Raw genomic sequence first — 56,327 nt, 5'->3', positions numbered from 1 at the left:
TTGATTTGGAATTATTGGCAGTGAGCAATTAAGCTTGCATCATGCTTACAGCTATCATTATTAATTACCAAATTGGGTGAAGTTTATTTTACTTTTCCCATACTAAGTGAGATTAAATTACTATTATTTTTAATAAAGGTGTTGCTTAGGCTCAAATACAATTTTAGTTCTCTTGCTCTGTATTATTCACTTTAGTTGTTTGTATATATATATATATATATATTCAATATGCCTCTAAATTTTATTTATTTTTTGTTTGTTATTTTTGTCCCTCATAATGGCATGTGGCTAACACTTGTCAATTTACCACAAGGGAATATTTCATGAGTTATTTTAATTAAATAAAAAAATAATTATATTTTGGATTGTACATCCAAAATTAATCCCACAGAATCAGTTAAAAATAAAACATATAACAAAATACTGGGTTAAAAAAATACACTTAAACCAAAAAAACTGGGATAGTTTTGTCACCAAAGTTAATTTTTTTATGTCTCAATTGCTTGAATTTTTATTGAAGTTGATATAAATTTGTTGTGAATTGAACATCAAAGAAATATTTAATAGGTGTAATACAATTAAATCTTCAGTGTAAGTTATCCATCTTATCCCTTAAATTCTTCTATTCTAATTTAAATGAAATGAATCCTTCTATTAATTGAAACTAGCAAAAGTAGCCTAGAAACTAACGCTTGTTGGGTTTTCGGTCCATCGCTGATGTGGCTTTCCTCCATTAAAAAATTATTAAAAATTAAAAAAATTATCAAACCGATACTTCACCTGGTGGCTTTTTTTTTTAAATATTACAAAAAAAAAATATTTACTAAATTACGTATGTTTGGATTATTTACCAAAATACGCAGGTTGGTGGATAACGGTAAAATTTTCTCCGTTTTCAGTTTTTTTTATATTTTTTTTATTTTAAAATATAGAAAACGGGAGAGTTTCTCCAGTTTTCATTTTTTTTCTCCCGTTTTCATAATTTTTTAAATTTTTTTAATAAAAGAAAAAGGAAAACGGGAGTTCCCGTTTTTTAAAAAAAAACTGTGTAGTTGCTAGTTGTTAGGTCTTAAAAGAATTATTTTTATATAATTAATTTTTTAATTAAAAAATAATGGTTGATATATATATATATATATGTATATATATATTAACATTTTATTTTTGTTTCTCTGTTTTCTTGTTTGGCTTTTCAGCTTTTTCCAAAAACAACAATCAAGGACAAGAGAGCTTTATCTGTTTTAGGCTTTTAATAAAAAAAAAAGGCTCCTGTTTTCCTTTTTTTATTAAAAAAATTTTAAAAATTTTGAAAACGGGAGAGTTTCTCCCATTTTCATAATTTTTTAATTAAAAAAAATGAAAACGGGAGAAACTCTCCCATTTTCTATATTTTAAAATAAAAAAAAATTAAAAAAAAGCTGAAAACGGGGAAAATTTTACCGTTTTCCACCCACCTGCGTATTTTGGTAAATAATCCCAAACATGCGTAATTTTGTAAATATTTTTTTTTTGTAATATTTTTTAAAAAAAGCCTCACCTGGTGGCAAGGTGCAAGCATCGCATATCATCTGTTTTGGGGATGGTGCCTCAACGGATGTGTAGCTGTCATGCCCCAACTTGCAGGCCTTGGGCCGCAATAACCATCGCGACAACTTAAGGATGGACATCCAAGCCACTCAACCCTCGAGTCGACACAAGGCTGACCAACACCTGAAATTTTACAATCTTGAATAGAGTCCATACATAGAAGTATCCAATGCTACGGAGTACAAATATACACAAGGAAAGCTATGCACTCAACAACAAAGTAAAAAGGAATTCAAAAGTTAAATAAGACATCGCACCACCAACTTGATTTATGAAGTAGAACAACTGAGAACAACACAAATTTTCAAGCCCAACTTTGTTAATGGATTTATGAATATTATACAATGCAAGTATGCTCAGAGATACAAATACACAAGTCCAAAGATGAAACCAATACCACCAGCTATGCCCAACACTTCACCAAGCCGCATCGCCAATAGAACCTGAAATCTAAAAAAGGGGAAAGAGTGAGGGTGAGCAACCTAGGTTACTCAATGAGTGGTTTAGCACATAACTGAATAGAATAGACCAAAATAATCTAAGAATGATATAAAACTAAGCTTTTCCAATGATATAAAATGATTAGAATAGCATAAAACTGAATAGACATATGCAATAATACCAATGATAGCATAAGAAAGTCTTTTCCTCAACTAGGGTTTTCAACAATAAATTCTCGAAATACAAAACACAGATTTTCAACCCTAAAACAAGTTGAACATCTAGCCGAGCTTTTACAATAATACAAATAGATCAGAACATTTTAGTATATAGAACAACATATATAATACGAGTTTCAAAATTTATAAAACATAATATTCATCGCTAAATCAAATTTGTGAGAGACTGCCTTTCTAAGAGTGATAGCTGGGCTTCACCCCCTCATCACAAATCTAAAATAGCAATAAAAATAATACAAAACATAATACTCATCATCAAATCAATTTTCCAATGAATGAAGTTTTGTGAGAGACTACCATCTCAAGAGCGAAAACTGGGCTTCACTTCCTCATGAGAGACTACCCTCTCAAGATAGACAGCTGGGTTTCGCCCTCTTATCACAATCCAAGATAACAAGGATCTTTTACAACAAAAACCGGATTTAAGTCCCAATCAATTGATCAATGGTCTTGAAAACTTTGAAAACTCTAGCCATGGCCGCGGCTAAGTTCAAAGCCATCAAGGTTCTCGTACCCTTGATGTTGACCCATCGATCCACTGCATGGTGACCCCGGCTTCCCAATTAATATCCAATCAAGGGTTTACACTCCCAACTGAACTAGACCAATAACTTAGCCGGTCCTTCACGCCACCTCAACAGGCTGGTCGTGAAGTTGCCTATTACAGTAGGATATCACCAACCAAAGCAATGCAATACATGCATACCTTATCAAAGAGTCCATAATCAGGACAACCTTCAAATATCCAGAATAAAATGCCATTTCAACATTTGCCAATGTTAGAAGCATGATATAATATCCAAAGTCTTATAAACCAATCCAAATCCAAATAAAGGCACAATCAATAACATTTTCATTCAAACATCAAGAATTCCAATATGAATAAATAAGATAGAAGTTCATGTTCGAGTTGTTCAATAAGCATGAATAATTTCATCAACAACAAGGGCTCTCCGATATAAATCCACCGAAATAAAAATCTTTCCAAATTGATCAACATCTCACATTAAGTAAGATGAAACCACGAATAAATCTCAATCGCATAAAACGGACATTGGAATCATATTCTATTTAGAAATATGCAATAAGAAAACCCACTCACAACTTTGGTAAAACAAAATTCCCTAAAGTTCTAATCCTTCGCCAGCTTCTCGTCTTGAGGTGAGCTCTCACCTCCTAGCCGTAGCACCAATACAAACAACAAACAAGAGTTAAACCAAACAAACCACAACGAATGAAACCCTAGGTTTCACTAATGACAAGCAACCCTAAATCGACTCTAGGGTTAACTCAAAACTAGGTTTCAAGGTTACCAATGAATTCCTAAAAATTGGGGCTTCACTCTAGCCCAAGGAACTCAGCAAATCAATCAAAATCAACTAGTGCTACAATAATTCTGAAAACAAGTAAGAAGAAGATCCTAGGATTCCACTAGATTGAAGGAATACAAATCAAAGAAAACACTCCTTTCAAGATCCACTGACAATAACCAAGAAGAAGAACAAGGATCAAGCTCCAAAATGAACCCACAATTCAACCCTAGCTTCAACTATCCACTGAGAGGAAAGAGGGAGAGGAAGAGCTTACCTGGAGCAAAGAGGAGATTGAAGTCTAAGATCTACAATCAAGCCCAAGAAATCCTCCAAAACTAGTCCTTAAAATCCAAAGAAAGGTAGAAGATGAGAGGTGAAGAGAATGAGGGAGTTAGGGAGAAGAAAACACAAGAAAAGGCATCAAAACTGGCTTAAAAAGACCCAACTCACGCATGTACAGCTTGGTGTGCTACCCACACACTAGGATGCACACCCCATTGCCTAGGGTGTGGCCTCCTGTGCGGCCGCACAGCCCCCGAGAGGGGCTGTGTGGCCTGTGCAAAGCCCGCACACACTCTGTACGACCTGTAAACAGCCCACACAACACTTAAATTTTTGAAATACGGCCCGAAATACTCGACAAAAGGCATCAGACTCAAAACAAGAAGAATTCAACCAAGACATCAAACCAACACACAAGAAAAGACCGAAATCTCTCACTCTACACAAGATCGGGAAATGTAAAGAGGATAACGAAGCAACGGTGAATGCTATTGAGGGGGTGTATGCAAATGTAAAGATAGAGTAAGAGCGTGATGAGGATTGCTGTGAAAAGGGTTGTGATAAAGCTTAACATGATCTTGATGCTCAGCATGATTTCTTTTATATTTTAAAAATTTTTAAATAATATTTTAATGAAAAAAGCCACGCTAGCTGTAGTAGACCGAAAAATAACATTTACTTTCTGTGCTGGTTTTACCAATTTCAAATAATAAAAAAATTTAATCAATTCAAATTAGAATAAAAGGACTCAAAAAAAAAAGATTGATAAATTAAATAGACCACTTGGAATATTACACATTAAGAAATAGACCGAAGATATATAAATCATAGTATGTGACATTAAGATGACGTAACATCACATCACTAGGTAGAGTCTTACACATCTTTTAATCAATTTTGATGTGATAAAACTAATAAAAACCTTGTGTCTTTTTAGTACTTCCATGGCTGATCTGAAAAATAGCATCTGCTTCTTTCAGCAAAACAACCATTTCAATCAAGTACTACAAACCACACATTAGATTAAATGGAAGAATAAAAAAATAATTAAAAATAACACTCTTGAGATAAGTCAAAACTACACATAAAGAGGACACAATCTTAGAGGTACTTATAAAGGAAAATGAACTAAAGGTCCCTGAAAGTTTCAAAATTTCTAAAACAGACCCTCTGACATTTGAATTTCTTAGTCAGACCATTCTTTTTTGACATCTCACTTTTCAGTTACTGCCGTTCACTCTGTCAATTTATTCATCTTACAATATGTACTTCCAGCTTAATATGCATAGTTTTCGTTTAACATTGCGTGTTTACGTGTAACCACATAAGATTGCACTTAATATATAGCACCTTTTCATTCAATATTTGTTCTTGCTGTTTAATGTTTGACCCTTTTGTTTAATATTATGAGTTTTTGCTTAAAAATCTGAGGGGCATTTCAATGAATGTTAGTTACCTTTATAACAGAACGACTGAAAAGTAAGCTGTAAAAAAAAGATTTTTTGGGAATACCCAAATTTGGATGGACGATCTGTGAATAAGTGAAACTTGAAGTGACTTCGAAGGTTTTCCTAGTACTTATAATTGCACGCTGATGGCAAAGCAAGCCAAATAGCTGTACGAACATGAGAGGGAAGTAGAAAAATCCTTCTTTGAGAACTAGTTTAATAAATTTGGAAGAAATTTCTAACTTTTTAATTTTGTTATAATCTAAATATCAAAAATACTCTTTTATTAGTAAACACAATTCACCAAACCACCTACACATTAGTGATGGATAATATCACAAAATATACAACACAATCTAATGCAAGCGTAAGTAGGGAAAAATTGCGACATCGATTAACCAGTTTGATGAACACCTAGTTTTATAAATTTAATTAATAATAGATCTGAAAATTAGCCCTCTTGATGTGCCAAATTTGTTCCTTGAATCGTTCTTGATCTTGTAGTGTCGAACAAAAATCTCACACCTCTAGATCGCATGCCAGAATCCAAAATGAAGCTTTCCTTCCTTTCTATAGTGGCTGGTAAGGTTAGAAAGGAAGAGAGAGATTGAGGAATTAATCTTAGTAAGGGAAGTTATATTTACATATAAACTTTAAAAAGCATAATTACCATTATGTCATTATGAAGATTTACACATGACTCCAAAATCAACTTTTTTCTACAAGCCCCTATAATTTAGTTAATTATCTGATTCCATTGAACTTTAATCAAAATTAAAATATAATACAAAACCTAGCCCAATTAACAATTTTATTTCATCCTTTGAAGTAAAATTTTCAATTGACAATTTTACCCCTACATTCAAAAGAGAATGATTCTCAGTTCCTTTAAGCCTGACTCGTTCTGAATGGTATTGGACGTTATTAAAGGACATAGATGACATCTAGCCAGCTTTGTGACCCCACGTCGTAATCCAACCAAACATGAATGAATAGATCATTATAAACATTTATGATTATGATTACTATCTATGTATAAACCCTTTGTACTTGCATGCCAATCGAGTGATAGCCATAAAAAATGTCAAACTCATTAAACTCAATCATATGTAAATAATCATAGTAAAGTAAGATTCAAATTACCTTTTGTATCTCACATGATTAGTTTGTCTGACTTAGCCAAGGTCCTCTTACTTTACTTACTCATGATTGTTCAGGTACTTGTTTCCTTCCTAGAAAATGAATTCTTTTTTGATGATCACTAGCAATAACTACTTGGCTAACATAGCTACATTTCGAGGTTGGCCATACCAAAGGGTAAATTAAGCCTAACTATTCTAGTAATAGACTAGATGTGACAAGCACATCATGATCATGATACCTCGGGTTTAAGATCCACCCATATTGATGAGTGTATAATATTCTATTATTTCATATCATTTTGTACACTTATTAGGCTTGTATTAGGATCATATTGTGGAATTCGGTGCTAAACATAGAGTGTCTTACATTCTCATGCTTCGAGCAGTATTTAAAGATGAGAAAGAACCAAAATAAGCACTATAGACCCAAAGCGAAGAAGATGGAGCTGTCTCGCCATCAACTGAATAAGAATAAGATAACGAGGATGGCTTGAGGACAGCTTAAGGTTTGACTTACGGCCGTAAGCATCTTTCAGAGAACCTTGTGGGCATGCTTATGCCCATAAGGGAGAGTTTAGAGCCAAACCAAAGGACCGTACAAGCAGGACTTATGCCAGTAAGGATGCCTGTAAGGACCATCGAGAGGAGTTTATGACTAGAGCTTATGCCCGTAAGGGCGGCTGTAAGGGTAGTATAGTGAATCTTATGGTCCAGTGCTTACTGAAACACTTATGGCCATAAGTCCTATCCGTAAGGTATTTTGTTTGTATTATGGTCCAGCTTACGGCCGTAAGCTAGACTGTAACACAAATATAATAACTTACGGATGGGACTTATGACCATAAGTGTTCCAGTAAGGCTCACAACCCATCTTCTCCAGTTCTTTATAGCCACGATCTTGTGCCATAAACAACTGAGTATAAATAGACATAATGAGGATTTATGGCATCTTTTGCTTAATCTTCAATCCCTTTTGGAGGTGAGGTAAGTTAAGAAATGAGATGGATCTCCATGGCTTATTGCATGACTTTTGGAGGAGATTTGGATCTATCACCAAGGTGAGGAAGATTGTAGTGGTCAAGCATCACCTTTGGGGGAATTTGTGGAAATGTTTTGGGAGTTTTTTGACGATCTACTTCTGGCATGATTGAGATGGGGGTTTCTATATTTATTTCTATCCTTTGGGGTAGTTACTGCATTAACAACCCCGTTGCCCTCAAAGTTACTATAGTAACTGGTGAAGTCACTATTGTTGACAACCCCGGTGTTATTCCCATGCCTCGTCAAAGAATGGCACATGATAGAATTAATATCCCTGAGGGTGGGAGATCTGAGAGAAGAAGCCTTTAACCGGCAAGCATAATTGGTTGAGTTAGTGCCAAATCAAAGTTAACATGACTCTTGGTACTCGAGGAGAGGCCGGGAGATGTCAAGCTCTTGGTACCCCTAGGTCTACACAAAGTCCACATCATAGAGGTCAATATGTATGTAGCGCAAACTTCTTAACAACGAGACTACAGAGCATGCCATATAGTTGGAACTGGATTTGCTTGGTGCAACTCCAACTCACTCACCCTCTAGCGAGTATGAATGGCACCAGAACTTCAAGCATGAGCTCACGATAAGCAAGCTCGTTGATCGTAAATAACTGGTGCCATGCTCTCATGCTAAGCAGGCATTGCACCATTGAGACGAGACCCATTTCCTTAAGGACCTCCCAATCAATGTTCTAGTTTTATCAAACTGTCATCTGCTCAATCAAATGTACCACTCCTAGTGAGCAGGTACATCAAACTTGAGCTCCTGAAGTGGGGGTCTGGAGCTCGCCTCAACCCTTTGCTACATATTCAGTGGTCATGGTGTACGAGGATTTTCCTAGGCATGATCGTATGCTTGAGGAAGTTAAAACTGAGAACCATGAGAAAATTGAAGGAAGAATTATGTAAATTAGCAAAAAAAAAAAGAGAAAAAAGAAAAAGAGAAACATGTAAAAACCACTCAAAATTGTGAAAACAAGAAGAATGAATAGGAGAAGACCAAAATTCATGTGAAGAAGGGCTGGCGGGTAGCGTTCGGCGAGAAGAAACCCTAGGATTTCGGATGGTCTCACCCAAGGATGGCCATGATTTGCCAAGGTTTGAACACTTATATGGAAGATGAATAGTCTCCTTGGCCTCATGCTCCAGAGAAGAGCACGAGCGTGCTTTTACTCGTGCTAAGCTCATGATGACCTCGGGTTTTTCTAGTTGTTGTTTAGAAGAGGAAGCGCAATCCACCTCTTAGCTCTTTGCCCGTACTTTGCTAAAGCACGCCCTAAGCGGAGCTAAGTATGCCCGTGCATTAAAAGAAATCCTTGTATGTCTCCTCATTCCTACAATTTGCATAGCCAGAAGAAGGCTTTACTTAACTCGTACAATTCTTGGGAACTTCTCTTGTTCTATGTTCTACTCTATTTACACCTGTGCATGTATGTTACTTGCTCCAAATATATAAAAAATGACAATTAAGCTCTCAAAAAATACCATTACATTAAGAAACTACAATGAACAATATCACAATCACTAGCTAAACAAGAAAGCTCAAGATTAAGAGAAACGAAAATAAAAATATGAAAACTAACACTATAGACTTGGGTTGCCTCCTAGAAGTGCTTGTTTAACATCATTTGCTTGACATACCTGTTTACTTAATTATGGAAGCTCAAATAGGTATAGCCTCTTGCCCCCATGTTAGAGGGATCACTCTTCCAAGAACATAAGGTTTGACACATTGACCATTGACCTTATAGTTCCCCTTGATTTGGTGTGAAATTTCAACTGTCCATGGGAGAAAACTTCTATAATAGTAAAAGGTCTGGACCATCTCGATTTGAGCTTACCCCAAAACATCTAAAGTTCAGAATTGAAGATTAACACTTGATCTCCCACTTGAATTTTCTATTTTTTCTTGATATGTTCATCATGAAATTGTTTAGTGCGCTCTTTGTATATTCTTGAGTAATCATATTCATTGTGCAGCCATTCCTCCAACTTATCAAGTTAGAGTTTCGGCTTCTTCTTCGCTTCTTCCAAATCAAAGTTCAAAAATTTTGTAGCCCAGTATGCGTGGTGCTCCAATTTGACGGGGAAATGACTATAAACTAACCAATATGGCATGCTCCTGATTGCCGTTTTGAAAGCCATTCTGTAAGCCTATAGTGCACCTCTCGTACCAATTTTCCATATGTGTGACTCTGTACTTCTTCAATATGTGCTCAAATTGGGTATTACAGAAATGTTTTTCTCGATCGCTAATGATCATCCTTGGTGCTCCAAAATGAGAGAACAATTTCTTCAGAAATTTCACCACAACTCGAGCATCATTGGTGGTATAATTTTCCTATGTGTCTGTTAAAGTCTTACAGTAGACTAGTTGAAATTGCTTATCCTTTCATTGGCCTAGGATTGCACCCACAACAAAGTAACTGGCGTTGCACATGAGCTCCAAAGGTGGATTTCAATCCGGTGGTACAATTATCGGGCTGTTTGTCAATTTGTCCTTTAACACATTAAATGCCTTCATAAAACCTTCATTGAAATCAAAGGGCATATCTTTCTTCAATAGCTTAGTTAAAGGCAGTGCGATCTCAAAGAAATCTTTAATAAACCGCTATAGAAGGTGGTGTGCCCTAAAAAGCTTCTAATAGTTTTGTGCCCTTCTCCGAGATTTTGTGTTATACTACTATACATTCTTCTACCATAAAATGGCACTTCTCCCAACTCAACACCAACTTGGTTTCCTCCCAACGTGAAAGAACCATCTCTAAGTTGTGAAGGTATGCATTGAAGGAGTCATTGAATATGCAAAATCGTCCATGAAGACTTCCATAATATCTTTAATCAACTCATCGAAAATGGACACATGCACCTTTGGAAGGTAGCCGGTGCATTGTATTACCCGAAAAGCATCTGGCAGTAGGTAAATGTTCTATATGTACATGTGAATGTCATTTTCTCTTGGTCCTTAGGAACAATAAGGATCTTTAGATATCCTGAAATCTTGTACAAGAAACAATAATACATATGGATAGAGAGATGTTCATGCATCTGATCTATGAATGGTAGGGGAAACTGGTCCTCTTTGTAGTGTCATTGAGTTTCCGATAATCAATGCACACTCTCCATCTATTAACTATTCTGGTTGGGATCAATTTATTTCTTTTATTTTAAACCACAATCATGCCCTTGTCTCAGGCACCAATTAAATAAAACTCACCCAAAAGCTATTGGTGATGGTGGTATGATAAGTGTATAATTGAGCACAATTTTAAATTAATTTATATACTTAATTAGCATGTATTAGGGCATTTATTTGAAAAACAATGCTTAACATGGTGTAAAATTTGATTTTAGGTCATGGGACAATGCATAAGGAATTGGAGGTAGCCATAAGAAGCAATGTTGAACCAAAACATAGAAGATAGAGCTCTCTCAACATCAAGAACTAGGAAATAGTCCAAACAGAACACCTTACGGCCATAACTTATGGTCGAAAGCCTCATCCATAGAAACTTACAGCAGGCTTATGCTTGTAAACAGGGGCATAACTGTGAGACAGAGGGATTTACTAGTAAGACTTATGCACGTAAGCCGAATATATACACCCATAATGGAGGTTGCAGGCCCCATCTAGAGATGTTTAATTAAGGTCTAGCACTTAAGGCCATAAGCTGGATCGTAACACCACGACTGAATACCTTACAGGCGGGGCTTACGACTGTAAGATGCCTGTAACCCATCACCTCCATCTCCTTACAACCTTATTCTTACTCCTATAAGTCACTTTTAAGGGGTTAGGTATAAAATATTTTATAGAAGGTTTTGGACGAATCTTTTGGCAGTCGAGAAAAGGGAAGAAAAGAGAAAGACCACCCAAGCTTTTCTCCATCAATACAGTGACTTGGAGGGCCTCATCCATGACCTAGGACATCATTAGAAAAGTCGAGGAGAGTTTTCAGAGGTGTTTGTGGAAGATAGATTGAAGAATTACTAGCACTCCAAGGCGGCGAAGAGAGGAAGGAGTTTTCAGTGATTTCATCTACTTTTCCCACATTGATTAGATTGTATAATTGTTCTCTTCTAATGGAGAACTAAATTTCTTGTTGTTTGGGCATGAATAGAACCATGGGTTTTTATTTTTATTGACGTTGGTTGTAGACTTTGGGGCTTTTATATTAATTGATTGATTGCAATGTGTTATTGTTGAATTCAGTTGTGTGTTTTAATTGTCTTGAGTTCTATTATAGCGAAAGCCAAGAGTTCATGATTACTGCACTTGTGTGATGAAATGAAAGATCCACCTAGTATAGACATACCTCAGCCTAGAAATAGAGTACTTAAGGATTGAGATTTCTCTTACTATGATTCTCCCGAGCGAGTTGACACAGGATTCTTAGTGTAATGTAATCATAGAGAGCAAGCATTAGGAAGAGATTCCAAGAGAGCTTTGTGTGGGATTAGGGGCAATTGCTTCAAGAGATGGATTGGATACTCATTGAATCCATGGTTTCTTCAAATAGAGTTCACCAAGTGTAATACAATTAAAGGGTAGTCTATAAAAACATCGTATGGGAGTAGTTATTATTTATCTTGAGAAAGGGGACAATATGAGTAAGGAACTCTCTCAGTTCAACTGTATTGTAAAACCTTGTATAACCTCGTCCTGGATTTAATAAAACCATAGTAGAAGTCTATGCTCGAACACCCTTCTCACATGCTTGATTTGCTATAATTTTACTTTTGCTCTCGTTCTTAGTTTTTGTTTCATCTTTATTACCCGCAACTTCGATTAGGTTACTCGATGGCTTTAAACCTAGTACTAGTATTCTCTAGTTCCTCGTGGATCAATAACCATGCTTTCTAGCACTTTATACTACTTTATCGGTACGTTCACTTTCATTTCCATTGGTGGCATTAGCCCTATCAGGGTAAATCACCTGGCATCCAAAAGTTTTCTACTTTAGTACTAGAATCTTTTGCTTGAAATCATCTTTCATGAGGATCTTGTGGGTGCAAAATGATGGACTCACTACAAAAAAGTATAGTTTTGCAATAGATATTTGCAACGACATTGAAAATTTGTAACTGATTTTACGATCTGACAAAAAATTTGTTGCAAAAATAGTGGGAGTGATTTTGAAACGGATTTGCAACCTATTTTGTGACAGATTTACAACAAATTGAAAATGACATAAATTTCCGTTACAAAAATATGGACAGAAGTGCGCGGGAGAAATTTTGTGATAACTTTGCAATGGACTGGCAACGCAGACAAAGGCATTACAATTTTATAACAGGAATTTGCAACAGAATGATTCCATTGCAAATTTGCAACAAAAACTTGCAATGGAATTATGATATTGCAAAGTTGCAAGAGAATTGTAACAGAGTTGCAATAGAATTTTAAGTTTATTTATTTAAAAAAAATTATATAAGTTCTAAATATTTTTGTTTATATTATATAATTTTAGAGTTATTAAATGTACTTTATGTCAATATTTGGATATAATGATGATGCCATACAATGCTATATCTTTTGATATATATATATATATATATATATATATATACCTTCTAAGTTTAATTAATGATAATATGTGAATAGACTATATCTTTGGATTTATATAAATATGTTTATGTGTTGTCATATGAGAATAGAGCTTTGTTATTAATGATGATATAGAATACTAAGTTATTTCATTTTTCTAATAAAAAATTGGTAAATTTAAGATATATATATATATATTAAAATAGTAATCATATGAGTATTTTCATAATTAAGTATTAAATTTGGTTATTAGTCCCATAACTATTTCCATATTACCTCAATATTTTCATATTAAATTTAAAAATGAAGTTATGCTTATTTAGCATCAGTCATACTTTCATTGGCCTCCGTTTTTTAACAAGTGGTTTTCTTCTTTTATTTTTTTTCTTGAGTGTCAATGCCGATATGTTCAAGCGTTATTGAATTATTGAAAAGAGAAACCGTATTTTGTCGTATTCCCCTACAATTCACTATTAATTGTATATATTCCAAAAACTACTTTATGTTTTTAAAATTATTAAAAAAAATTAAATCTCATTTTACTCTTAGAAAAATATCCATTTTTAATTTTGACAAATTTAAATTTTAGTATATATATATTCTTTAAGCGGTTTACTTGCAATTTTCCACATGACTCTTATAACTTATAATAATAATAATAATAATAATAATAATAATAATAATAATAATGATAATAATATAATTATACTTATTTTTATCCAACTTGTATAAGCAATCTCAACCCCACATTAGAACCCCAAATCCCTAGATCAAATCCAAGCCTTCCATCTCAGATCTCTCAACTTCTCTTGCTCGGTTCCTTGAGCATATTAGCAAAGTTTAACTTTTTCCCGTTTTACCAAAGTTCTTTTCACTTTTACCAAAATTTAGGGCTGGGAAAAGTTTGTCACCAGCCGACATCCGCCGGTTCTCCGATCGTCCCTTCCCTCGTCGTTGCCGACCCAACAAACCCATAGTCACCAACAACAACACCACCATCACCTTACTTATCGAGCATCAAGACCATTGACTTGCCAGTTGGAAGTCAGTCATCACCACTTGCTGTAGAAAATGAAGCCTCAAGTCCTCCCATTTCAGATGATTATGAGAAGTTGCTGAGTCAACATCTGAAGACGTAGAAAGGAGACAAAAAGCATTATTTGCAGAGCTAGTCATTGTTTCTCAACAAAAGCATTGCATTAAAACTTCAAGCTATTAGACAAAAGAAAAGGGGAGCTTCAAGCAACACTTCAGCAACCTAGGGGGAGTCTTAAATACAAACTCTTACGGGTATTTCTGCCGCCACTTTGCCATCATTTGCCACAAAAGGGGAGAAAATTTTCTCTACTACTCGTTCTCTCAGTTGTTTGAACAATGAACAATTTCTTTTACTTGCTTTATTTTTTATTCTGTTTGGTTAGACTGTTTTCTGATTCTGGTTACATATTATGTTAATCTCTAGTTGTTTATTATGTATTTATGTGATGCCCATTACAACAACTAGATGATGCGTTGTTCACCAAATAGTCTTGTAATAGCCATAAGGTCATGTCCCGTTGTTAGTACATGTTGTAACAGGGTGTTGTAACATGCACCAGACTGACAGAAGCAGAGATAAGAAGGTTGTGTCAAATAATGCCAAAAAGGGAGATTGTTAAGTCTGAAGACTTGAGTTGGCATTATATGACAAGTCAAGAGATGACATGGCAAAGGAAGATGATGTGGCAATGATGACTTGGCAAAAAATGAGAAGTGACAAGGATGATGATGTATGACATGGCACTTAAGGAAGAAGCAGGCTAGAGGATCATGATGGAAAATGACCTCTCATAGGTTTAGTTGAAAAGAATTATTTTTGGAATGAAGATCAAGCTTAAAGGATCTCATCAAAAAGGGTAAGTTTTATCTTAGGTATAATTTTATCTATCCTTGGTAAGATCTGGGATGATAAATCATATATTTGGTAGACTCCTTTTATGGAAGATCTATTTTAAGAGAGGAATTATTCTTTGTGGAGTAAAAGACAGTAAGAAGGCTACTTATGGGCAGATCTATTCAAGGAGACTAATCATATATGGTGAGATTGATTGAAGACTAATTGAAGATTTAAAGATCCAAGCATGGATGATTGGAGATCATGCTTGAAGATATTGAAGGCTAAACTTGGATGAAAGAAGATCAAGTTTAGTAACAATATATCCATGATTCAAACGAAGATCATATGGGAAGACCAAACTTGGACCAAGTTTGGAAAGAATATCAGGAGATCTTCGGTGACCATCTTTGGTGAGATGGTTGTGTGTGCCTTGGTAGGTGCGACCCTCGGGAGAGGGGCTTGTTGAAATAATGTGAGGAAGGAAGCAGTTGTAGGCAGGAGGAGCTCGGGACCAGTCAATTGCTACGAAGCGAACTAAAGGAACAGGGAAGGTTGAAAGTGCCGCAAGTTTGGTTGCAACTGGCTAGAACTCAATCATATTCAGTAAGGTGGGCAATGTTGCAACTGGGTGTTGCAACATCTAACTTTGAAAGGTGTCCAAGTTAGGAAGCCGTGGAGAAGTCTAAAAGAGAAAGATCTATTAGGACATAGGCGCGTCTATATAAGATATCCTGCTTGAAGATTTAGGATGAGCCACGAGTGAGAGACCCTTCGGTGAGGGTTGAGGAGAGTGGGCATCGGGTAATCTCAAGAGGACATTCTTTGTATTGAGTGAGTAAGGGAGTGTTGTATAATTTATTCTATCACTTCTTTTAGTAGATTGTTTCTCCCGGCTTGCCCCCAACACCACCACCACCACCGATGTAGGCAAAGTTGTGCCGAACTAGGTAACGAACTTGTGTGTCTTCTTTCTCTTGCTTGATTGTGTGTATGTGTTTTAATTTCTTGTGAGATTGAGAGCTTACTCTATACACATCTACCCCTCTGGAACTAACAGTTTCTAATAAGAATCTTAATGACCTTCCACCAAGTCTTATACTAATTTGAAATATAAAAAAAACAATGTGGAAGATATATAATTTGCATTAAAAATAATATAAATAAATTATTTTTAAATAAAAAGAGAATATATAATTTATTTAAGTTTATCTATGCCTATCATAACTATAATGAGAACCTTTAAAAAATTTAACTATAAAAAAGTATGGAATGTAAAACTTTAAGTTCAACAAAGCTATGTGTGTGTTATAACTATAATGAGAGCCCTATCAAAAAATATAAAATTTTTAAAAAGGGACAAATTGTAAAGCTTCACCAAAGTTATGTGTGTTTCATTAAGTATAGCAAGAACCTTATAAAAAATAGAAATTAAAAAAAGGATAAAATATAAAACTTCAACAAAAATAGGGTTAAATAAACAAACTAAAAGACAATTGATAGCAACCCCTTGCTATCCGCAAATGCGCAGGTCGTACAAGTTGTAAAGTGTATCGAATTAGATCGGATTGACGAATTCGTAGGGACCAGAAAGCTTTTAGTACTAATTATTCTTCTAATATATAGTCAGATTGGGTAAACTAGAGAGGGGCACGGGCCGTCTTTTGGCTCGGCTTGGCCCAACCAAAACCAATGTTTTAAAAACCGAATTGGTCACCGAACCAGTGGAACGACCGGGTCACGGTTTGACCGGTACAATCTCCGGTTTAATCGGATTTCCTTTTTTAAATAAATAAATTTTCAAAAATAAGAAAAATTTGGGGGAAAAAAGAAAAAAAATGGTCAATAACAATAGGGCAAAACCTCCTTTTTCATCTCCATCTTTAGAATGAAGCTTCCCTTCTCCTCATCTTCTCCATCTCCAAAACCAAATCAAAGAGTTCATTGATTCCAATCCATTCGAGCTTCCATCCATGGCTGAGTGAGTCTTCTCTCTCTCTCTCTCTCTCTCTCTCTCTCTCTCTTCTTCTTTTTCTTCTTCTTAGATTTATGCTCTCATTCCTCCATTTATGCTCTCATTCCTCCAATCTCATCATAGCTCATCAGATCTGGATGACAAGGATGTCGGTGCCGAACTCTCCACAGTTGGGATCCATCCTCAATCAACCATAAGCATACAAGTCACAACTTTGGACGTCCTGGTCAATATCGACTCCCTCTTCACGATGGTCATCTTTGTCGGCCTCTCGCTCACCACACCGGGCTAGAGAAGCCTTGAAGGGATCTCGGCCTGCGACGCCGACCCCGACGTTATCCGTAGCCTGCTGGTCTTCGAAGTGGTGGCCTTCAGCTTTTTCCTATTCTTAGGATCGCATACAGTAATAAACTATTAAACTATAGGCTAAAAAGTCCCAATTCAAATATAAAATATTCAATTATTTAAATGTCATTCGGTCCAGTATAACCTGTTCGCCGGTTCCTGGTCCAACGGTGGTTCAATTGCAGTTTAATAAATGACCGATTCCATGTATATTATTGGACTGGACTGATACCCAGTTCCCGATTGAACCTGCAGTTCCGATCCGGCTTTTAAAACCATGGCTGAAACCGCCAGGTCACGTGATCCGATAGGCCGTGTAGCCAACCCATAACTGGCCCCATTACAGGTTGGTCATCGTTAGGTTGAAGTGAACTGACCAACCCAGTTGGTTTTTTTATTTCAATTATTCTAAAATTTTATTATAAAAAGAGGAATCGAACTCACCACCGCTTATTGAAAATCAATCCCATAGCTCTACCCAACTCAACTGCATGTGGTTGTTACTTTATTGCTACCAAATATTATTAAAAACAAGCTTGTCTTATTTTATATTTATTATTCACCTTGATATTATATGAAATGAATAAAACTTAAACCAAATTATTTTAAAAAAAATAATATTATAAAAAACACCATAATTTCAACTGTGTGCAATAATATAAATATCTTAATTTAAAATCATAATTCTTTCTATAGTATTGTTGTGTATTTTTTAGGTGGAATTTCTAAAATTTTGTGTATTTTTTAAACATGTTATTAACGTAAACATATAATAGTTTTTTGAAATATTTATTAATAAATAATTAACTTAAATTTTTATTAAATTGATAAGAAAGTTTTTACTCCAACGTAATTTGCAAAAAAAAAAAATATATTTTAGCTTTAATTTTTTATCTATCTTCATTTAACAATTTATTTGAAAGAAAAAAAATTTTAAATTAAAATAAAAATATTCATTATGAGATAATTGCAGCAATTGTCTCATTTACTATATATATCATTTCATATTTAATTTTTTTATGGAAAATAAATTATTATTTAGTAAGATCTGTTCAATTTGGTGAGTGATTCATTTTAATCAAATCAATTATTTCAAAGAAATTTTAATTAAATCATATATCAACAAATATATAGGTTTGAAAACATTGTTAAAAAATTAAATAATGAGTATTTTAAAAAGAATTAAATTATAAGTATAAAACTTTTAGTTATTACAACTTATTTCAAATTATGTTGAATATTTTTTATTTAAAAAAATTATATATATTTTTTTGGGGGCAAAAAAGGTAACAGACAAAATTAGAACCTATGGCCAGAGATGAGTTATGACAACACTAATCTAGCCAACCTAACCATAACTTAGTTATTGATATTTACTCTTTAATTAATAATATAAATGATAATAAATAAGGCATGTCATCCATATTTAGTCCCACATGTGCATGAAAGAGAACATGGTAGCTACCTATAAAATAACCATAATCAACCCATTTCTTTTGTTAAATTGTTTTTAAGATTTTCAGTTAATTTTTAAATCAACATTTATTATTTATTATTTAAAAATAATAATATTAAAAAAAAATAAAACTTGGCCGGCTGGCCTGTGGACCTGCGGGTTTTGGCCTGGCCTGCTCGTTTGGATCATGGACCGGGTTAAATTTGGGTCATTCTAGGGTGACCTGTGAATTAGCGGATTTACTAGGCCAAATTGGCTTGACGAGGAGGCATTATTGGCTAGTTACGGGTTCACTTTTGGCCGACATGGACCCTGCAGGTCGAGCCAGATTAACCGGTGTGTGCCCATCTCCAGAGTAAAACTAAAGAATTTAAACTAAGAATCTAAAAGAATAAAGAGAAGTGGGGGAAGGAATTGGAAAGAAATAGGATGATAAGATAATATTACCATTGCATTGGAATAGTTTAATTTTATTGATGCACACTTTCTCTTTAAATAAACTTCATTAAATAAAACAATACAATTGGAAAAATCATAATCAATATAGAAATTTTAAAAGTGAGAACTAGCTTAGAACAAAAAGAAAATCTCTAAAGTGACCGATAATTTGAATCGGAGGGAGTAAGTTGGAGCTTGTTTTTCTTTCTATTTCTCTCTATGGTTATCTTCCGTTACTCACCTCAAGTAATATTGTGAGAAAAAGTTAATTACTTAACCTAGATAACAAACATTAATTTTGATATGTAATTAAAAAAAATTTATCCAACAAGGAAGCAAGAAGTTGAAGTGAACATACAAGAGTCATAATATTTTAAATGTTGGACATGACATTGTAACTAACTGCACTTATGCAGCGGTTACTTTGCAGCGGTTATAAAACTGGTGCAATAGGCTATTTATTGCAGCGGTTTTGTAGCGATTTCAAATCGTTGCAAACAATTTTTCAAGAAAGTATTACATCTTGTTCAATCCGTTGAAAAAACCCTGCATAATAAGGTAGATATGCAACGATTTACACAACCGTTGCAAATGTTAAAAAAGCAGCGATTCATAACCGATGCAAATGCATTATAATGTAGAGGTTTTCAATAATCGCTGCATATGTGTTATAATATGCAGTGGTTTTTGTAATCGCTGCGTATGTGCTATGATATGCAGCGGTTTGAAAAGAACTGCTACATATGCGAAAATAATGCTAAATTTTCATAAAAATTATACTTACAATGACAAAATCAATAAATATAATAAATAAGTAAAAAAAATTATTTTTTTAAATAAATGATTGAAATAAATAAATTAGAAAATGTATTTTTACTATTGAAAATAATTTTTTTTGGGTGTATCTTACACATCTCCTTTTGATTAAAATAGGGCATAACACAACTTTTTTGTTTAAAGTTACAAATATGCCCTTGTCTAATGCGCGAGGTGGCAACGTTAAAAAAAAAAAGCTTCTTTTTAATTTGTGAATTTGTGCTAAATGGATGAAATTACCTTTCAACTTGGTATTAAGTTTATGGTTACAGCTAGTTAATATGAGAAAATAATTGGTCATGTAACTAAATTTATTTTCAAATAAAATTAGCATTTTTTTATTGAATGCAATAAGTGCATGCACAGTCAGGGACATGCTTACTGCCAGAAAAAAAAAATGTCTAGCTTATACGTCTTTACTTGGCTAATATGGACTATGGAGTCTTCACTGTAACTCTACACGTATCATTAAATCAAAAAAATATATCATTTGTTTAAAATAAATGATATAAATAAATAAATTTGAAGTAGTATTGTTACTTGTTCGAGTATAATTAAATCCGTAACTATAGACTATCTATACCATTGGAAGTTCATAAGGATTAAAATAAATTAGATATGTGACTATCGAATTTTGCAGATGGTTTATACTAATGCAATTTATGACACATTTTTATTTTGCTCAAATAATTAATTTTTAATAATAATTTATTACCATTTTTAATAATATAATTAGTAATTTATAAAAAAGATTGCAATTTTTATTTTAATTTGATATAATATTAGTATATATTACTTGATAACACCTACATTTATCAATATTTGTAATTTTTGAATTGATTAAAAAAATAAATATTTAGCATTTATTAACTACATTTTTAATAAATATTATAATTTATTAACAATGTTTTATAAGGTGTTATATATATATATAATTAATTATAATTTAATATCTATAAATATATGTATTAAATATATTAGAGCACTCTTATGTTTGGATCATTATTTTTAGAGTAATGTTTTTGTTTTCTATACCTGGTACCTGGTAGCCTTATTTATTTATTTATTTATTTTGGACTGCAAATAGTGCCATTGAGGTCTAGGTTTAGGGTTTTAATTGTCTGATCCTTAATTTTAAAACATATTATTATTATTATTATTATTATTATTATTATTATTATTATAAACAATGAGATTCAGATACTTGCAGAGGGACCCCTTGCTTTATTTGAAATTTCTCTTCATCACCGTCATCAACCAAACAGTCTAAAACCTCCACCTTCGTTTGTGTGCCCTAATTTCTCCTATCTTCTCTCTTTCTCCGTTTATGGCCGCCGACTCCGATGAGGACGATCAAGAGAATGCTCCCCATCTCCTCCCACTCCTCCAAGATCAACACCAAGACCAATCTCCTCTATCGGAGCACCAGCAGGAGCACTACCTCAACTCAATCTCTGCCTTACTATCCATCCGCCAGCTCAAATCACAAGGTCTTTCGTTCCAGCTCTGGCCCGCCGCCCACTCTCTCGTCTCCCTTCTCGATTCCAACCCCCAAGCCCTCCTCCCTCTCAGACAAGGCCGAGGAGGCCAGTGCTCGACTCCGGCACTGGCCTCCTCGGCCTTGCTGCCGCCGCCATTCTCCTCGCCAACGTCACCCTCACTGACCTCCCCCACGTCCTCCCCAATCTCCGTTTCAACGCCGACTCCAACGCCAGTACCATCACAACTCCGCCTCATCTTCATCACCTTAAATCCTAATACCCAACTCCCATTGAAGCCTAGGGGTTTGCATCACCGTCGAAAAACGCGGATTGGGTGGCCTCCACCTTGACCCACCGCTTCGGCCTCAGCACCGTGCTTACTTGAGATGCTTTCCCCGCCACTTCTTCGAGGGTCACCGCATCTCGTTGGAGTTGAAGGGCCTGGTCATCGAAAGTGTGAGAGTTTGGCATTCTCCGATCTTTCCATTTTGTTTTTTTGATGCTTTCATGCCGGTTCTGAGCCTGGTTCTCTCTCCTGCATTTATTTTGTTTTTCCAATTTGGTTTTTGATGATCCTTTGATTTGTTTTTTAGTTTGCTCTCTTGATGAAACCCTCTTATGTTTTGATTTTGCTCTCTTGATGAAACCCTCTTATGTTTTGATTTTGCTCCTCTTGCAAATTAAAAAAAAAAATAGATAGTATTGGTTTTGTCGAAAATATAGTATATCAATGAGGGAGTACATGATTTGGAATTGTTTTGATTCTTTGTGTTTCCTTCTCTCTCTTTTTTTCATCCATTAAGCAGCAACATGATCAAATGCTCAACTTCTACGAATTTATGGAATGCCACCATGTCATTGTAAGGTAGGCAAAAGTGACAACCAAATGTGAATTTTGGTGTATATATATATCTGCATATCTAGACATGTATTAACAAAGAGAAAAATTCATGCATGTATATTCAGTATTTGATGAACGATCAATTTTTTTAATGTTTTTTTTTTAAATCTGAATATGAGGATCTTTGTTTCGGTCCAGTAGTGACAATGTCCTTGGGCATTTTATCGGTGTAAATTTATCCCAATACAGTCCTGATTTACTTGATACAATGTAGAGGTTTGGTTGAAAAGGAAATTCTGTGACAATGATTGTCTTATTGAGTTCTATTACGAATATCAATCTCTATCTAGGAGAGGTACTGAGTGGTCATAGACTAAATAATTTTCAATGTTCTGTACAAGTTAAGCGATATTCTGTGAAACTTCGCTCAGCATTTCCTTTGGCAACTAAAGAAAATCAATGACAACCTGAAAGGTTTAGAAATAAATTTTAAAGTATTTGAATTAAATATTTCAATTGGAAGTAGATGGATTGTAACTATGTTTTTGAACTGACTTTGTTTATATGATCATTTGGATTTAACTTAATACTTGGACTAAGACTCAATAGAGAACACTATGCAACCACAGGTAACATAGAGTTAGTGGGAATACTTGATAAAGTTGGCAAAACAAAAGATTTGACCTTCATATTTAATATTTCTGAACATAAGTTTGTAGCACTAGCACTTAGATTTTATTAAGACCTACAAAATTGAAGAAAAGAAGATTTACGGTCTCGAAAATTAGTTGGTTTATCCTTCAGGAATACCCACTTAATCAATCATGCAGATTCTTATTCTTGCCTTTATCTTAACAAAAATTGCTTGTTTACTGTTAATGCCTTCATCAGAGATGATATACTTGATAAGAATATCTATAAAAGGAACACTGCTCTAATCATGACAGTTCCTTGTTCTATTCATATAGTGAATCTTGAATTATTGTTTGAATTGCTCTGTTATCAAAACCATTCATGCCTTAATTGTTTCTCATTCAAAAATGAAAATTCCTTGAATAGGTTTCATTTCATGGATGACCAAAGATGATAAGTGTAGACAACAATGACAAGTACAGATGAGCAATCTTGTCTGGCTTCTATTTAAAAGGACATGAATGGATAAAGAAATTTTAGATTTCTATGATTGTTTCGTTTATGGTAGGACATGCAGTTTGTGCTGTTTAAAGAAAATTTTAATACAAACATATATGTGTGTGTGTGTATATTTGTTTGTGCATCATTGAGAATAACCATGGAGATGTGTATATTTGTTTGTGCATGATTCAATGTATGAACTTCTGGTTATTCTACTAGTTTAATTCTTGATAATTACTTTCTTAGTTTAACCAATGATTAATTGATGCATATGGTTCTTGGTTCTTGGTTCTTGTTATTGAGAAATTACTGTCTTAGTGTCTTCTATTTCAGATATTGTTTCACAACATAATCATTTGAGTGCAAGGGAGCCTCTGGCTATGCTATCAAAATCCCTGGGCTCAAGATGGCCATCAAGGTATTTGTTGAGTTTTAGATCTTCTGCCATTTCAGTTAGACTCCTTTAAAATGGTTTATCGTCTATGCGATTTCAGCTTGCATAACTTATATCAGCATTGCATAACTTGAGTTAAACTTCCTTGATTTGATATTCTTAAAAATGATTATGTATTTATCATCATTTTTTGTAGGGATGCAATCTTCAATGATCTTGTCAAGCTTATAGCATGTCTTGACCTCTCTGTGTGTGCAACTTAAATCTAATCCATAGCTTCAATTATTATCCACTTCCAATGAACTTTTTCAGATGATTCAGAATCAATTACCTTTTTCTGGTTTGGTGCAGATGAATAAAAAATTAGATACTACTAGAGGCTGTGTTGTTTTCTCTGTTTGGGACTCTATACAGAACTTAATTATTTCTTTGTTCTTCTGATGAGACTTTGACCTCCCTGACCTAATGCTGCATTTCAAGTGAACATATATCTGTCAGTCATTTTTCCATGCCTCACTGATTTTACATATATTTATTGCTCTTCTTTTCTGTAACTCATTGATTCTCCTCTATTGCTCTAAACAGTGTTCGAGTCTCGAATGAGCTAGGAGTTGGGAATCTAAAAGTGGCGAAGTTCTCAGTATTTGTTGTCACAGTCATATCACTGAACATACAGACTACTTCTGTGATTATAATCATAGTAACAAAAGAGGATTTTCCCAAACTTTTCACGGAGAACGAATTTGTTAGGGAGAGAGTGAGCAAAGTTGCTTACTACCTTTGTGCTTCAATTTTTTCTTGGAAGCATACAACCTGTTATATCATGTGTTTATAATCTCTACTTCCCTTCTCCACTGTTAGTTGAATTGGATTAAGGAGAGAATGAATTGGATTGCTCCCTTTTTTTATTTTATTATTAATTTTTTTTATGTTATACTTTCAATTGGTTTCATTCAAAAATATTGAAGATGATTTGTTTTGTATTAACTTGAAAATTGTTTTGTATTAACTAGTTTTCTTATTGAATTCTTATGTTATTGAATATTTTTATCAATTTTAATGTGATGTTGTTGGCTATAAGTGTTTATTACATTTTAGGATGGTGTTTGATAATATTATCATTTTATTGAATTGGATTATTAAAATTATTATTTGTAAAATGGTATAGATTACAAAACCACTACAATTGATTCTATTAACTGTTACAGGTGCAATAGATCAAATGAAACTATTGCAGTAATTTGTACATAATCGTTGCTATAGCTATTTCCTAACCGCTGCAACATATACTACCAAACCGCTACAATAGATATTACAAAACCGCTGCAATATAAATTACGAACCTGATACAATAGATATTAATAAACCGTTGCAATAGGTGTTGTGAAACTGTTGCATTAGATAAAATAACCATTGCAAAATAAACTGCTGCAGTATATAAAGAAACCACTGCATAATTAAAAACCGCTACAAAAGTCAATGCCAATTGGAATTGTTTAGGCAACGGTGTAAAACCACTGCAATAGGATGTATAGAAACGCTGCAATAACCTATTGCAACGGGAGCAGATGCAGCGGCTGCCAATTCGTTGCAATAGATCTTATGCAGCAATTTTAAGGCATTTTGCAACGGTTTATAACCGCTACATAGAGCTAGTCATATCATTCTTTTTTGGTGATGTCAATGGAGGTAAATAATATGTTTTTTTTAAATAAAAAATTTATTAATAGTGGTGTGCATCCAGTCAATTCGATTAATCAAAACTTATTATTTTTCAAAAAAAAAAATCAAATAATTGAATCTTCATAGAACATCTCTAACGCTCATAGCGTTTAATGGTTAAATACCCCATAAAAATTATATGATGGTCACCAAACATTTGGTGGCTGCCATACCGTTAATCATGTGATCCACTCATATTTTTAAAATAGAACCCATGAGTTCATTCATAGTTTTAATAGTTTTTAAATATTTTAATAACATTTAAATATTTCAGTGATGTACTTGTTTAAAAATATTTTTTAGATATATTAACTAATTATTTTTAATTATATAATAAAATAATTTTTAAATAAATGTATTTATTGTGAATTATTAAAATAATAAATAATATATAACTATGGTCCCATATTAGATAGTATAATTATTATAAAAATAGTCTATAAATAAGAGTATGGTCCATATTATATAGTATAATTATTATAAAAATAATCTATAGATAAGAGTTTAATGAGTTGATAAATTGATTTGGGGTCAAGCAATTGGATGATATAACCATTAAAGATGTCTTAAACTTGATTTAATTTGTTATTTATATAATACTCACTCTCTAGCTTATTAAAATTTTATAAAACTCACTCTTTAGAAAACCTAATATTTTGAAATTAAATAAAAACAAATCAATTTTTTGCATCGTTTCATTCGGTCGTTCACAAGTCAACAAACATTAAAAAAACATTTATTTGACTAGTCAGACAAATTGAGGGGAAAAAACAACCAACACTAAAATAAAAAAAAAAAAATACTTATATGTTTTTATAAAAGATATTTACTTAAATACCCTTCCAAATGACTTTTAGGGGGCAAAATTACTTATTATATTTTTTATAAAATTTTTTTTGGTCAAATGGTCAACAAAATGGGGTTGCCTTCTCCTTCAAAAACAAGAAGCTTTGAACCTTCTGCACCACTTTTCACCTTCACCTTCACCTTCACCTCATCGTCTTCCTCGGCCATGGCTTCATCATCCACACAAAAACCCCTAAAAATTCTTGAACAATCTCATGTATCTCCACCACCGGACTCAGTCCCATCCACCACCATCCCCTTAACCTTCTTCGACATCATTTGGCTCTTCTCCGGCCCTGTTCAACGCCTCTTCTTCTACAGCTTCCCTCACTCCACCTCCCATTTCATCAACTATCATCTCCCAACCCTCAAAACCTCCCTCTCCCTCACTCTCCAATCCTTTTTCCCTTTATCCGGCCATGTCCGTCAACTCGGCAACGAGTTTGAGCTCTTCTACATTGATGGTGACTCAGTCTCCTTCACTGTCGCTGAATCCAACTCCGACTTCAAAACCCTCTCAGGCCACCAACCTCGAAGTTTCAAAACTCTACTCTCTTTATCCCCAGCTTTGAAACCCATCCCCGGCGAGCTCATCGGTGGTCCTCTAATGGCGATTCAAGTCACAGTGTTCCCAAACCAAGGCCTTTGTTTGGGCATCAGTATAAATCATGTGGCATGCGATGGCACAAGCTCCATGAACTTCATGAAATCATGGGCTGCTACTTGCCGTGCCGGCGCCGGCTCGCCGGTGCTCGCCGTTCCTCCGGTGTATGACCGGAGCATGGTTGTGGATCCGGCCAACTTAAGTTCAATATACTACAAAGCATCCATGGAGGCAGCTAAAGCAGCAGAAGCAGCAGCAGCAGCTGAAACCCTAACTCTGGCGTGCTCCAAATCCACCTCCGGCGATCATGAAGAAAACATGGGCTTAGTTAGTGCTACGTTCACGTTGAGAAAAGATCAACTGGAGAAATTGAAGAAGATGATGGGATCTAAGAGCTCAACGTTCGTGGTTGCATGCGCGCATGCGTGGACGTGTCTAATGAGGTCAAGAAGGCAGCCGGAAGAGAGAACAGCGTACGCGGCGTTCGCCGTGGACTGTCGACATAGGCTGGAACCGCCGCTGCCAGAAGGGTATTTTGGGAACTGTGTGGGGGCTGCCTTTGCTGAGGCAAACGCCGGGGAAATGATCGGAGAGGAAGGGGTTAAGGTTGCCGGTGAAGTGTTAAAGAAGGCAGTGGAGGAGTTGGGTGGAGGAGTGCTGAGAGGGGCGGAGAAGTGGCTGGAGAAGGTGATTGAGGTGCTGCCGAAGAGGCCGTTGTCGGTGGCAGGGTCTCCGAAGTTTAAGGTTTATGAGACGGATTTTGGGTGGGGGTCGCCGGAGAAGGTGGAGGTGGTGTCTTTGGAGAAGAATGGATCTTTGTCAATGGCGGAGAGTGGGAAAGAAGAAGGTGGGGTTGAGATAGGGTTGGTGTTGACCAAAGAGGAGATGGAGGAGTTTAGTTTGGCTTTTCATGCATGATGCTCTTTAGGTTCTTTCTTTTCATAAATATTCGGGTTTCATGTCATTAGGATTTGAGTCTTGTTATAATTTAGGCGTTGTTGATGTTTGTAATAAAATATATTAATGAATAAAAAATGAAAAACTTATTTATGTATTAATCTAAACAATTAGCTTAAGGTTTTGATGCTTGTGTTGAGCTGTTCAATTCTTAAAAAATTAGGGTTTTATTTTGTATTTTGTCTTGAAACAAAGAACAGTTTTATAATGTAAGGTTGTGAATGAAACATTAGCTGGCTACTAACAGACATTTTGATGTTTTTAATTAATTAAAAAATGAACTACAAAGAAAATATAATTAAGTTATTTAATAAACTAAATTAATGATTAGAGTTTTGATGCTTATGTTGAGCTGTTCTATTCTAGAAGTTTTAGGGTTTTGTTTTGCATCCTTTGTCTTAAAAATTTCTAGAATATATGTATATATATCTATATCTATTTATACTATATATTAATTCTATCCCTTGATGATGTTAGTTTGGCCCACTATATATATATTTTTTAAATAGAGTTAAAATTTATATTAATTCTATACTTGATGGTCTTCACAGGCTTGATTGTTTTTTTTCCTTTATTTATTATTGTTCTTTTCTTAAATGCAAGTAAGGACTTGCATTCCAATCAATGACTTTATTTATTACATAACCAAATAAAAATATTTAAATATATTAAAGGAAAGTACCAATGCTTAATTTTTTTTTGGCTAATAAACTAATTGTTTCATTTTCTTTAAATCACAAGAATCAATATTTAGCTATTAAAAATATTAATTTTGATTATTAATAATTTAGTTTTGATTATGACCAAAATATCCTATAATTTTTTCCCCTTATTTTTTTAAAAATAGAATGGACGGTGGATAATTTTATCAAATGAAATGCACATGAAGAACAATTTAAACATATATGATACTAGCAGGATACATAAGATGCGGGTATCTGTAAACATATAAATAATTGTTTTTTTTACAAATTAAATGAGCTAAAGATATATAAATAGGGTCTAATCTATACATAAGGGTTAAATTTTCAGGAGATCACCCAACTTTACTTCGTTTTCAATTTGGTCACCCAAGTTCAAAACGCATAAAAACGATCACCCAACTATGATTTCTTTTCACCGGTCAGTCACCTGACCAATTCCAGCCCTCATAAACCTACGTGGCAGCCGGAGCGGCTCTGTCAGCAGGGCTATGCTGACTCAAAATCCTGATGTGTCAGCAGGGCTATGCACATATCAGCTTCAAACCCTCCACGTCATCATCAAGCTTATTTCTTCATCTTCTTCCTTAATTCAGAAGAAACGAGGCGACGATGTCTTGCGAAGACAGGGTAATAGGCGAGATCGGTCTGAAGAGTCTCACCGGCACGACGCCATTCATTATCCCTCCATCCAACCCTTTACCGGAACGGAGCCTCTTGGCCACTGCCACCGATCTCGAGCTCCTCCTCTCCAACCTCTTCCTCTTCGCTTCCAACCTCTTCAGGCTCTACATCTTCTTCTTCTTCCTCTGCTCCTCTTGCGCCTCCGTCGGCATGAGCTAGCCCTCTTGATCGGCCGCATCACCATGAACTCCTGCTCCCTCTGATACATCAACACTATCGCCACAAACGACGAACGAACAAGCTTCTCCTTCTTCACCTTAACGCCAAGACACCCATAGAGAGAAAAGCCCAAGGCTGAGCGCAATCTCAAACTCTCCTCGAGTCATCTCCGGCGGCTCTTCGAAGCACAGACCGCTCCTATACCGCTGCAAGAGATCTCTAGAATAGCCATGGCTTCTCGACAACGCCCTCTCTATCTCCTTCGCCTCCATTGCTCCAAAAACACCGCAAAGACTTGATTTTTAATCTAAAAGACGTAATATTTTTCATGAATTATTCACAAAAATGAGAATTTTTTTTTATCAAGAAACTTCCTCGGAATTGGATTGAAAATGCGAAACAAAGAAACGAGGCCATGGAGAAGAGGAAGATAATAGGTTATCAGGTTGAGGCGAAGGATCCAAGAACCCGCTAAGAGATCGCCCGAGAAGCCGGGGTAGGGGAATCAACACGAGATCTTGATGATGGCGTGGAGGGTTTATTTTGAGTCAGCATAGCCCTGCTGACAGAGCCGCTCCGGCTGCCACGTAGGTTTATGAGGGCTGGAATTGGTCGGGTGACTGACTGGTGAAAAGAAATCATAGTTGGGTGATCGTTTTTATGCGTTTTGAACTTGGGTGACCGAATTGAAAACGAAGTAAAGTTGGGTGACCTCCTGAAAATTTAACCCCTATACATAATGTTAATTTGTATTAATTGACACGTGGTGCATTCTTAACAAAAGGTATAGTGTTCCGCAAGTTCATTCAATAACTCTCTAACTTTTCTTTTTCTTTCATTAGAAAAATATATAAGTCGTTTTCATTATCTCTCTTGTTATGATAATTATCATTAAATATTATTAAAAGAGGCAAATGTGACTTTGCTATTGGTTTTGCTTTGACTTTTTTTTTTCACTGGGCTCCACACCCTTTTAATTATCATTGTTTTATTATATAGGTATTGCAATCATACATTATATTGTTATGTTATATTACCAATCACTAACTCTGAAATGTCTCTTTCATTTTCATAAAAAAAATATATAGGTCTTTGTCACTGTCACTATTGTTATAATAATTGTCATTAAATATTATTAAGAGGAGGCAAGTGTCACTTTGAATTGAGTTTTGCTTTGACTTTTTTTTTTCGCGGTCTCCACATTCTTTTAATTATTAGTCTTATTATATTGGCAGTCTAATCATACATTATATTGTTATATTATATGATAATTATCGAAGCATCTCTTCCACCTCAAACAAGCATTTCTGTAACCTGGACTTGCTTCTGATCAAAACTTTCAACATTCCTAGGTTCAATGGTCTTAAGAGATTTCATTGTTCCTCGATCAACATATTGAAGCTGGAATCATGTCCTTAATCTGAGATCCAACATGTTTAGGTTCTCCATAGCAAAGTATCTCGGCGTAGTTCATCCAAAACCGATTTTTGTCTTATTTTTATTTTATTTTTTGTATTCATTATGGAAAATTTATTTCATAAGAGATATAAGAATAGGGAGAAAGAAAGATCAAGAAAGGTATTATTTTTCATCATTAATTTTTCTTTAATTTTGATTAAAATTTTGAATTTTTTTTTTATTTGGTTTTGTTCACAAGGGGTATAAGATTAGACAAAAGAGATCAAGAACGGTACCACTTTTAATTCAATTTTTAGGTCTTTTTATTTTATTTTTTGTCATTAAATTTTGATTCAACATTTGATTTTGATTGTTTTATTTTTGTTGACAAGTATTAGATTGGAGAGAACAAGAGCTTAAGTACCATTTTTTTATATTTAAATATCTTTGCTTGAATTTTAATTCAAGCTTTGAGTTTTCTGGTTTTTGGTTTTTGTTTTAGATGCAAAGGAGAAGAAAATGGAACGGTATGTGTTTAAAGGGATTCATAATTATTTTTTTTATTAGAAATTAATTTTGTAGTAATTTTTTGTTTAATTTGTCAAAGGAAAATGTAAATTTTGGTTTTTTTACATCAATATTTTGTCAAATATTGCAATGTTTAAGATCTCTCCTTTAATGCAAGTTTAGAACTTTCACAACTTGCAATAAAATATTTCTTATGCGCCTTTTGTTTTTGTACTTAAATAAATAACGGAAAATTATTTATTAGTCCTTGTAACTTTGTAAATATCCCCTGCAATCCCTCTGACATTTCAATTCCTTCTGCAGTCCCTCTTTTTTCAGTTCCTGCATTAGTTTATTTTATTTAAAAATCCAATTTTTCCCCGCTTACAAAATGCACTTTCTTTTTATTAATTATATTTTTTATTTAACATTGTGTGTTTGTGTGTAACTTCACAAGTTTTCATTTAAAATATAATGTTTTTGTTTAATATTTGTTGTTAATATTTAATATCTTAGTTTGTTATTTACTATTTTGTGTTTCAATTTAAAATTGCTGAGGGGCATTTCTGACAAAAATACTGAAAAATAATCTATCATATGGTGTCAAAAAAAGTAAGGACATTTTGGGGATATGAAATAGTCTAGAGATTTTTGATCAAGTAACAAAGTTAGAGGGATGATATGAATAATTTCTCAATAAATAATAAAATCATAATTATGTAAAAAATTAAAATTTATCTTATTGTTCTTTCAATAAAGTTCATTTGGATCATGAGTTACTTTATTATCATAATAGGTAAATGTATAAATATTAATATAAGTTATCTATAATAGGCACCTATAAAACACAGTAACATATTATAAATATTTAATAAATTTATAACCTAACACAAGATCTATGATTTGGATGGTTGTAAGTGGAGAAAAGATATTTATTTGTCCCACTTGAAAAAAATGTTGGTATAAATAACATTTTTTTTCCATGGTGAGGACAATCATTATAAACAAATTAATACTCATAAAAGTTGTCTTACATATGTAATAACAGTTACATTATTTCTCGAACTTTCCTTCAGCACCGTGATGTTATAATATAATGTCAATTTTTTTAATTTATTATGCTATAATTTAATAAGATTTTTTTAAAATATTTAAATAACTTTTTAAAACAAATAGTTAAGAATCACATATTCATCAAGCACGCACAACTACATCTCTTCCACTTTATGATTTTTCTATTATTACTATGATTATTGATGAATGATAATACATGCGATGATGGCGACCATATCATTCGTAATTCCAAATAAAAGCAGACCTGGATAAAAACTCAAATATGAGAACAAATGCAAGAACTCCACTGGAACATCATCCTCCCCCTGTGCGTCGGCTTTTGTCATCGCAGATAGTGTTTGTACATTCAATGCCTTCGATATCTTCTCCTCGAACCCCGGCTTCTTCTGATCGTCTCCCCACCTCGTCATGACCACTCTCTCCGCTTTCAACATTATCATCATCACAAGTGATCCCGTAGGCTGTATTGACTTCATGCAAGAATTAGTACATCAATCAGAGCTAGAATCGGCTCCTAAGTTAGAGCTTCAATATATCTAGGCTCACCAGTTAGTTTTTAGTTTGTACTATTTAAATACAAAGAAGAAAAATATTGAAAGCTATGTGTGAATAAGAATTCAAGATATATATATATATATATATCTTTTTTGATGATCTTCATGGAAAATGCAAATATAATTATTTATGTAATATTTTGTCAATTATTACAATGTTTGAATTTTCTTCTCCAATATTTTTTTAAAACCTACTTATGTAAAAACTTTATATGTAAATTTATTTTAAAATAAAATCAATGCCAAATTTAATTATCATTAGATGTTATTTATCTTTATTGGCCCTAATTTATGGAAAAAATTATTTATATATTTAAAGATACCTGCAGCGTTAGATTTTATATATTTATATATTTAAGTTTATTTGTCATATTGTTCTTAATTGTTAAATTTTAATATACTCGTTCATAAAAATTGTATCTATATGTATATATAAACAAATCTATCAATAATTGTGCATGTATACATTTGTTAAACGTATATGATATACATATATGTAGGTATACGATGTGTACAGAGTATACTTATATCTTGTATAGTCTCTCTTCCTATATGTAGATCCAAAGGGTCATTCATGTTCTTTGTTCAATCAATGAGGATTGGATTCATTCTTTCTTCTATCACTCTATCTTCTATCATGGTATCAGACTAGATTTCTTCTCCTTCGGCCGTTGTTGGCAGTCGCCTTCGGCCACCTCTCCCGGCCATCTCCTTTTCCAGCCACTATCTCCTCCTCCCCTTTCTTTCTCAAATATGGCCCTCCACCAACCCTGTGGACCCCACCCTTTTATACATAATATTATTATATTATTTATTAACTTTATTATTTTCTATTTATTTAAAAAAATCCTTACCCTTATCCACAACGGTTACCAAATCTCGCTTTCTAATTTTATCCCACAGTCCACAATCACCTGACGTTGTAAAAAAAAAAAAAAACTTAAAACCAAACAATGCCTTCTTCTGCTTTGTATATTGTGCTGGCGGTGAAGTCAAGGAGATCTTCTCGTCGCCAATTGTTCAAGTAGGTTGTTGCACTCTTTGTTAATGCTTTGTGTTGTTGTATTGTCTCAATGAGTTTGTTGCTATAGGAGTAGTCTTTTGCTTGGGCTTCATTTTGGTAATCATTCTAATCACCGCTGTATCTAAACCTAATGACTTATCTATTACCAAATTCAAATCTTGCCTATAAGTTATGGGGAATTGGATTTATTTCAGTATAAGAATCAGAAATTTTGTTATTAGCATAGCAAAGATGCCTCTTTATTTTTGGGAGATCTAGAAACCGAATTTAGAGGAGATCAAAATACATAATTTGTAGAGCATAATCTTAGCTAGCTTATTGCAAAATTTCAGATTTTTAGATGTATATATTGTAAGTTACAACCCATAAATTCAGTGGCCTCAGATTTTGTGTATACCGTGAAGCATTTTTTATTTTTTTGATGACTTTAGTTTTGAGTTAGATATATAATTATTATATAGTAAAGTTGTAGAAGTCATCATGATTTATGGATCTGAGAAATATCATAATTTTTGCCTATGTAATGGTTGACTTATAGCCATATTACTATACTTGTACCCAAATGATTTTTATGTAGAAAGCATGATGTTTTGTTAGACAATTTCATGGTCTTCTAGGTAGAATTTGGAGAAGAGGGAAATATAAAAGTTATATAGGCTAATGTTTTCTAGGTATTTGAAAACGTTCATAATTTATACTCTTGTATTTTATGAAATTTGATTTTATGAGTAAACTATCTTGGATGGGATGTCTGTGGAAAACATCAATATTGGTGGTTATTTTTTATGATTATATAAATTGAATTGGCTAAGGTGGAAAATATAAAAGTTGTTTATTACTAAGTTTTCTGATGGTTGTCAAAATATCATTGATTTTGGAGTTATATATTGAGAGGTATGAATGTTTTAAAGAGATATGTCAAAATTATAAGTCTGCAGAAATAGTTGGACATTCAAATAAATGTTTTTCTTTGAGTAGTGCTCTAAACTATGTGAATTTTGGATATGTCATATTTGTAGGTGTATACTCTTCTCATATCTTGAATTTTGTGATTTGGGAAAATATAGAAAATGTTATGCTAGATTCAATTCTCAATGGCTTGAGTCCTACTTGAATCATACTTTTGTTAATCTTTATATATATATATATATATATATTTCTATTCTAGTGAGTTCCTTTGTTAATGTTCAGAATCTATAATAGTTCAAGTAGGGAGAATTGATCACTCTAGTTAAGTGGTTAAAAATCCAGTGCTATGTACTATCTTCTGATATTGCTGCAAGCTTTAGAAGTTAGGTTGGCTTAGAACTTCTTTCAATTTTCTTGCTTGTGTTAAAAGGATTTTTAATATCTTTGGAATTTACTATCAAATATAGGGTATTCTAAGTAAACTTGTTTGATTTGGGATTCAGAGTTTTTGGACGTTAATCAGGTAAATAACACCACATATAAATGTATATGTATATATATAATTTTTTATTATCAACAATTTTGTATTTATTTAAATCCTTTTAAAGCTTGTTTATATAATATTAAAAAGTTTGTTGGGCATTGATCCAATTTTTGTTATTATATACTTATTAATTTTCGAATTATTTTTCTTTCCTTGAAACATTAACTCCCACATTTTGATCATATATGTTATTCTTTGAACTATTATGTTTGTAAATTGTTTTGAATATAATTGGATAATTTTACCGTAAAGAAGTGGGATCATGCGTATGTTTGTATATTTGCTTGCCAAATTATTCTACAAATTCTGTTATTCTCAGACCTGTATGAAATTTTGAAATTCTGAAATTATGTTTTGTTTTCGGATAACAAAGTTATTTTGATATAAATACGTTTAGTCTCCATTTAACTAGGCACTAACCCTATCATTGGGGGTTAAACACTGACCATGTCGACATGAAAATCTGACTCTGTTAATAAACTATAGTTTCGCACCGTTCCATCAGTGAAGAATAACGACATCTGATATTCTGGCTCGGGTCACCGAGGGTAAACAAATAATCTCTGATATTCTGGCTTGAGTCACTGAGAATAAACAAATGATTTCTGATATTTCGTTTTAGCCATAGTGATTTGGAGACATATATTTTTGTTTGTTATTAAATTGTATTTTTTAGCCACTTTGGTTTTATAAACTATAGTTTGGATAAATATCTGTGCTATCTGATACGATCGATTACTGTTTTTAATCCAATATTTTTAGTGGGCTATTTACTGGGCTGTCAAGTTTATAAATAGTTGTTTTCTCCTTTTTAGTTTAGGAGTATAATAGCTTAGCGGGAGTGATCAACTATCAGATCTGTCCATAGTCTAGATTGAGACCAAAATTTTTTTTGTCTATATTGTATAGATGTGGTCATTTTGAACCGAAACCGTGGAATCGAACCGTCAAAAACTGGAACCGGTAAAAATGTAACCGTCCTAAAACCAGAAACGGAACCTTCATATAAGGTTCGGTTCGAGTTTTAAAATTTTAAAAACATGGAACCGGTTGTTCAAACAGGCAGTTCAATCACCGATTGAACCGCCGGTTTTACTTAAATCAAAGATTCAAAATATCAAATTACTTTATTACATGTATATTTTTATATTATGTAAAATAATGTTATGACTTATAATATCAAATAAAAGAACTATTGTACTTTTATTTGTACAATAGTAGGCAACTTGATATAATTAAGTTCAAGCCCTATATTGTTTTATTTGTACTATTGTACTTTTATTGCAAAATATTGTTTTGAATTATTAATACTTTTATTTTTTTTAAAATAAAATATTGTATTAAATTAATTCTTGTATTTTTGTGTTTATTTTAATTTGAAATATTGGATCATTTACTTTACAAAAAAAAAGCCCGAACTGTTTGAACTGTCAAACCGGAACCATTAAACCGAACCTGAACCGAACCTTGCCTAAGCGGTTCGGTTCTGGTTCAAAGTTTTTTGGAACCGAAAACGACAGTTCAAGAACCAAAACCGGCGGTTCCTGAACCATGGCCATATCTAGTATTGTAAACTCAGAGATTTGGGGTTTGAAAACTTTGTGTATTCTTAAATTTGGGTTCTAGAATTTATAGTTTTGTTGAATTGAATATTTAGTTTGCAGATAGGTTTTAAGGCCTTGCATGCCTAGTGTGCTATGCACTATGGGTGTGCGCCAGTTTGTAAACACACTAGATTTAGCGAGTTGGGTTCGGGGCGTGACAAACCCACACCCGACACCGCCTCTTAGACCCGCTCCATCCGCAACCCGCCACCCACACCCAACTCCACCCACTAGCAACCGCGCAACCGTCCATCCGCACCACCCGCACCTTCGCCACAGCGCACCAGCGACTGCATGACCTTGCTTGCTACCCGTGTCCCCCGGTGAACTACTTGAGCTAGCCCATACCAGAGCCGTCCGTGCCGCTCACCGCCGAACAACCTTGATAGCCTTTTTCTAAGATTAAACCACTTCCCTGGAATCCAGGGGTTGAAGTATCTTTACAAACAGAAAGTGACAATTTGCTGGGGCCCACCTTAGTTTGAAGAATCTTACGAAACAGAAAGAGACAAGTTATTGGGGCCCATTATATAAACTTTATATATATATATATATATTATAAAAAAATGTTTCTGCAATATTTACTTTCTCCATAGTGAATGATGACGCACTATTCACTATTCTCTATAGTACTATTGTTCCCCATTATGAATAGTATCTATATGTATACGATGTGTACATGAGCATACTTGTATCTTGTATAGTCTCTCTTAACTTTCCTATATGCAGATCCAAAGGGTCATTCATGTTATTTGTGCAATCAATGAGGATTGGATCCATTCTATCTTCTATCATTCTATCTTCTATCAATGTCTATGTATTTAATATTTATATAAGGTTATATAATAACAATTTTACTCTCATTTTCAAAGGCATAATGAAAGGAAAAGGTGGCAAGAAGATGGGAGTGTTTCCCCACAATGAATGAATAAGTAGGGGAAATATTTTCTATTTGATAAAGATGCTCTCATCACAAGAGACAACAAGACAACAATTGAGAAGGGGGTTTTCATGTCTAGATTATTTCTCTTCATGTCTAGTTATTTGGATGTTTCACTACTAGAAATTAGGGCTTTTACGACTGATAATTTCGGTAGAGAATGTATTAAATTCAATGGATAAATCAATTTAGCAACCAAATTAATGGTCGCAATCATTGGTGGCTAAAACTATGGTAGCAAAAATGTTAGCAATCGATTGCATATTCGGTCACAAAGAGTTGCTGCCACCAATCCATTTTCGGTCATAGGTACTATAAATTTGTAGCTAACCAATACATTGTGCAACTTATTTTAGTTACTATTTTTTGTTGGCAATCAGTCCCTAGTATGATGTATTTTACCACCATCATTTCGGTATCTATTTAGTTGCTACATTTATAATCGTTTCTAGTTGTTAAATTGGTAGCTATTTTATAACTATTTTTTCATGGCCAACTTTCAGTTGCTAACACGATTCCTAATTCTGTTGCTAATATTAGTTGCTAATGCCGTAACTTCGGGTTGTAGAATTGGTCGCCGTTTGGTAAGCGCTTTTAGGTTGCTAATTATCATTCAAAAGAATGGTTGCAAATTAATTTGCTAACATTGATTACCAACTTTACAATTAAATGCAATTGTTAACATCAAAACATAAAATAACAATTATATTAAAATGTTACTTTAGGGAAAATATTCATTACACATGTAGAAATCTTCTAAAATAATCCATAACAGCTCTTAAGATTGTTAAGCATGTTAAACATCAAAAGTACCCCATTGCCAAGCTTACTCACAATCATCTCCAATTGCGGCATGTCTATGCTAAGTGGGTATTTCTACTCGTCACAAAGCACATCAAACATGAGAACTAGGACTTTCTCCACAATAGCAATCAAGCAATACAAACACGTAATTGATTCAAATAACATGGGTGGCAATTAAGAAGCACATAATTCAATAAGATCCACAATTGATGTCAAATAGAGTAAAACCCTACAATTATGCCCGAAAATCTACAAAATTAGCCCTCCATTAATGGAGGGCGAGCATCTAAACAACAAGACATGAAGAGAAATAAACTCGATGTGAAATCCCCATTCTCAATCATGTTGTTGGATGATCACCGAAGAACACTCAAGGACCTTCCTTGAACACCGGCAAGCTAGTCTTGATGGCTTCTATTCTTCCTCTCCAAGATGGATGGGCTGAATCTCCCTCTAGAATCACCTCAAAAGCCTTGGAGATTCACCCCTCTTCTTCCCCTTTGCCTCACCTTCGAAATAGAACAAAAGATGATCTAGAAATCCTCATTAGAGATATTTATATTGTGTCACTTATAGGTTGCTTACGGGCCTAAGGATGAGGCCGAAATTAGTTGGGGATGATGGGTCGTGAGGCTTACGAGGTCATTTACGGCCGTTAATCCCATTCGTAAGGTCTTCTTTCTTGTGTTACGATCTAGCTTATGGTTGTAAATGTTGGACCGTAAACTTATCTCTATGCCTCTTGTGACTACCCTTACGGGCGTCAGCTCTGCTCATAAGCTACTTTGGATGGTCCTTACGGCCACAGTCACGGGCGTAAGTCTTGCCTATAAGTCCCTCTCAATATATATATACTCTCCCTTACGGGTATAAGCATGTCCGTAAGGTTCTTTGCAAAAGGCTTACGGCGGTAAGCCCGGCTGTAAGGCATCCGTAAACACTCATGTTTTCCTTGCCCTTCTTTGATTGATGCCGAGAGAGTTCCATCTTCATTATTTTTGCTCTAGAACATTTCTTTTGTCTCTCTATTATCTTTAAGTACTGCCTGAAGCCTGAGAATGCAAAACACACTATGTTTACCATCAAATTCTAGAATATAACTCTAATACATACCTAATGAGAAGGTGGCTGGGTGTCAAGGGTACTGCTAGGATAGATGTGACATCACCCGCTGGACCTGAGGTAGATGCCTCAGTCCTTGGCGTCTTGGCCTGTTTGACAGTGGTCTTCTTTGATCTAGTCATTTTGTATAAGAAAGAATATGATGAATCAGCATAAAAAATATGAAAATTCCAATGAATGGAAGAGCTTACTGCCTGCTTACGGGCATACTTATGCCCGTAAGCCACAGGCTCATGCCATAAGGATTCCTCCTGTACAATGGAGCTCCAAAATTTACAAATTTCACATTAAAATTTGCATTTAAGCATTTGTAAACTTTCATACAACCATATTAATGTATTTAAACAATCAATCACCACAGAAATCACTAAAAAGTTCATACCTTTGTGCAAGAAGAAGAAATAAAAAAAATTGGTTGTGAAGGGCTTCTAAACTAAGTCTAACCCCGTTATAAACACTCAAGAGTGAAAGAGGAGAGCAAGTAAATTAAATGGGACAAGAAGGACTCACTGATGATGAGAAATAGCTGATGAATAATTAGAAATGAAGATCAAATATCGCTTGGGGTGCTTAAACCTTAGCAGCTTATGGTCGACTTATGGGTGTAAGTCGCGGCCTTGAGACTTTCTAAGTTGCTTTTTATGAGGTGCTTATTGCTGTAAGGCCTGCCTCATAAGGGTTTCATTATCCTTTATAACCTAGGTTACGGCCGTAAGAGACTTTAAACTATATCCCATAAAGATCTCTAAATTGCTTGTACGGTCGAGCTTACGGGAGCTAAGTCGTCCGTAAGGCACCTAGGGTTTTAGTATTGGGTTATGACCCATAAGGAACGCAGTGAAGTGGCCGTAAGGCTCTCTAGATCATTCTTATGGTCGTCTTACGACCATAAGTTGGCCCGTAAGGAACCCAGCATGATTCCCATGGAGGTTACGGGCTATAAGGTTTTCTTGATCTACTTGTAAAGTGCTCTGGACAACCCTTACCGCTCACCTTACAGGCATAAGTCCCCTTTAAGGTACCTCTAAACTGTGCTTTTTAGGACTTATGGACTGTAAATGCACTCATAAGACTCTCTAGAACCCCCTTGCGAGGTGGTTTGCGAGTGTAACGATACCTGTAAACCTCTCTATTTAGGTATTATGGCCATGCTTACAAGCTTAAATAACCCATAAGTGGTCTTAAAAAATTGAGTAGAGTTTCCCCTATTCTAACAAGATGGCTTAAGTACAAAATTGACCTTGTGAGCACAAAAATGAGTGTGTAGGACTACAAACAACCAACTAACTCATGGCAAAAATTGGCAAGCCAACCATTTTATTGCAAACTCAAGCAAAAACAAAAACTACAACTAAAAGGCAAGATGAGCAAAAAAAAAAAATTCTTGGGTTGCCTCCTAAGAAGCATTTGTTTTACATCACTAGCTTGATGTACCTGATGCGCATGTCAAGGAGGTTCCGAATAAGGATACTCTGTAAACCCAACATGTGTGTCTCCGAAATAATGCCCAAGTGTGAAGTCGGAGAAAATAGGCAACTTACTAATTAATTTGACTGACTCGGAAGTTATCTCCTTGGGTAAAGGTTTCTCCTTGCCTTTCTTTGGTGAAGTGACTACCTTCCAATGCTTCTTTCATGTGTGTTCCTCAATTGGATTTGTTATAAGCAATTGAGGTGTCTCCTCATCTTGACAGTTATCCAATGACTCCTCGAAACGCTCCATGTGCACCATTTCTTGCACGAATTCATCCACAATAAAATCAGTCATGTCCATAAAATAGCAAGTATCATCAGAAGCAAGAGAATGTTTCATAGTATCAGATAAAGCAAATACAACTTCCTCATCCCCAACCCTAACAGTCATTCTTGCATTGCTCACATCTATAAGGGCTTAGCAGGTAGCTAGAAATGACCTACCCAAGATGAGGGGTACATCAACATCCTCATCGACATCTAAAATCACAAAATCAACAGGGAAGTTGAATTTATCTACTTTCATAAGAACATCCTCAATAACACGTCTAGGATGCCTAATGGATCGGTCCACAAACTGAAGGGTCTCCTACTAGGCTTGAGGTTACTAAGCCCTAGCTTTTTAAACATAGTAAATGGCATAACGTTAATGCTAGTTCCTAGGTCCTGCAGGGCTTTCTTATTCAACAATTCACCAATATTATAATGATAGTGAATCTCTTTGTATCCTTCATCTTCTTTGGCATTTGGTTTTACAAGAGTATTGAGCTCTCCTCACTCAATGTGACTGTAGAGACTTCCTCTAATTTCTGCTTGTTCGTAAGTAGGTCCTTGAGGAACTTCGCATACTTAGGCATTTGAGACAATACCTCTATAAAAGGCACATTGATGTGTAGCTGCTTGAGCAAATCCAAGAACCTTCTAAATTGCTCATCGTTGTGGTCATTCTTCAATCTAGAGGGATATAGAAGTTGTGGAGCATACTCCTTTATCGGTGGTGGCATACTCTTCTCAACATGTGGAGTAGCTCCTCCCTCTTTTATCGAATCTTCAGGCACTTCAACTGCCGGCTCTTGTTCCTTTTCCATCACCTTCTCTCTACCCATTCCCACTTCCTTACCACTCTTAAGAATGACAGCCTTGAGGTTCTCACAAGGGTTTGTCTCGGTGTTACTCGATAAACTACTAAGTGGTCACTCAAACAACAATTTAGCAATCTAGCTAATTTGGTTCTCCAAGTTTTGGAGAGACACCTACTGGTTCCTTATTATAGACTCTATGCTCTAGAACCTAGCATCTAATTGCTAAAACTTTGTGTCTATGGTTGGTATAAACTGAGTAAGGACATCCTTAAGTGTAGGTTTCCGATCAGACTATGGGTGAGAAGAAAATCTGAGTAGAGGCTTCTGTTGCCGCCCTAGTTGGCCCAAGAGAAATTAAGGTGATTCCTCCAGCCCAGATTATACATGTTGTTGTAGGGATTCCAATGAGGTCGAAGGGCTCTAGTAATGAAGTCAACTTGTTAGTGGGTCCATACTCCGCACCTATGATAGGGTAATCTAAAGAAGTCTATCCTTCCCCAAACGTGCCACATGCCATAACTACAGTTAGCTTCTAGGTGGATAAGTTGTTGATCTTTCTGCTAAAGGCCTCAACCTGGGCAGCTAACGCAATGACCTCGCTAGCCTCTAAGATCACAGAGAGCTTGCTAACTTACTTTTTCTTGGAATTTCAATGGTAGTTATTTATGGCATTTCCTCTATCAACTTCTTGGCCGCCTCTGGGGTCTTATTACCAAGTGATCCACCTGCTGCTAAGTCTATGAGCTGTCGAGTGTTCTGGTTGAGGCCCTAGTGGAATATCTGTACTTCAATCCATTCAGGAGATTGTGGTGTGGATACCTCCTCAATGAATCCATAAATCTCTCCCAAGCCTCAAAAAGTGACTCTGAATCCAATTGAACAAAAGAAATAATCTACTAACGTAACTTGCTCAACCTCCCAGGCTGGAAATAATGAGCCAGAAAAGCCTAGACAAGCTGTTCCCATGTCATAATAGGAGGGGAAGAGCTTGTAGCCACTACTTGGCTCTACCTTTTAAAGAAAAAGGAAACAGACAGAGTCTAATGGCATCAACGGAGACGTTGTTCATCTTCAACATATCACAAACCTCAAGGAATCCTCTAATGTGGTTGTTTGGGTACTCATTCGGCAAACCTTAGAACTGTACTAATTGCTGGACCATCTGCATAAATGCTGGCTTAAGCTGAAAGTTGTTTACAACTACTGGAGGGCAAACAATACTAGATTGGGAACCATTCAATGTGAGACGAGCATAATCGGAAAGGGTCCAATTTTGATACCCTTGATCCGCCATGTTTCCTGACTATTCTCCTTCTATTCTCATTATCAATGGACGTGTTTCAATCAACATTACCATCCTCAATTTAGTGTCAATCACTCTCTTAATACTACCTTCACCTTCAACCAATCTTGTTTATTTGCCCTTAGGTGGCATGCACTGCAATCATAACAAGAGAAAAGAAAACAGAAAGAACAAAATAAAGAAAGATACAAAGAATAAAAAGAATAATAAATGGCTAAAATGGCTGAATGCATGAAGTGTTCCTAATATCTCAAATCTTCCTCGTCAATAACACCACAAACTTGATAGGGGACTTCAGTGTACACGCCGATCAAGTAATAAAGTTTGTGTGAAAAGAGGATATCGATCCACATAGAAGAGTGAGGTTACTGGTACTAATTCCTATCCCTAAAATTAACCTAAAAGAAAGTAGAAGTGTGTGTGAACAATACTAAAAAGCAATAAACACAAAATAAAGGAGTCGATATATCAGGGGGAGAAGGGATGCCCGGGCATAGTATCCCTCTAGGGCTTGTTGAGTTCATGACAAAGGTTATATAAACATGCAATTATATTTGAAAGAGGGATTTCCAAAAGTATACTAAACCCTTCTTGCAAGGGTAATTAGTAATTGATTTAGTACAGTGATGATACAAACACCTCACAATTGCTTTGCACTCTATGAAATCTCAGTGTGGATTATCAAGAATTTCTAAAATAGATAATCCTTCTTGTGAAAAGATTACCCCTAATCCCATATGAAATAGAAATGTGATTTCTCTTAAAATCTATTCCCTACGATTGCAAAGAGCATGGAAATCACTTGCTAATTCACTTTGGAGGATTGAGGAAAGAAAACTCTCAACTCTAAAGTACACCATTGCAAGGCTTACTCATAACCCCTCACATTGCAACATATTTATGCTATGTGGGTATTTCTACTCGCCACAAAGCACAAACTAGGGTCTTCATCACAATAGCAATCAAGCAATACAAACACGCAATTAGATTCAATTAACATAGGTTGCAATTAAGAAGCAAATAAATTAACAAGATCCACAACCAATGTCAAATAAAGTAAAACCCTAGAGTTTAACTATGCCCAAACATCTACAAAATTAATCCTCCATTAATGGAGGGCAAGTATTCAAACAACAAGACACGAAGAGAAATAAACCACACATGAAAACCCCCTTCTCAATCGTGCCGTTGGATGATCGCCGTAGAACACACAAGGACCTTCCGTGAAGGCCACCAAGCTAGTCTTGATGGCTACAATCCTTCCTATCCAAGATGGATGTGTTGAATCTCCCTCTAGAATCGTCTTAAAAGCCTTGGAGATTCGCCCCTCTTCTTCCTCTTTGCCTTGCCTCTAAAATAGAACAAAAGATGCCCTTGAAATCCTTATTAGAAATATTTATATTGTGCCACTTACGGGCTGCTTACGGGCCTAAGGACGCAGCCGTAAGGAGTTGGAGATAATGGGTCATGAGCCTTACGGGATCACTTACTGCCATAAGTCCCATTTGGAAGGTCTTTTATCTTGTATTATGATCCAGCTTATGGCTATAAACGTTGGACCGTAAACTTATCTCTATTCTTCTTTTGACCACCCTTTCGGGCGTAAGCACTTCTCGTAAGCTCCTCTGGATGGTCCTTACAGTCACATTTATGGGCATAAATCCTGCCCATAAGTCCCTCTCAATATCTATATACTCCCCATTATGGGCATAAGCATGCCAGCAAAGTTCTCTGCAAGAGGCTTTTGGCGGTAGGCCTAGCTATAAGGTGCTCGTAAACACTCCTGTTTACCTTGTCCTTCTTTGATTGATGCTGAGAGAGTTCTATCTTCATTATTTTGTCTCGAGAATACTTCTTTTGTCTCTCTCGTGTCTTTAAGTGCTGCTCGAAGCCTGAGAATGCAAAACACACTATGTTTAACATCGAATTCCAAAATATAACTCTAATACATGCCTAATCAGTGTACAAAATGATGTAAAATAATGAAAAATTATACACTCATCACCAAACACACGAAAGTGTGAATTTTAGCCTAAAGTTAGAAAGGTTTTTGAAGTTGTTCAAGAAAATAAGGAAAAACATGGCTATGTGGATCCATACACCCCAAACACATGGCAGTGTAAAGCACAATGTGAAGCTTAAAATAGTCCAAATTCCTGATCAAGTTTCTCAACTATAAAAAGGGCAAAGCTAAGTTTTTTAAAGCTAGTTTTTTGGAGGAGAATTTCAATGAGATTTCAAAGAAGATTACCAACATCTCATTGTCGATTTTGAAAAGCATCTTGCGCCAAGATTAAAGTCAAAGAATTCATTCGAAGAGATTCAAAGAGGCTGGCAGGGGGGTAGTGGTCATCTTCCATTTCGCTCAGATGAGATTGAGGGCAAACTTTTCAAATCTAGAACATAATGAAGATAGAGGGAGTCTCTATGTTTTATTTGATTTATTGTTCTAACTCTGGCATAGCCTTATATTCATCTACCATGAGAACTAAATAATTTTTGTATTTGAGCATCTATGAACCTTATGATTAATGATTTTTATATCGACTTTGAATATCAGTTTTATATTAATTTTTTTAATTGAGATTCATTTGTGCATTGTTGATTGTCATGATTTATATCATAGTGAGATCTTGATTTTATGCTTGATTCACATATGTATGATTGAGAAATTCTCCACACCTAGATTTATGACAATTGAAGAGAATTATGTGTAAACCTATAGGTAAGTAATCAATTACCAGAATTCTTCTAATTAGGGTTAATCTTACTTTCAGATTTCACTAAATATTAATGCAGTCATATGGGGTAAATTAGAGAAAGATTTCAATTTATCTTCTTATGAGATTAGTTGTTAATCATCTCAAACAAAGGATTAACATAAATTAAGAAATATCGGTTTAATTCTCTTAATTTACAATGTTCATAAAGTGTTAATACAAATTATAGGAAACTTAGGTTAGGAAGAGATTGCAACCTAGCTCCATATAGAATTAGGGGCGAGTATATTTTAGAAACATTTGTGGTTCTACTCATTATCAATCCAATGTCCTTGCCTAGAGTTTTATTGAAATCCTAATAAGATTCTTTGTCTAGATACTCCTTCCACACTGCAGAATGTGCACATCAATAATCAAATAAATAGATAAATAAACAAAATATTGAGCAGAAAATCATTAAAAAAAACACCAAGATTGGGTGGTTCAACATAAAACTCCAATATTCAAGGAAAACAAACCAAAGAAATCTACTATAACTAAAATATAAAAAATTAAAATGAAAAATCACACCCTACTTGATAGAACCATGTGAGATTTAAACAACAAAATGAGAACATGACGCGGTTGACTACTGCTTTCAGATTGAATTAATCTAGACCACATAAAAATTTAGGGTGAGATTATACATATTTATCACTTTTAATTTTGAAATTAATTTTTTTTAATAATTCTTAGTTAACTTATACTAAATCACATGATAATCCTACTCTTGCAATTTAATTCTTCCATATATTTCAATCATGTCATCATTCACTATGTCTTAAAGAAGACTAGAACATGCATGGCAGTTGTCAACCACATTAAGGCAGGGCCTAATCACTGTTATTGTCATTTGAAAAATCAAAACTATTTTATTATAAACCGTAATTTTTGTAAACAAATTATTCTAACCACCCACAATTAATCATTTTACTTAGAAATATCTAACAATATTACTATTCAGTTATCAGTTCTACATGTAACTATAGAATATTTGGTTGCTTGTTATATATATATATATATTTTCAAATTAAAAAATTTTTAAAAATTCATATTATATAATTTAAAAACAAATTAAATTCAAATTTTAAAATAAAAAAAAAACATCTCAATCTCCAAGAATGGGAAAGGAAATTCACTGGGAAAAAAACAATGCAAAGTTAGAAAGAAAAAAATAACCAAGCCGAGCTTGAGAGAAGAAAACATAGAAGAAAGCGAGTACAAATATCAGAGGAGGAGGAGGAGAACATGGGGAATTGATAAGGGGCGTAGATTAATAAGAAGAAAAATTATGCATAAATGACATAAGGAAAAATAAATAAAGACCAAAGGCACAGTAAGAGAAGATAGAAAAAAAATTAGAGTATCCAAGAGAAGTCATAGAAGAAAATGCAAAACGAGATAGAGAAAAAATAAAAGGTGAACCATATTAGGTTAATAGAGTAATATCCCTGTCATACTCACATACCTCACATGCAATCAAAAGTCAAACTTCGCAAAAGAAAAAAGGGTGCCACATTGTTTTAATTTTTGACAAATAAGAAGGATGGAATGCCACATTTATTGACTAAAGTGACAGTAATTCTGGAAGGTCCCCCACCCAAATTCTCAAAAATATAAATAAAAAATAAAAAATAAAAAAAATCTTGACACACATATATATCATCATTGGTTCCACACTTCACATACATAGCTGATAACCATTGACGAAGTACTCCCCGTCTCCAAGTTCTCCTCCCAACTCTTCAATGGCATCCTCTTCACCAATCCCTGTCCTCAAGGTCCTGAACCAAACTTCAATCTCTCCTCCGGTTGGCACCATCCCTGAGACCACCATCCCTCTCAGCTTCTCCGACCTCATGTGGCTCTACATGGGCGCCGTTGAGCGTCTTTACTTCTACTCCATCCCATCCATCACCACCACTCATTTCATGGAACACCTACTCCCATCCCTCAAATCCTCCCTCTCTCTCACTCTCCCCCACTTCTTCCCTCTCGCCGGCCACATCATCCACTCTCCCACCCCCACCCCCAACTTCCACTACCACTTCTCCACCACCAATTCCATTCCCTTCACCGTCGCCGAGTCTGACGATGACTTCAAACACTTGATCGGAGATGATGCACGTTCAGTTCTAAGACTCAGCCCTTTGGTGCCACCTCTTTCACCACCCTCCGGTGATGCAGCAACGCCTCTAATGGCGGTCCAAGTGACTGTGTTCCCCAACCATGGTGTTTCCATCGGCTTGACGATAAACCACGGTGCTTGCGATGGCACCAGCACGGCCAACTTCATGAAGTTCTGGGCCGACACTTGCAAGTCCGGCTCTTCTGCTCCATTCATTACTCCTCTCTTCGACCGCAGTTTGTTCATCTATCCTAATGAACTCGATTCCATTTTTTTGGATCTGGCCATGAAGTTCAGAGAGCTAATTTTTAATAGCTCAATTACTACTAGTGGTAGTAAAAGTATTAATAATGAAGCAAAGCAAGATGATGTGGTTATCGGCTCTTTCTGGTTAAGCCAAGATGAGATAGAGAAGCTCAAGCAATGGATTTCAAAAGAGAATGCGGCAGTCACGTACTGCTCTACGTTTGTAGTAGCATGTGCTTACGTGTGGACGTGCCAAGTCCGGGCAAGAGGGTGGGAGATAAGTAGAACTGCATGGTTTAGTTTTGCTGTGAATTTAAGAGGACGTCTCCGGCCACCGGTGCCGAAGGAATACTTTGGTAACTGCCTTGGAATTTGTGTGGTCACCCTTGAGGTTGGTGAACTTGTTAAAGATGATGGTGTTAGTGTTGCAGCTGAGTTCATAAGAAGAGCCATTGATGAGTTGAGAGATGATGCTTTGAGGTATGCTAGTACGCCGGAGATTGGCCGGACTCTTGGGGACAACCAGCCGTTGACTGTGGCAGGGTCGCCTGCGTTTAGGGTTTATGATAGAGATTTTGGGTGGGGAAGACCGGTGAAGGTGGAGGTGGTGTCCATAGGGAGGAATGGAGCTATGTCTATTAGTGAAGGAAGGGATGGAGAAGGGATAGGGATTGGGTTGGCAGCTTCAAAGCATGAGATGGATAAGTTTAGGCTTGAGTTTGCTAACGGTCTTCAAGAACTTTGAGAATTTTAGCCAAGAGAGGTTTATGAAAAGTAGTAATAATATTAATTATTATTATTATTATTATGGTTTACTTTAGATTTTGATTATTTAGTCAGCAAGTGTCTATTTTAGACACTTTTATTACATGCACTGTTAGGCCATTTTGGCAATTTAGAAAAAACAAAAAAAAATTAATAACAAAATTTTATTGTGTTTTTTCAATTATAGAATTGTTTGGGACGTGATAAAAATTAGACTCACGAGCCAAGGGAAGCAGGTTGTGAGGATAAATGACATCACAAAATTTTAGAAATGTTTATTGTATTAACTAATGTATATATTTATATATTGAGAAAATGATTAAATTGACTTTATAAAATAAGAGAATTAGGGTCAATATACCATCGAGAAGCATGTAAATTATTATATAAGTATTAAAAGTTTAAGATAACTCATACTTTTTTACATGTTTTTATTTTTCTAACAATTTTAAAAAATTTAAAATTAAAACTACTTTTTGTCTTCAATATTAATATTTTTCTACCTATTTTTCAAATATTTTGTCTAATTAAACCCAAAAAGAAAAAAAAACCAATGTTTTAATAACCGGACCAGTTGTCGAACCGGTTAGGCAACCGGTTCCGGTCCAACCGGTTGAACCGGTTGTACCGGCCGGTTCAACCGGATTTAATTTTTTTCAAATAAATAAATATTTAAAAATTAAGAAAACATTAAAATTAAGTAAAAATAATTTCAATAATAAAGAAAAAATAAGAAAAAAGATACAAAATTACATATTGCAAATTTAAATTACCTTTATAAAGTTATAAAGTTTTAACTTTACATAAAATTAAAATTTTTAAAATACAAATATACAAGGATACAACTATACAACAAATATTGAAAAATAAAAAATTAAATAAAATATAAATCTACAAGTATATAACAACAATAATGATTAAAAAATTAAAACCAAGTCATTCAAATATTTGGTTTAACACTTTAACTTTAATGATTTTAATTATTGATTAGTGTAAAATTATAAATTAATCATAATAAATTAATGATAATAAATTATAATATATTAATATTTTTATGCATCTTGTTTTTTATTTTTTATTTTTATTTTTTTGTCTTTTTAAAATTTGGACGGAGTTAATGAGTTTATTAACTTGATATAAGTTTTTAATTATAAAATAAATAAATTAAACAAATAAATTAAATCAATAAATTAACCGGTCCGGTCCAACCGGTTCACCGGTTCATCGGTTGAACCGGCCGGTCCGGTTCTTTTGTAATTTATATCACTAACTGGACCGGTTTACCGGCCGATTGAACCAGTTGAACCGGTCGGTCCGGTCTGGTTTTTAGATCATTGAAAAAAACCACCATGGTATCTAACTTTTTTTTTACTTAATTTAAAAGTTAAACTCTTAAAAAGAAACTTTTCTTTTTTTTCTCTTCACCTCAATAAAAGATCCTTTTAAATTTTAACATAAATTTTAATTTTCAATCCTTGGAGATACGATTTTAAATATAAATTCTTTAATATTTTTTTATTAGTCAAAAAACCACCATGATGCGAACTCTTTTTTTCTTAATTTAAGAATTAAATTTTTAAAAAAACTTTCTCTTCACCCTTCAAGCTACAATAAAACATTTGATTAAACTCTAACAAGAGTTTAATTTTCAATCATTTGAGATACCTTTTTAAATATAATATTTTAATTTTTTTTTATTGTTTTTTATTATTTTTATTTTTTATATTGTTTTAACTATAATTATTATTATATATATATATATATTGAATTATAGGTAATAATATTTTGTTTAAATATTAAATTGGGTAATTTTCCCTATGAGCCCTATTTTTATTTTCAATTACCAAAATGGTACTAGGGCCATCATATCATTGTCCAGTCAGCACATGCATGCTGACTAGGCTGTTAATCAAGCATTTAAAAATGAAAGAAATTATAGTTTTTGCATTTAACTCACACTCTTCTTTCATGCTTGTTTTGCCGTAATTTTATTTTTGTTTCTAGTTCTTAGTTTATGTCTCAAATTTATGACCCACAATTTTGATTAAGTTGATTGACGACTTCAGAAAAGTACTAGTATATTCTTTAGTTCCTCGTGAATCGATAACCCTACTTCCTAGCAATCTATACTACTTGATCGGTATGTGCACTTGTATTTTCATAGGTGACATTAGTCCCCATCAAGTTTTTGGCGTCGTTGCTGGGGAACTTAGAGATATTAGGAACATTTCTTTCATTCTATTAAATTAACCATTTCGTTCCTTTTTTCTTTCTTGCTTCTTACTTTTCTTCTTTTATTCATTCTAATTTGTGTTTTTCTGTTCATTGTCAGTGCCGCCAAAGAGTAAGTCATCAAGGATAGTGGAAAGCGACATCAATGTCGAACGATTGATTGGAACATGATAACGAACGACATTGTTAAGTAAGACAAGTTTATTAACAGTAAGGCTAAGAGAAGAACATTCTAGTACTATGCAAAACAGAGAGATTGTCAGAGGACTTTATCTGATTATGTTAAACTAACATTAAACGGATCCCGGTCCAGTTTTGTCAAACCACCTGTAGTAGCCAATAACTTTAAGTTGAAGCCTGCCTTTGTTCAGATTTTACAAGAATCGGTTCAATTTCATGGCTACCAGATTAAGATCCAATAGCTATATTAGAGGATTTTTCGAAGTGTGTGATATTCTTAAGATGAATAGAGTTTTGGAGGATTCTATTTGATTGAGATTGTTCACATTCTCATTGAAAGGATGAGCTAAGCAGTTGCACCAAAGGCTTCCTCGAGCATCTATCACCACTTGGAAGCAGTTAGTCAAAGCATTCCTTGCACGATATTTTTCCTCCAAGCTGGACTACAAAGCTTAGGTAAGAGATCACTTCATTTACTCAAATGGATGCCGAATCATTGTTTGAGACATGGGAGAGGATCAAGGACCTCTTGAGGAGGTATCAGCATCATAAACTCCCCGAGTGAATGGAAGTTTAGATTTTTCATCAAGGCCTCAATCAAAATACTAGACAGTAGATTGATTTAGCAGCAAGACGGTCACTTGGCAGTAATACACTGGAGATAGCTAAGCAATTGATTGAGGAGATAACCATGAAAAATTCCAAAATTCACAAGAGAAGCCAATTTCTAAGCAGCCGAGGTGTTGAAAGTTAGTGAGATAACATCACTAGCTGCTTAGGAAGGAGCCTTGAGCAAGAAGATTGACAGTTTGTCTCTTCCAAAACTTGCTACAATCATAGCTTATGAGACATGTGGGGACGGATATATTGTTACCGATTGCCTGATTGTTAGAGCAACGCATGAACCCATTAAGAAAATGGATTTCATTGGTAGTACTCTCCGGCCACAAGGGAACTCCTATAGCCACACTTACAACCCTAGATGGAGGAATCATCCTAATTTCTCATGGACTAATCAGGGGTAATAGAAGAAACCTTCATAAGGCTTTTCATCTCATCCACCGCAAGTCCGGAAGCCTTCTCTTGAGAATGTGTTGACTCGGTTCACTCAGACCACGGATACTAAGTTTTAGTAGTTCGATGCAAGATTTCATAGCATTGAATCTACCATGAGAAATAAACAAGCATCACTGCAGAATTTGAAGAATCAGGTTGGTCAAATTTCAAAGCTACTATTAGAGCGAACACAAGGTAATCTGCCAAGTAATGCTGAGGCAAATCCCTAAGAGCACTTCAAGGCTATCACTCTTAGGAGTGGCAAACAAGTGGAAATGAGGAGAGAAACACCATCATGTAAGGAAAAGGAATCAATCGTTGAAGACCGAGAGGAATTAGTACAAGAGAAGGGTTCTACTCCAAATATGGAGAAGATTGTATCTCCACCGTTCAAGGAGTATGTGTGATGAGTGCATTTCATATGACCATTTTACATACCTTTTTCATAAATTTAGCTTGTCTGCTTTTAGTGTTTATTTCTTGTGTTTCGATGCTACTTTGGGTATTTGTGAGTAAGTGTGTAGGTTAACAAGTCTTGGAGCAAAAGAACAAGATTTGGTGATAATTTAGCTTGACAAGAGCATAAAGGAACACTTTTAGGAGAAGCATGGCCTGAAACATGGCCGTGCTTCACCCCGTGCAGGTCTCAGGAAATCCTCATTAGGCGAAGCACGAGCACTATAGCACTCGTATTGTAGCTCAGGTACTATAGCATGGTACTGTAACAAGCATTGGTGAAGAGCACCGTTCTCATGCCCAGAGCACGGACGTGTTCCTAGGAGCACGGTGTGAAGCACAGGAGTGCTTCAGGCCGTGCACTTTATAGTTTTTTGAGTTTTTACATCAAAACAACTTCGAAGACTTTCCCAAAAAGTGCACGGGCAAGAGCACGGCCGTGCTTACCTCAGGAACACCTCTTTAAGTCCCAAAGTTAGGTTTCCAATGGGACTTTTGGCTAGGGTTTCTACAAGATCTGAGTTGAGACTGCGGCTTAGCTTCATTATCGATGGATTAGAGGTGGATCCGAGGTGCTAGGATACCTAGTAGAGCAGAGCAACATTAGCAAGACTTCATCAGAACACCATCGGAGTGGTTTAGAAGCAAAAAAGGAAGGTTTTCATAGATTATTTCTCTTTTTTTTTCTTTAGTCTTTCATTGGTTTGTAAAACTATGAGGGGCTAACCATTATTCGGTGCCCCTGATCATGATCCTAGACTTGTCATGTATTGACATTGTAGCTTTGATTATTGAGTTTCCTTGTGATTTCCCTTTTGTTTATCTTGGTTGCAATTCTTGTGTTAATTGTTTTAATGTTGTATATTGCAAAAATCGAAGTGGGAATAACTGCTAGCTACATGAGCATTGATTTGGTGTACATGTTCCCAATAGTTGTAATTGCAGTCAAGAAGCATGTTAGCCATAGTTCCACACTGCTGTCTAAATGATGATTAAGGAATCCATCTAGGTAGGGCACATATTAGGGATGGGGTTGAGTCCGCCCCAAACCTTAGGTAAGGTCATACGTTATCAAACCCTCCGTAGGTATTTACCACGGTCTAAGAAGATGTACATGTAATCATTGCTTAGTCAATACATTTGTCGAGAGGAATAGTTCGGGGTACTGCTCTATGTCAGTGATTTTAACCTAGTTCACATCCAGTCCTACATTTACCTTAGCTAAGTCTTAGTTCAATGGCGCTCTTTAAACTTTTTGGTTCTGACTAGATATTATAAGAGCAACGAGTACCGAAAGCTTACTACCTGACCCATTTGGGTACACTTTACTACTTGTATGACTCGTGCACTTGCGGTTACGTAAAGGGCGCATCAATGTGCCCCATCTACCATATCCTTCGAGATTGAAGAAAGATCAAACTAATGAGCAATTCAAGTGTTTCTTGGATTTCCTTAAGAAATTACACATCAATGTCCCTTTTGTTAAAGCCTTATCTCAAATGCCAAAGTATACCAAGTTCCTCAAGGATTTGCTCACAAACAGGCTTGAATTTGAAGAAGTATCCACAGTCACATTGAGTAACGGAAGCATGGCAATTCTTCAAAACAAGATGTCAAAAATGAAGAAAAATCCAAGGAGTTTCATTATCCTTGCATGATTGGTGATTTGGTTAATAAAAAGATTTGGCCAATTTAGGAGCTCGTATTAATGTCATGTCATAGACAATGTTCACAAAGTTAGGGCTTAGTGCCTTGCAACCAATTAGGATAACTTTGAAATTAGCCGATAGATTAGGCATATCCCAAGGGCATCATTGAAGATGTATTAGTCGAGGTTGAAAAGTTAAGTTTTTTCATGGATTTTATCATTTTAGATGTAGACAACGATGTAGAGGTACCACTTAGTTTAGGTCGGCCATGTCTAGCCATCTTCCAAGCCCTAATTGATGTTAGCAATAGGAAAATGACACTTAGGGTTGGTAATGAAGAGGCTATTTTTTGCATTGTCTGATGCTATGAAACATTCAATTGATTCTAATGATTCATGCTTTTATTTGGATGCAACTAATTATCCTCAAGAAAAAAAACACACCCTCTTTGCCCAACAAGGATGAAATTAATTAGAGTATAAATGCGTAAAAAACAGTGAAGGCCAGTCATATATGTGAAGTAAGGTAAGATCAAAATTTTACTGAAGCAGGTAACACTTGATTCCATCAACATGATTGGTAAGCTCCTATCTTCTCTGATTTTTTGACTTGAGCCCTATGATTGGAAAACTCACACCAAGGTGGGAGAGTATTCTTTCTTGGAACCCCTAGCATGACCTCAACAAGTACATCAAATTAGTGATGTAAAATAAGCACTTCTTGAGAGACAACTTAAGAGTTTTTTTGTATTTTTATCATACTTTTGTTTGTTAGTTTGTAGTTGGTTACTTTCATGTTTTAGTAATAAATTGCTCAGTTGTGTCACATTCTTTGTCTTGAGTTGGTTGTGTTTGAAATCATGAGTGCTCAATGTATGCTTCCAAGGTCATATCTTGTATTTGGACATTAACTTATGAACAAAGGAAACCCTGTTTCATTTTTTAGGATAGCTTACGAGCTACTTAAGCTTGTGAGCTAGGCCATTATGCCTTGACAGAGAAGGTTACTGGCAATTTACGCCTGTAACATACCCCCACAAGGGGAAATCAAAGAGCG

The 56,327-nt window shown here is 34.8% G+C and overlaps 3 protein-coding genes, 1 non-coding gene and 1 pseudogene across 8 annotated transcripts; 4 read left to right on the top strand and 1 right to left on the bottom strand.

The window, feature by feature from the left end:
- The first annotated feature begins 21,164 nt into the window (after positions 1-21,164).
- Positions 21,165-21,718, top strand: LOC120264927 (annotated as a pseudogene).
- Positions 21,719-21,728: 10 nt separating this feature from the next.
- On the top strand, positions 21,729-24,703 carry LOC120264935 (protein DETOXIFICATION 33-like). 5 transcript variants are annotated; one of them, XM_039272854.1, is made up of 5 exons: positions 21,729-21,877; positions 23,715-23,814; positions 23,987-24,038; positions 24,142-24,283; positions 24,376-24,703. In XM_039272854.1, the coding sequence occupies exons 1-4, from the start codon at positions 21,808-21,810 to the stop codon at positions 24,229-24,231; spliced, it is 312 nt and encodes a 103-aa protein (XP_039128788.1). In that variant the 5' UTR covers positions 21,729-21,807; the 3' UTR covers positions 24,232-24,283; positions 24,376-24,703. The 5 variants fall into 5 exon arrangements, 3 of the variants coding, with proteins under 3 accessions (XP_039128788.1, XP_039128779.1, XP_039128772.1); XR_005537590.1 differs by lacking the exon at positions 23,987-24,038 and having other exon boundaries at positions 23,730-23,814; XR_005537589.1 differs by lacking the exons at positions 23,987-24,038; positions 24,142-24,283 and adding an exon at positions 22,228-22,286 and having other exon boundaries at positions 23,730-23,814.
- Positions 24,704-26,338: 1,635 nt separating this feature from the next.
- LOC120273195 (malonyl-coenzyme:anthocyanin 5-O-glucoside-6'''-O-malonyltransferase-like) lies at positions 26,339-28,030 on the top strand. Its single transcript, XM_039279859.1, has one exon. The coding sequence runs from the start codon at positions 26,417-26,419 to the stop codon at positions 27,878-27,880; it is 1,464 nt and encodes a 487-aa protein (XP_039135793.1). The 5' UTR covers positions 26,339-26,416; the 3' UTR covers positions 27,881-28,030.
- A 20,128-nt stretch (positions 28,031-48,158) lies between these two features.
- On the top strand, positions 48,159-49,700 carry LOC120264254 (phenolic glucoside malonyltransferase 2-like). The gene has a single exon (XM_039272058.1). The coding sequence runs from the start codon at positions 48,308-48,310 to the stop codon at positions 49,676-49,678; it is 1,371 nt and encodes a 456-aa protein (XP_039127992.1). The 5' UTR covers positions 48,159-48,307; the 3' UTR covers positions 49,679-49,700.
- Positions 49,701-52,558: 2,858 nt separating this feature from the next.
- On the bottom strand, positions 52,559-52,665 carry LOC120268550. Its single transcript, XR_005538963.1, has one exon. It is a non-coding gene; the product is annotated as a small nucleolar RNA R71 (small nucleolar RNA).
- Positions 52,666-56,327: the final 3,662 nt, after the last annotated feature.

This window comes from Dioscorea cayenensis, chromosome 1 (assembly GCF_009730915.1).
Source record: "Dioscorea cayenensis subsp. rotundata cultivar TDr96_F1 chromosome 1, TDr96_F1_v2_PseudoChromosome.rev07_lg8_w22 25.fasta, whole genome shotgun sequence".
In the NCBI taxonomy this organism is placed as follows: Eukaryota; Viridiplantae; Streptophyta; class Magnoliopsida; order Dioscoreales; family Dioscoreaceae; genus Dioscorea; species Dioscorea cayenensis.
The sequence above is the reverse complement of the archived record's forward strand: the minus strand, read 5'-3'. Positions and strand labels throughout refer to the sequence as shown.

Coding starts and splice junctions, on each gene's coding strand:
- LOC120273195 (XM_039279859.1), top strand. CDS start 26,417: ATGGTCAACAAAATGGGGTTGCCTTCTCCTTCAAAAACAAGAAGCTTT.
- LOC120264935 (XM_039272838.1), top strand. CDS start 21,808: ATGCTTTCCCCGCCACTTCTTCGAGGGTCACCGCATCTCGTTGGAGTT. Junction 21,878..23,714: donor AGGGCCTGGTCATCGAAAGT/GTGAGAGTTTGG, acceptor TTACTGTCTTAG/TGTCTTCTATTTCAGATATT. Junction 23,815..24,375: donor GGCTCAAGATGGCCATCAAG/GTATTTGTTGAG, acceptor TGCTCTAAACAG/TGTTCGAGTCTCGAATGAGC.
- LOC120264254 (XM_039272058.1), top strand. CDS start 48,308: ATGGCATCCTCTTCACCAATCCCTGTCCTCAAGGTCCTGAACCAAACT.